Source organism: Mustelus asterias, chromosome 1 (genome assembly GCF_964213995.1).
Source record: "Mustelus asterias chromosome 1, sMusAst1.hap1.1, whole genome shotgun sequence".
NCBI classification, from domain to species: Eukaryota; Metazoa; Chordata; class Chondrichthyes; order Carcharhiniformes; family Triakidae; genus Mustelus; species Mustelus asterias.
In genome coordinates, this window is record NC_135801.1 from 132,932,960 (window position 1) to 133,005,048 (window position 72,089).

General features: G+C 46.5%; 2 protein-coding genes across 3 annotated transcripts; both read left to right on the forward strand.

The window, feature by feature from the left end:
• Positions 1 to 5,952: 5,952 nt before the first annotated feature.
• On the forward strand, positions 5,953 to 29,697 carry LOC144497887 (granzyme K-like). The gene is made up of 5 exons (XM_078219333.1): positions 5,953 to 6,025; positions 7,904 to 8,048; positions 17,594 to 17,747; positions 19,757 to 20,029; positions 29,236 to 29,697. Exons 1-5 carry the CDS (start codon positions 5,968 to 5,970, stop codon positions 29,377 to 29,379), a joined length of 774 nt encoding a protein of 257 aa, XP_078075459.1. The 5' UTR covers positions 5,953 to 5,967; the 3' UTR covers positions 29,380 to 29,697.
• A 9,925-nt stretch (positions 29,698 to 39,622) lies between these two features.
• On the forward strand, positions 39,623 to 56,749 carry LOC144500371 (granzyme K-like). Of its 2 annotated transcripts, none has more exons than XM_078223293.1 (5): positions 39,623 to 39,706; positions 41,035 to 41,179; positions 44,641 to 44,674; positions 48,954 to 49,226; positions 56,287 to 56,747. In XM_078223293.1, exons 1-5 carry the CDS (start codon positions 39,649 to 39,651, stop codon positions 56,428 to 56,430), a joined length of 654 nt encoding a protein of 217 aa, XP_078079419.1. In that variant the 5' UTR covers positions 39,623 to 39,648; the 3' UTR covers positions 56,431 to 56,747. The 2 variants fall into 2 exon arrangements, with proteins under 2 accessions (XP_078079419.1, XP_078079324.1); XM_078223198.1 differs by having other exon boundaries at positions 39,634 to 39,706; positions 44,521 to 44,674; positions 56,287 to 56,749.
• The last annotated feature ends 15,340 nt before the right edge of the window (positions 56,750 to 72,089 follow it).

Below are 72,089 nucleotides of genomic sequence, written 5' to 3' on the forward strand. Positions count from 1 at the left end.
ACCTCCTCAGCTTCATCTTCCGAGGAGGTCTCCTCCTCCAGTTCAACTTAAGACCAAAAGACCATAAGACATAGGAGCGGAAGTAAGGCCATTCGACCCATCGAGTCCACTCCACCATTCAATCATGGTTGATTTCAACTCCATTTACCCGCTCTCTCCCCATAGCCCTTAATTCCTCGAGAAATCAAGAATTTATCAATTTCTGTCTTGAAGACGCTCAACGTTTCGGCCTCCACAGCCCTCTGTGGCAATGAATTCCACAGACCTACCACCCTCTGGCTGAAGAAATTTCTCCTCATCTCTGTTCTAAAGTGACTCCCTTTTATTCTAAGGCTGTGCCCCCGCGTCCTAGTCTCCCCTGCTAATGGAAACAACTTCCCTACGTCCATCCTATCTAAGCCGTTCATTATCTTGTAAGTTTCTATTAGATCTCCCCTCAACCTCCTAAACTCCAATGAATATAATCCCACGATCCTCAGACGTTCATCGTATGTCAGGCCTACCATTCCTGGGATCATCCGTGTGAATCTCCGTTGGACTTCTGGCAGGACCTCATGTCTTTGCATCACCAGATCGTGAAGGGCAATGCAAGTATGGCAAACCCTCTCAGGGACATTTGCAGAGAGACACCTGAATGGTCCAGGCATCTGAATTGCATCTTCAGCAGCCCTATGGCCTGCTCTATGAGGGAGCGTGTGGTGGTGTGAACAGCGTTGTACCTTTCCTTGCCCAGAGTCTGAGGGCAATGCATCAGAGACATGAGCCAGTGTTTAAGTAGGTAGTCCTATCACCCAGCAACTACCACTATAGACTTTTGTCCTCTGGAAGATCCCAGTGACTGAGGATATAAGAGTCATGGCAACTCCCAGGGAACCATGCACGAATGTGCAGGATTTGCCTTCGATGGTCACACACCAACTGCATGTTGAGGGAATGCAAGCCCTTGTGGTTGGTGAACATCAAGAACTATTGCCAGGGAGCTTGTTTTGCCACATGGGTGCAGTCCATTGCATCCTGAACTCTAGGGAACCCAGAGATAGCTATGAAGCTTGTGAATCTCTAACCCTTGCTCTCCTCATCCAGAGCAAAGTTTACATCATGATGACAGTATTAGTCTCCTCCTGAATGCACCAATGTGTTGCTCACTGTGAAATGCAGCACAGGTCTCCAGTTGGTCCCTGGAAAGACCCAGAGGAAAAGAAATTACGTGCTACCATCCCTTCAGGGCCCCTGGCAGGGGGAATGCTCCAAACCCACATGGTGTCAGGACTTCTCAGAGCATGTGACCAATGTGGTGGACAGATCTCCGGACAATCATAGCCTTGCCCTGCACTGCCTCTCACTCACTGCCTCAAGGAGACCCGTCGATGGCGGACCCTCGGTGTGGTGGGTCATCTTCACTGTCTCTGCTCCTCAGCCTCCTATTGATGCTCAGGCACCCCCTGGCCTTGAGGTAGGGGGAGTGCCTCCTGCTGGAGCTTTGTGTGCAGACGCCTTTCATTTCTTTGCCTCCTGCCTCGAATGAGGATACATAGAAAATCTCCCTGGACCACTGAATCCATTCTCGCTTACTGAAAAATGATATGGAAGACCAGAATGGGTAAGGGTGCTGAGTACAAAGGTGTGAACAAGAGACCTATGGGACAGATGGAACATCTAAGTTTAGATTGGATTGTTCCTCATGCTACTTTACCCCTGGGACTCCAGCACACATGTAGAGTGAGTCATATTCCATTCCACAGGTGTGACATCTGGAGTGTTGTGGGGGCCGGGGGGTGCGGGGGTTGGGGGGGGGGGTGAGAACTTAATGGGCCGAGTTTACCGAATCGGGACTAAGGGCCGGGCGCGGCTGTAAATCAGATCCGCGCTCCAGTGCCCCCATACGCCTTTTTTCTACGTGTGTCTAGTGGGCGGGGCCCTAGTGCATTTGCATCTGTCGGAGTGCCGACCTGTGCATGCGCAGTTCAGAAAGAATCTGACAGAACGCGCCCGGGCACAACACAAAAAGCAGAGATCGGAGAGAGCCTCTCTGCCGTTCATCCCCTGGTAGGGGGGGGGGGGGGGGGGTGGGGCGGGGGGCGGGCGGGGTGGAGGGGGAGGGAGGGTGGGGTGGGAGGAGGGGAGGGGGTGTGACTTATCATCCCCTGGGGGTGGTGGGAGGGGAGGGGGTGTGACGTCTCATTCCTGGAGGGGCGGAGAGGGGGAGAGACGGATCATCCCCTGGGGGGGGGAGAGGGGGCTGGGGGGTGCATGGAGAGGGGGTGTAACGTCTCATTCCCTGGGCGGGGGGGGGGGGGGGGGGGGGGGGGCGGGGGGAGGCGGCGGGCATGGAGAGGGGGTGTGATGTCTCATCCTCTGGTCGGGGGAATTCCGCTGCCTGTCTGCGGCTGATCCCTCCTGGCACCATCACTGGTACACTACCAGCCACAGATTACTCTTCCCTGCAGGTGCGAGAGAGCGGGAGAGATGGCTGTGGCTGGTAGTGAACCAGTCAATGATCCGTCGCACCACCTCTCCTCCCCCCAGGGGATGGTCCGTCACACCCCCTCCCCCCGCCAAGGGATGATAAGTCATACCCCCCTCCCCTCCCACCCACCCCCACCCCCCCGCGCCAAGAGGGTGATGTGGACCCGCCCCCTCTCTTCATGGCACCCCCCCCTCCCCTCCCCACCAGAGTTCCAACTGGGCCCCCCCCCCCTTCTTCCTCCGGCAGACGCCAGCGGACCTGTGTGAAGCCCGGTCACTTCAGCCGTGGCTCGAAGTCAGTGTCCAGGAACCTGCTGCAGGCTGTCGAAGGACTGAAGGTGAGCGGGAAGGATGGTGGAGGGAGACCACGATTGAGGTAGGTTAGGGGTGTGCTCTGCCGGGGGGGGCCTGCCTCCCAGAGGGGTCCGATCCCGGGGGGGGCGGGGGGGTGGTCTGCCGGGGTGGTTAGAGGGGGTGTCTGCGAAGGGTGGGCCTCGGCGATTCCCCTGCCAAATAAAAGTACAAGTTGGACTTTTATTTGTCAGGTCGGTAAAGGCGCAGACGCGAATTGGGCCGAACGCTGGTAAAGGGGGAATTGATGGTAAAGTTGGGCGCGCGCTTCATTAAGTCGGTTTAAATGCATGCGAATCAGTCGTTGGTAAAGGCGCAATCCGCTTGGAATCGGGTGTGGATCGCGGCATAGGCCCGACACCCAACTTTACCGCCATTTCGCACCCGAAAACGGGTGCAAAGTTTTGGTAAAATCGGGCCCTAAATGTTTGAACCAATGTGGCTCTGAACTCTACTCATTCACTTAGCATAACTAGAAGCATTGTTTGCTCATGATGAATGAATGGAATTCATTGAGGCACTGACAATTGGCATCAATTGTTAACCCGTGACTCCCCTTCACTGATAGGATGGCAGAATTGATGCAGCTGTGCTCCTTCACCAAAGCTTTCACTCTCCAAGGCTGCAGTCACTCTTACACTATGTAGCTTTTCAAAATTTGACATGAGGCTATTGAGTTGTGCCAATCCCTTTCAAAATGCCAATTTTCAAATCTGGCTTTCTCTTGCACCCTGGGCAATGGGCTCTGAGTCCTGTGTAACTGACCTGAACCCTGTTCACTGTAGTGGCACCAACAAGTGGCTATGCATTGCAAGAAGGAGCCTCAGAGCCCAGCTTAGTCCTCCCACATTTCATCAGATCCGACCCCCCCCCAGATAGAAATGATCTTACTTTTGATTTTTGATGATGTCATTTTAACTGAATGTCAACATGGTGGTGCTGCACAGAACAAAATTCAACCCTCCCTCCCTCACTGTCTGCGTGCCTCTGATTTACCTGGAACCTCACAACATGTCGGCACAGATACCACCTGTTATTCTCCAGCCTCTCCAGTGAGACTGGATCCTGTCTTTACAGAAGTGAACATTGACACACTCCCCCGGAGCCCGTCAGCTGCCTCACGTGGACGTGGACCCACCCCACCTGGGGCTGTGTGCACCGTCACTTACAGGGGTTCCCCCCACCAAGGGAACTTCATACACCACCACCCCCCCCGCCCCATATTGTGTGTTCCCTATCCACAGGCTGCAGATGCCGCCTGTGACCATCACCATACCCTCTGCAGCCCAATACAGAGTCTGCCACACTCAGGGATATCGACTGATGAGAGCTCTGCACACCAAGCTGTACATGTTTCTTGTGGAGCACACAACCCTTGTCCCTCCCTGCAGCTCGGGTACACAATGCTTCCAATGATTGCTCTGCTGCATGCCCGCTGCTCTTCTGCGCTGTCTCCTCTCTCTGATTTCAGACTGTGAGATCCTCATACCTCCTGGGCTGCCTGTATTCTGTGACTCCTTTCCATTTTGCAGTGGAACCTCTGCACTCTCTGACTCCTGTCTGCCAGCCCCTGAACTTAAATGGGAACCTTAGCATAGTTCCCATTTCCATTGAGGACAATGCACAACGTTAACCTTCACAAACCACTGCAGCCCCGCTATGATTAGTATTCTTGTGAACCATCCCTTCCTTATGTGCTGTAGTAACAGGCCCCACCCCATAATCTGCAGCCTTTTTTCATCCTCTTCCAGAATATATGTGCTGACCCTTAGAGCCCCATGTTTGTCTGTGCTTCGTGCAGCCTTGTCAGGTTGCAGCTTCCTTCCCCTCAGTCTTCCTCCTGCCTTCGACTGTTCATCCTCATCCACCTACTTGCCCCACTGCCTCTCACTGTGAGTCCCTGCGCTTATCCCACCCGCTTCCTTGCACAATCGCCCTTCCACATTGCCCCACTTGTCTTCTTTCATCAACCCCAATTCCCTGCCTACTTCAAAACCCAACCCTTTGGACCTATGTTGTGGTGGCTGCATGAGTCCCAAGGCACAGTGCTGTCCAGATAGACACTGGTTGTGGTACTGGGGGAAGGAAACCCCTGTATTCTCTCACCCCAGGAACAGTACTGAACTGAGGCGGTGACACAGGAGAGTCCATGGGTGCAGCAGCACGGTGCTGTCCATGAAGGACAACTTGGCATGGAGATTAAGTTAAAGCTTATTTATTACTCACAAGTAAGGCTTACATTAACACTGCAATGAAGTCACTGTGAAATTCCCCTAGTTCAGACTCCGTCACCTCAATCAGGGCCTTTTGGTGGAGGGCTGGATTGCAGACTGGGTGATAACTGGCCTGTGGTCATATTCAGACCACTACAGCCCATTCCCGCCAAGTGGTCAGTTAGAATTGACCTCCATTCCACCTGTTCTATTGGTGCTGGGCTTGGAGCTGGTGGTGGTGATGATTCTAGAACATTCCAGATGCTCAGTTCAAATTGCAATTGGCAGAAACAGGAAACCTCGGCAGGATGGACTAACAACAGGAAAATAATGTAATGAGTGTTCAATAAAGAGCACATACCCTCAGCAAACATAAAGTACTGTGAACTATTCACGTTCTTTTGATTTGATTTGATTTATTATTGTCACATGTATTGGGATCCAATGAAAAGTATTGTTTTTTGCATGTTATACAGAGAAAACATACCATTCATAGAATACATAGGGGAGAAGAAAAGGAGAGGGTGCAGAATGTCGTGTTACAGTCAAAGCCGGGGTTTAGAGAAAGATCAGTTTAATATATGGTAGGTCCATTCAAAAGTCTGATGGCAGCAGGGAAGAAGCTGTTCTTGATTTACACTTGACTTTGTCTTATTATTTATTTTCCCTTTTCTGTTCCTTTTTCTGTCCCATCAGTTATTTCCACCAATCTTCACTGATCAAACTGTCATTCACATCACTCTCTGCTGTCAGTGCCAGTCAGAAATGAGGAATTAACATGTTTTAAACATGAGAAATTTCTGAGAAATTGTCCCCATGATTCGCAAGTTGCTGAAATATGTGAGAGGACATATCAAACTGACAAACCACATCCTCAGTCTTTGTTATAAAAAGTCAGGATGTGCATGAACTCACTACTCACAACTTGACTGCAACAATGATATTTCAGGCTTTCTTCAGATCTGCAATGATTATTTACTTCCTAACACCAGGCGGTAAGAATGCCAAAGTATTTTGACCTTACCTATACTGATAAGAATGATGTGTTGAAATGTATGCGTGAGTTTGTATTCTGGACACAGAGGATTCCAATTAGTATGAGCTATGAAAAGCATAACTGCGAGAAATATAATGGAAATGAAAAGGGGAATTTTAATTCATTCTGATCAAGGTGAAATGATAAGAGCAGTTAAAAAGGCACAATTCCATATCCCATTCTCTTCATTTTAGTGGCACAGTGGTTTGCACTGCTGCTTCACAACGCCAGGGACCCGGGTTTGATTCCGGCTTGGGTCACTGTGCGGAATCTGCATGTTCTCCCCGTGACTGCGTGGGTTTCCTCCGGGTGCTCCGGTTTCCTCTCACAGTCCGAAAGACATGCTGGTTAAGTGCACTGGCCACGCTAAATTCTCCCTCAGTGTACCCGAACAGGCACTGCCGGATTGTGCCGACTAGGGGATTTTCACAGTAACTTCATTGCAGTGTTAACATAAGCCTACTTGTGACACTAATAAAATTAACTTAAAGTTTCATTTTTAATGGTTGGCCCTTAGAATAGATGAAGCCCCCACCAGACACTGGATTAAGAAATGTACTCCATGGTCACAGGAAATTCTGAATCTACTTTAAAGCACAGCTGTCCCTCCAGATAGAGTAGGCAGGAAACCAGAACATCCTCAGGTCAGTTCCAAAACCTTTCTTATTGTCCCAGAACAAAGAGTGCTCTTTGATTTTGATTTGATTTGATTTATTATTGTCACATGTATTAACATACAGTGGAAAATATTGTTTCTTGCGCGCTATACAGGTAAAGTATACTGCTCATAGAAAAGGAAACGAGAGAGTGCAGAATGTAGCGTTAGAGTCATAGCTAGGGTATAGAGAAAGATCAACTTAATGCAAGGCAGGTCCATTCAAATGTCTGATGGCAGCAGGGAAGAAGCTGTTCTTGAGTCAGTTGGTACGTGACCTCAGACTTTTATATCTTTTTCCCAACGAAAGAAGGCAGAAGAGAGTATGTTTGGCGAGCGTGACAAGAAAAGTTAAAGTTCCTTCTGCCCTAAGTCCTTCATCCTCATCCTGTTAACAGCCCTTGCCTCACCCCACCTATATTTTGTTGCCAGGATTATTCACTTGCTTCCATTACATCAGCCAGCTGTCAATCTAAATCCAAAATGAGTAGCTCCATATCCCCAGAGTGTCTAAGATGTAAAGGCATCAATTAATTGAATTCCTCCTTTCTGAATTGTGTCCAATATTTTGTCACATTGTGAATTTAGCCTTGCTGATGGTGGAGTGGCTTCAAGTCAGTCAAATCTACCCCCCATTGTGTATGTGAAGAATACCAGTGGGGCAATGTCCTAGACGACACTTAGTGGCTGTAAATTGTACTCCTGCAAGAATTAGGTGCGAGGAAGAGAAACAGATCTCGTCAACTACAATTCAGTGTCTTGGAACTAGATTTAAGTAAAAGTTAAAACAAGTCTATTTTGCCTTTTCTACAAGGGGTATGATTGGACAGAGTTTCTGATGTCTATTTGAACTAAGTCTGAAGTAGTGTTACCAGTGTTACCGAGAGAGAATGCTGAAGGCCATTGGGAAATGGCAGCAAACTGTGAAAATATCTCTTTTTGTGGAGTTGGAAGGTCTGTTTTCCCATGCCAAGCGGCACCCATAGCTCTCCCTTCCACAGAGATAAAGACCACTGCTAACTTCGGGTGCAAGCTCCATTTTTAGTCTCCAGATTTAACCAAGTATTGGAACAATTAGTGATCCTAACCAGACCATATACACTTCAGCACTTGTGTGTTCTCTATATCAGTCACATTTCTCTGCTCAGCCAATATACAGTTTCTCTGTGTCTGCTCTTTCAGATGACGCTGTGGAAATCATTGGGGGTAAAGATGTTAAACCTCATTCCAAACCTTACATGGCATCAATCCAACTTCATCGACGTCATGTGTGTGGAGGAATATTAATCAAACCAGGATGGGTATTGACTGCAGCACACTGCAATCTGTAAGTTACAGAAGCTGTAATCTGTGTATGAACCATTTTCAGAACAGTTGAGTGTTTTGGATCTTTTCGTTATGATGGAATCAGTCAAGGTTTACGCAGTTTTTGGGGACCTAGAAGTGGTTTATATCTTCTATCTGGCAGTCTATTGTTAATGTTTCTCATAATAGCCCTGAATTTCCTCATTACCTTCAGTAGGTACACTGCTGTTAGGTAGTTATTTGGCTGACAAGATCGAGGAACCATGAGTTTTAGTGTAGTGAGTATATTTATACCATTATTGTGCAAAATGTAAGTTAGCAGTGCCCTCACCTTGTGCCATAAGGTTCATTTACAAAATTGCAGTGTCGGGTATCGAGTGGGGATATCTCGAATAGTGGCCTGATTCCTGAGAAAAACTAAGTATTTCGAAAATTAAATCTCGTAAAGGCAAAATCCTTCAGTTTAAAAGCGTCCCAAGATTTATTAAAAGCATATAAAACTTACCTAGACAGACAAGAACATAAAAGAATGGCCGAAGGGAGATTCTCAGATTGCCGGGCAGTACAGAGAACCGCGAAGCCTTCCAAAAATCCCAACCTGGTGCCAAAATTTCATACAATTATACCTTTGTTTCTTATCTAAGCCTTCCCTACTAATTAGCTTAATTCGATTTTATTGCATATTAAATTGTTCATCTTTATCATATCAAATGTTTCAGTCAATTACAATACGCCACCCAATTTAGCGACATTTCTAGTGGTCCATTCCAATATCTGATTCCCACCTATTTGGCACAATATAAAGATACTATTCTTTTCTTGTATTATCTGTGGCGTAAATATCAAAGATCTTGATAATATTAAATCCAGGGCCCTTGGCTCTGATGTTATCTCATGCTTGTTAATTAACTCAATTATATTCCAAATTCAAAGTTGCATCATTTGTTCTTATATCGAAACATTACGTTAATGTTAAGCAGATCATGAACATTCAAATTCCATTACTGCCGCTTCTGCATTCTTTATCTAAATGCTTGGAATACTTGTAGTGTTAGCACTTTACTGAGTGGCACAGATATATTAACTTTTAGTTAATACATATTATTTAAAAGATGTTTTCTTGGTTGAATAAAGTATTTCACATACAGACTCATAATATATAATTTCACTTCAATTAAATGCAATCACATATGATTTATGTTGATATCCAATGTTGAGCAAAAATCATTTCAACATTTCCCTCCCCATGTGTTACATAGAACATAGAACATTACAGCGCAGTACAGGCCCTTCGGCCCTCGAAGTTGCGCCGACCTGTGAAACCAATCTAAAGCCCATCTAACCTACACTATTCCAATATCATCCATATGTTTATCCAATGACCATTTAAAAGCCCTTAATGTTGGCGAGTCCACTACTGCAGCAGGCAGGGCATTCCACACCCTTACTACTCTGTGAGTGAAGAACCTACCTCTGACAACTGTCTTTTACCTATCACCCCTCAATTTAAAACTATATCCCCTCGTGCTAGCTATCACCATCCGAGGAAACAGGCTCTCACTATCCACCCTATCTAATCCTCTGATCATCTTGTATGCCTCTATTAAGTCACCTCTTAACCTACTTCTCTCTAACGAAAACAACCTCAAGTCCCTCAGACTTTCCTCATAAGACCTTCCCACCATACCAGGAAACATCCCAGTAAAGCTACTCTGCACCTTTTCCAATGCTTCCACATCCTTCCTATAATGTGGCGACCAGAACTGTACGCAATGCTCCAAGTGCAGCTGCACCAGAGTTTTGTACAGCTGCAACATGACCTCCTGGCTCCGAAACTCAATTCCTCTACCAATAAAAGCTAACACTCCGTACGCCTTCTTAACAACCCTATCAACCTGGGTGCCAACTTTCAGGGATCTATGCACATGGACACCGAGATCTCTCTGTTTATCCACACTACCAAGTATCTTACCATTAGCCCACTACTCTGTAATCCTGTTACTCCTTCTAAAGTGAATCACCTCACACTTTTCCGCATTAAACTCCATTTGCCACCTCTCAGCCCAGCACTGCAGCTTATCTATGTCCCTCTGTAACCTGCAACAACCTTCCGCACCGTCCACAACTCCACCGACTTTAGTGTCATCCGCAAATTTACTAATCCATCCTTCTACGCCCTCATCCAAGTCATTTATAAAAATGACAAACAGCAGTGGCCCCAAAACAGATCCTTGCAGTACACCACTAGTAACTGAACTCCAGGATGAACATTTCCCATCAACCACCACCCTCTGTCTTCTTACAGCTAGCCAATTTCTGATCCAAACCGCTAAATCACCCTCAATCCCATGCCTCCGTATTTTCTGCAATAGCTTAACGTGGGGAACTTTATCAAACGCTTTACTGAAATCCATTTACACCACATCAATGGCTTTACCCTCATCCATCTCTTTGGTCACCTTCTCAAAGAACTCAGTAAGGTTTGTGAGGCACGACCGACCCTTCACAAAACCGTATTGACTATCCCTAATCAAATTATTCCCTTCTAGATGATTATAAATCCTATCTCTTATAATCCTTTCCAAAACTTTGCCCACAACAGAAGTAAGGCTCACTGGTCAATAATTACCAGGGTTGTCTCTACTTCCCTTCTTGAACAAGGAGACAACATTGCTATCCTCCAGTCTTCTGGCACTATTCCTGTGGACAATGACGACATAAAGATCAAAGCCAAAGGCTCTGCAATCTCCTCCCTAGCCTCCCAGAGAATCCTGGGATAAATCCCATCCGGCCCAGGGGACTTATCTATTTTCACACTTTCCAGAATTGCTAACACCTCCTCCTTATTAACCTCAATCCCGTCTAGTCCAATAGCCTGTATCTCAGTATTCTCCTCGACAACATTGTCTTTTTCCTGCGTGAATACTGACAAAAAATATTTTTTGTCAGTATTCACGCACCTCTCCTATCTCTTCAGGCTCCACGCACAACTTCCCACTCCTGTCCTTGACTGGCCCTAATCTTATGCTAGTCATTCTTTTATTCCTGACATACCTATAGAAAGCTTTAGGGTTTTCCTTGATCCTACCTGCCAAAGACTTCTCATGTCCCCTCCTGGCTCTTCTTAACTCTCTCTTTAGGTCCTTCCTGGCTAACTTGTAACTCTCAAGCGCCCTGACTGAGCCTTCACGTCTCATCTTTATATAAGTCTCCTTCTTCCTCTTCACAAGAGATTCAACTTCTTTAGTAAACCACAGTTCCCTCACTCGACCACTTCCTCCCTGCCTGACAGGTACATACTTATCAAGGACACCCAGTCGCTGTTCCTTGAACAAGCTCCACATTTCAATTGTGCCCATCCCCTGCAGTTTCCTTCCCCAACCGATGCATCCTAAATCTCGCCTAATCGCATCATAATTTCCTTTCCCCCAGCTATAACTCTTGCCCTTCGGTATATACCTATTCCTTTCCATCGCTAAAGTAAACGTAACCAAATTCTGGTCTCTATCACCAAAGTGCTCCCCTACCTCCAACTCTAACACCTGGTGTGGTTCATTACCCAGTACCAAATCCAATGTGGCCTCGCCTCTTGTTGGCCTATCTATATATTGTGTCAGGAAACTCTTCTGAACACATTGGACAAAAACTGACCCATCAGTGAGAGGGCATGGGATCCAAGGTGCTGCTGCCCTGTGGATCCAGAACTGGCTTGCCCAAAGGAGACAGAGAGTGTGTATAGATGGGTCTTTTTCTAAATGGAGGTCGGTCACCAGTGGTGTGCCCCAGGGATCTGTTCTGGGACCCTTGCTGTTTGTCATTTTCATAAGTGACCTGGATGAGGAAGTGGAGGGATGGGTTGGTAAGTTTGCCGACGACACGAAGGTTGGTGGGGTTGTGGATAGTCTGGAGGGATGTCAGAAGTTACAGAGGGACATAGATAGGATGCAAGACTGGGCGGAGAAGTGGCAGATGGACTTCAACCCCGATAAATGCGTAGTGGTCCATTTTGGCAGGTCAAATGGGATGAAGGAGTACAATATAAAGGGAAAGACTCTTAGTACGGTAGAGGATCAGAAGGACCTTGGAGTCCGGGTCCATAGAACTCTAAAATCGGCCCCGCAGGTGGAGGAGGTGGTTAAGAAGGCGTATGGTGTGCTGGCCTTTATCAATCGAGGGATTGAGTTTCGGAGTCCGGGGATAATGATGCAGCTATATAAGACGCTCGTCAGACCCCACTTGGAGTACTGTGCTCAGTTCTGGTTGCCTCATTACAGGAAGGATGTGGAAAAGATTGAAAGAGTGCAGAGGCGACTTACAAGGATGTTGCCTGGATTGAGTGGCATGCCTTATGAGGATAGGCTGAGGGAGCTCGGTCTTTTCTCCTTGGAGAGACGTTGGATGAGAGGAGACCTCATAGAGGTATATAAGATGTTGAGAGGCATAGATTGGGTGGACTCTCAGAGGCTTTTTCCCAGGGTGGAAATGGCTGCTACGAGAGGACACAGGTTAAGGTGCTGGGGGGTAGGTACAGGGGAGATGTTAGGGAGAAGTTTTTCACACAGAGGGTGGTGGGCGAGTAGAATCGACTGCCGTCAGTGGTGGTGGAGGCGAACTCAATAGGGTCTTTTAAGAGACTCCTGGATAAGTACATGGGACTTAATAGGATGGAGGGTTATAGGTAGGCCTAAAAGGTCGGGATATGTTCGGCACAACTTGTGGGACCGAAGGGCCTGTTTTAACAAACAACAAAGAACAAAGAACAATACAGCACAGGAACAGGCCCTTCGGCCCTCCAAGCCCGCGCCGCTCCCCGGTCCAGGATTGAATCCTGAATCCAGGATCCCCACCCAATTTTCCAGCCTATCTACATACTAATATCCTATCCACCGAGCTGTCCCTCACAGCTACGATGCTTTGTTCATCACAACCTATTAACTCACCCCCACACCCCCATTCCAGACCATGTGATCTCCAGGGAGAGGCGAAAACCCAGAGTGAAAACCCCAGGGCCAATATGGGGAAAAAAAATCTGGGAAATTCCTCTCCGACCCCCTGAGGCGATCGAAACGAGTCCAGGAGATCACACTGGCCCTGATCGGAAAATGCTTCCCAACCCTATTCATTTCCACTTCCACGAACACCATATGAATTCCCTGCCCCCGAGACAGGTTCCCAACTATCCGCAGTCTCGCTCTGTACTGGCACCAGCAAGATGATGATAGAATGAAGCCTTGAAACGAGAAACAAAGAACAATTAGCCCGCGCCGCTCCCTGGTCCAAACTAGACCACTCTTTTGTATCCCTCCATTCCCACTCCGTTCATATAGCTGTCTAGATAAGTCTTAAACGTTCCCAGTGTGTCCGCCTCCACCACCTTGCCCGGCAACCCATTCCAGGCCCCCACGACCCTCTGTGTAAAATGTGTCCTTCTGATATCTGTGTTAAACCTCCCCCACTTCACCTTGAACCTATGACCCCTCGTGAACGTCACCACCGACCCGGGGAAAAGCTTCCCACCGTTCACCCTATCTATGCCTTTCATAATTTTATACACCTCTATTAAGTCTCCCCTCATCCTCCGTCTTTCCAAGGAGAACAACCCCAGTTTCCCCAATCTCTCCTCATAACCAAGCCCCTCCATACCAGGCAACATCCTGGTAAACCTCCTCTGTACTCTCTCTAAAGCCTCCACGTCCTTCTGGTAGTGTGGCGACCAGAACTGGACGCAGTATTCCAAATGCGGCCGAACCAACGTTCTATACATCTGCAACATCAGACCCCAACTTTTATACTCTATGCCCCGTCCTATAAAGGCAAGCATGCCATATGCCTTCTTCACCACCTTCTCCACCTGTGACGTCACCTTCAAAGATCTGTGGACTTGCACACCCAGGTCCCTCTGCGTCTCTACACCCTTTATGGTTCTTCCATTTATCGTGTAGCTCCTCCCTACATTATTCCCACCAAAATGCATCACTTCGCATTTATCAGGATTGAACTCCATCTGCCATTTCCTTGCCCAAATTTCCAGCCTATCTATATCCTTCTGTAGCCTCTGACAATGTTCCTCACTATCTGCAAGTCCTGCCAGTTTTGTGTCGTCCGCAAACTTACTGATCACCCCAGTTACTCCTTCTTCCAGATCATTTATATAAATCACAAACAGCAGAGGTCCCAATACAGAGCCCTGCGGTACACCACTAGTCACAGGCCTCCAGCCGGAAAAAGACCCTTCCACTACCACCCTCTGTCTTCTATGACCAAGCCAGTTCTCCACCCATCTAGCCACCTCCCCCTTTATCTGTAGTTTTGTGCTGTAGTTTTCTATGTTTCTATCTAAAGTACTCGAACTATAGCTTTTTCAGTCAATATTTGCAAAGTTAAAGTCCCCCACAACAACTACCCTGTTACTTTTGCTCCTATCCAGAATCATCTTTGCAATCCTTTCCTCTACATCTCTGGAACTTTTCGGAGGCTTATAGAAAACTCCCAACAATGTGACCTCTCCTTTCCTGTTTCTAACCTCAGCCCATACTACCTCAGTCGGCGAGTCCTCATCAAATGTCCTTTCTGCCACCGTAATACTTGTTGACTAACAATGCCACACCTCCACCTCTTTTCCCACCTTCCCTGCTGTTACTGAAACATCTAAACCCCGGAACCTGCAACAACCATTCCTGTCCCTGCTCCATCCATGTCTCCGAGATGGCCACAACATTGAAATTCCAGGTACCAACCCATGCTGCAAGTTCACCCACCTTATTCCGGATGCTCCTGGCATTGAAGTATACACACTTCAAACCGCCTTCCTGCCTGCCAGTACACTCCTGCGACACTGAAACCTTATCCATGACCTCACTACTCTCAACCTCCTGTACACTGGATCTACAATTCAGGTTCCCATCCCCCTGCTGAATTAGTTTAAACCCTCCCGAAAAGCATTAGCAAATTTCCCCTCCAGGATATTGGCACCCCTCTGGTTCAGGTGTAGACATCCCGTTTGTAGAGGTCCCACCTACCTCAGAATGAGCCCCAATTGTCCAGGAATCTGAATCCCTCCCTCCTGCACCATCCCTGTAGCCACGTGTTCAACTGCTCTCTCTCCCTATTCCTCTCCTCGCTGGCACGTGGCACGGGTAACAAACCAGAGATAACAACTCTGTTTGTTCTAGCCCTAAGCTTCCACCCTAACTCCCTGAATTTCTGCCTTACATCCCCATCCCTTTTCCTACCTATGTCTTGGGTGCCTATGTGAACCACGACTTGGGGCTGGACCCTTGGGGCTGGACCCTTAAGGATCCCGAAAACACGATCCAAGACATCACAGACCCCGGCACCTGGGAGGCAACACACCAGCCGCGAGTCTCTCTCGTTCCCACAGAATCTCCTATCCGTCCCCCTAACTATGGAGTCCCCAATGACTAATGCTCTACTCCCCTCCCCCCTTCCCTTCTCAGCAACAAGGACAGACTCTGTGCCAGAGACCTGTACCCCATGGCTTACCCCTGTTAAGTCCCCCCCCCAACAGTATCCAAAACGGAATACTTGTGCATGAGACGCAAAAACCCAGTCTGCAGGTGCAACAGGTGATCAAGAAGGCAAATGGGATGTTGGCCTATATCGCAAGGGGGATAGAATATAAAAGCAGAGATGTCTTGCTGCATCTGTACAGGGCATTGGTGAGGCCGCAGCTAGAATACTGTGTGCAGTATTGGTCCCCTTACTTGCGAAAGGACATATTGGCCTTGGAGGGAGTGCAGAGAAGGTTCACCAGGTTGATACCAGAGATGAGGGGTGTTGATTATGAGGAGAGACTGAGCAGATTGGGTTTGTACTCGTTAGAATTTAGAAGGCTGAGGGGGGATCTTATAGAGACCTATAAGATAATGAAGGGGCTGGATAGGGTAGACGTGGAGAGATTCTTTCCACTTAGAAAGGAAGCTAGAACTAGAGGGCACAGCCTCAAAATAAAGGGGGGTCAGTTTAGGACAGAGTTGAGGAGGAACTTATTCTCTCAGAGGGTGGTGACTCTCTGGAATTCTCTGCCACTGAAGTGGTGGCGGCTACCTCATTGAATATGTTTAAATCACGGATAGATGGATTCCTGATCGGTAAGGGAATTAGGGGTTATCAGGCGGGTAAGTGGAACTGATCCACTTCAGATCAGCCATGATCTTATTGAATGGCGGGGCAGGCTCGAGGGGCTAGATGGCCTACTCCTGCTCCTATTTCTTATGTTCTTATGTTTCTTATGTTATACAAAGGAACAGGGGATCCAGGGAATCACTGCTCTGACTGCTTCTTACCCCTTCTAGCCGTCACCCACGTATCATAATTTCTAGGAGTAGCTACCTCCCCGTAGCTTCTATCTATAGCTGTTTCTGCCTCCCGAATGATCCTGAGTTCATCCAGTTCCAGCTCCAGATCCCTAACATGGTCTTCAAGGAGCTGGAATTGGGTGCACTTCCTGCAGGTGTATTCAGCCGGGACACTGGTGTCCCTCACCTCAAACATCCCACAGGAGGAACATTGCACTGCCTGCACTGACATCCCTGCTAACTTCCCTTACTAAGAAACGAAAGAGAGAGAAAAAAAAAGCTTACCTGCTCTCACTCCGAGTCTTTTTTTTTAGGTTAGAGGAGGGGGGAGGGTGGGGGACTCTACACGTGTCGAGTCTCAGGTTACCACCCCGTTCAAATTTGTTGGGCAAAAAAAAACCTTCCCAGGCCTCCCCACGGCCTACTTCCGGTTTCCTGTTTCACTGAAAAAAAAACTCCGCTAAAAAGTACGGTAAAAAAAAAATCACTCTTACCCTCAGCCACTCCTGACACAAATCTCTACTTTGCTCCGGTGGAACAATGTTACTGTAACTAACCCAATGTTATCCCCTTAGCTAACTAGAATCTCCTTCTACAGATGCATAGAAGTTTCCTTGGTTTATGTCACAAATGTAATTATACACAAAACTAAAGGATGATGGGATTAAATTGACCCTTGACTTGGGGCAGCCGGTCCTAACAGTGAGCCACTGCTGTTGCTGCGTCTGTGGTGGGAGCTCCTTGGCAGTCTGCTATTGCTCGTCACTCTACACTGCCATTGTATTGTGTAGGAGACTGGGACAGACTGTACCAATGATTCAAGCTGTTGCCAACCCACAAGGCCCTGGATCTGCACCCACTGATCAGTTGGTGACAGGTCTAGTGGCCACCCTGGTTATTCAGTAAACTGTGCTGAGTATCCCAGAAATGGAGGAGGCTGCACTCGTCATAATATAAGTTAGGAGACTCCTAACCAGGGGAGAAGGCAGGGGAATGGCACCAAGTGAATTGCTCAGTGAGCCGGTGCGGACATGATAGGCTGAATGGCCTCCTTTGGTGCTGTAATTTTGTGATTCTTTAAAGATCAAACATTCTAATAGAGATCATAAACATGATTTATTTTCAAAGCGTTTACTGCAATTGAAATAATTTGGAATCCATGTTGAGTGGCTCTGGGATTTTAAGGTGACATTCTGAAGTGAATTTAACAGTTTATGTACTGAATGTGTCTTCTTCATATCACACATAGCAAATTTAAAGACCAAAATATTCAGGTGGTTCTTGGGACAGATTCACTGAGGAGAGACAAAGACAACTCAGCACAAAAACTCACGGTGAAGCAGAAATTTCCTCATATTTGTTTTGACAGTAAAAGCTTTAAAGACGACATCATGCTGCTCCAAGTAAGTGAGATTTAATAAATTATTTCCATATTCACTCTCATTGTGTTATGATAGAAATTGAATAAACAATGCTCCCATCTAAACTTATTTGTCAAGTTACCTTATATTAAGTTGATCTTTCTCTCCACTAGCTATGACTGCAACACTACATTCTGCACCATTTCCTTTCCTTCTCCCTTATGTACTCTATGAATGGTATGCTTTGTCTCTATAACGCACAAGAAACAATTCTTTTCACTATATACCAATACATGTGAAAAAAATAAATCAAACCAAATCAAATATCATTTTCAATCACCCTAATGTCATTGCCAATATAACGTGTAACTTCTCTCTTCCTGAAGTTACGAATATTTCATTGTATAAAGCGCCCATTTACATCTGAGTCCAAAGCATTCCTTGTAGTTCCTACAGGCTGACTATAATACCGTGATTCAAAGTAATTCCTCATGCATATTTACTTAAATCAGCTCCTTTATCCTGCATCACATTTTTCATCCTAATTTTATTCTGGTTTGGTCATTCAAAATCCCTCTAAATTAACATTATTATGAATAATATTTATGTGAAAGCATCTTAAAACACGACCCTGTGCTGCTTTAATCAGGAGCTCCATGGCTGATAGCGGAACGAGCCAGAAGAGCACCAGCCCTGAGGCACCAGTGCAAAAAAAGGAGGAACTGAGGTTTTTAGTCTCTTCATGAACCTGTTGCATGTTCCTCTCTGATCCTCCAATCTCATCCTCCGGACCACACTTCCTCAGTGCATTTTCTAATCAGCATGGCTTTGACACTGGGAAATGCTGCAAAGTTCTTCCCACCTCACTTACATTGCTCTTACATATTTCCGCATGCTGTGGGTACAAGCACTTCATCACCAAGAACGTACCTGGCAGTGCAAGTTAGATGCAGTGAAATCATGGGATAAAATCTGATTGGGCCGAATTTTCGTCAGTGTCATAATGGCGGGAAACTGGGAGTCCTCCGCCCCAGTGTTTTCGGCAAGCTCCACATGCAATCTTTTGACACTCTGTCATTTTTGGTGACAGTGGGATCTTGGCGCCAGTACAGAAGGCGGAGCCTAAACATGCCTGTGAAACTCACTTCAGAGCCCTCGAGCACCATTTCACCGGATGCCCTGATCTGCCGGTGAACTGGGAGACCTCCTCCCACCCACACAGACATCAATGGACCCCTACCCCCTCTTCATGGGCAACATGTTCTTGCCCCCATACTGAACGGGTCGCCAGCATTGGGGCATCATGGCCCACCCGTTGGGTCCCCTGACATGTGTCCGAGCCCCCGTCATGACTGCCTTTGTGACCCACCCCTGCACGTTCCCCCCTCCTCTGCACCACCCCACCCCCAGCATGACACCCATGCACGACTCCCCCCCTCATTATGCTCCCTGCACGCAAACCCCCATCCCCGTCCCTCCCCCCAACCCCCGCATATGCCCCTCCGCCATAGTGCATAACACCCCCTATCGCAGCCACACACACTCTCAGGACCCACTCCCACTCAGGCCCCACATTCTTAGCATTGCCCTGGCATACTTACAGTGCCAGGTGGGCAATGTCCAGCCATGCCTCTGACCACCGGGGGCTTCAGTGGCTTCCAATCCCCCTGGCATGGCCATGGCACCCAGTCTCCGTTGGTGGAGACCAATAGTGATTCTCGCTGGCACGACACTCTCTGCGCCCTTTTTCTCTGGAGGAAACAAAACTGGTGGAGTTTACAGATAAACAGAATTTTAAAATCTGTTTATTTCCCATCCATCTTCCCTTTGTTTCATCCTGTTTGTTTCTCTGTAACAGCCTCCAGTTCCAGTGGAGCTTCCACACTCGAAACGTTAACCTGCCCGATCTCTCCACAGCTGTTAACTGAGCTGTGAGTGTCTCCAGCACTTTTTTCATGTCACATTAAGGAGAAGGTGGAAGATAAATCACTCATTTCAGGGACTTTTGATGTACGAAAGAACACCTGAAATGATATTTTTACTTCTTACAGCTGCAGACTGAGGCAAAACTTAACAAGTTTGTGAATGTCCTCCCTCTGCCTGAATATGACTGTGATGTAGAAGAAGGAACTATCTGCACTGTTATGGGATGGGGAAAGACAAAACTGAGGTTAAGAAGGCTCCCTGACAACCTCAAGGAAGTGAACGTAACCATCATAAACAGAGCAAAGTGCAACAGTGAGAATTATTACAACAACAACCCTGTAATAACCACGGAAATGCTCTGTGCTGGTGACAGCAAAGGTGGAAAGGATGCATGCCAGGTGAGCTAGATTGTGTAAAATGTGGCTGCAATATCGGACGGAATTATTAAAATTAACTATTTTAGTTAGTGCTGCATAAAATGTGCTTTAAGCTGATCATTGATTTATTTATTACAGAAAAAAATTAACTTAATAGAGTCACATGGCATTTAGCAAGGCCTTTGACAAGGTACCACATGGTAGGTTGTTGCATCAGGTTAAATCTCACGGGATCCAAGGTGAGGTATCTAAATGGATACAAAATTGGCTTCTTGACCGAAGCCAGAGGGTGGTATCGAGGTGGTTGACCAGCGGTGTGCCTCAGGGATCAGTGCTGGGTCCAATGTTATTTGTCATTTATATTAATGATTTGGATGAGAATATCGGAGGCATGGTTAGTAAGTTTGCAGATGACACCAAGATTGGTGGCATAGTGGATAGTGAAAAAAGTTATCTCCGATTGCAACTGGATCTTGATCAATTGGGCCAGTGGGCTGACGAATGGCAGATAGAGTTTAATTTCGATAAATGCGAGGTGATGCATTTTGGGAGACTGAACCAGGGCAGGACTTACTCAGTTAATGGTAGGGCATTGGGGAGAGTTACAGAACAAAGAGATCTATGGATACATGTTCATAGCTCCTTGAAAGTGGAGTCACATGTGGACAGAGTGGTGAAGAAGGCATTCAGCATACTTGGTTTCATTGGTCAGAACATTGAATAAAGGAGTTGGGACGTCTTGTTGAAGTTGTACAAGACATTGGTAAGGCCACACTTGGAATACTGTGTACAGTTCTGGTCACCCTATTGGAGAAAGTATATTATTAAACTAGAAAGAGTGCAGAAGAGATTTACTAGGATGCTACCGGTACTTGATGGATTGAGTTATAAGGAGGGGCTGGAGAGACTGGGACTTTTTTTTCTGGCACGTAGGAGGCTGAGGGGTGATCTTATAGAGGTCTATAAAATAATGAGGGGCACAAATCAGCTAGATAGTCAATATCTTTTCCCAAAGGTAGGGGAGTCTAAAACTAGAGGGCATAGGTTTAAGGTGAGAGGGGGGGAGATACAAAAGTGTCCAGAGGGGCAATTGTTTCACACAGAGGATGGTGAGTGTCTGGAACAAGCTGCCAGAGGTAGTAGTAGAGGCGGGTACAATTTTGTCTTTTAAAAAGCATTTAGACAGTTACATGGGTAAGATGGGTATAGAGGGATATGGGTCAAATGTGGGCAATTGGGACTAGCTTAGGGGTTAAAAAAAGGGCGGCATGGACAAGTTGGTTCGAAGGGCTTGTTTCCATGCTGTAAACCTCTATGACTCTATGACTCTATGACCTCAATCAGGTCGCCCCTCAGTCTTTGCTCCAGAGAAAACAACCCAAGCCTATCCACCTCTCTTCATATCTTAAATGTTCCATCCTAGGCAGCATCTGGTGAATCTCCTCTGCACTCCCTCCAGTGCATTCACATCCTTCCTATAATGTGGCGACCAGAACTGCACACAGTACTCTAGCTGTGGCCTCAGCAAAGTTCTATGCAACTCCATCATGACCTTTCTGCTTTTGTAATCTATAACCTGATTGATAAAGGCGAGTGTGCCATATGTCTTTTTCACCACTTTATTAACCTGCCTTTCCGCTTTTAGAGATCTATGGACAAACGCATCAAGGTCCCTTTGTTCCACAGAACTTCCCAGTCTCAGATCTTTCATAGTATACTTCCTTGTCAAATGACTCCTTCCAAAGTGCATCACCTCACATTTTTCTGGGTTAAATTCCATCTGCCACTTATCCGCCCACTTGTCCATCTCATCTATATCTTCTTATAACCCAAGACAGTCAACCTCAATGTTAACCACCCGGCCAAACTTTGTGTCATCGGCAAACTTACTGATCCTACCCCTCACATAGTCATCTATGTCATTCATATAAATGATTCACACATTTGGCTAACATAACATAATTAAATTCTTTGTTGTAGGGGTGTCAGTGCAGGAAAAATCAAAAAATAGGTTTAATTTTCATGGTCTGATATTCCTCTCCTAAAATCCGCGTAAAATGTTCAATTCCCAGGTTGAAAGTAGAGATAAAGAGATAGAAATATAGACATGTGGAACTGGGCTATCCTGCAACAACAATGGTCCCGACTTTCCTCCACCCTCACCTGGCACTCGAGCCCCTCCTCACCCTCTTCAGTCTGCTGATGTCTAAAAGCAGTACTTGATGGGAGAGGCAGAACCCCTCCATTAGTGACGGCACGGTGGCACAGTGGTTAGCACTGCTGCCTCACAGCGCCAGGGACCCTGGTTCAATTCCAGCCTTGGGTCACTGTCTGTGTGGAGTTTGCACTTTCTCCCTGTGTCTGTGTGGGTTTCCTCCAGATGCTCTGGTTTCCTCCGACAGTCCAAAGATGTGCGGGTTAGGTGGATTGACCATGCTAAATCTGCTTGAACAGAGGGGAGTACGATAGGATGAGGGCTGAATTGGCTAGGGTGGACTGGGAGAGCAGACTGGTAGGTAGGACAGCTGAGGAACAGTGGAGGATTTTTAAGGAGATCTTTTTCAGTACTCAGCAAAAATATATTACGGTGTTTAAGAAGGACTGTAAGAAAAGGGATAGCCAGCCATGGATAACGAAGGAAATAAAGGAGAGTATTAAATTAAAAACCGATGCGTACAGAGTGGCCAAAAATAATGGAGACTTAGATGATTGGGAAAGATTTAAAAAACAACGAAGAATGACTAAGAAAGCGATAAAGAAAGTAAAGATAGATTATGAAACTAAACTAGCTCTAAACATAAAAAATAATAGTAAAAGTTTTTACAAATATATAAAAAGGAATAGAATGGCGAGAGTGAATGTTGGACCCTTGGAGGACGAGAGGGGGGATTTAATAGTGGAAAACGAGGAAATGGCTGAGACTTTAAATAGGTTTTTTGTGTCGGTCTTCATGGTGGAAGACACAAATAGTTTACCGAATATTAACGATCGAGTGTTGGTAGGAGGAGAGGTACTCAATACAATTATTGTTACTAGAGAGGCAGTGCTTGGTAGACTAACGGGACTGAAGGTGGACAAGTCCCCGGGCCCGGATGGAATGCATCCCAAGGTACTGAAAGAAATGTCAGAGGTAATAGCGGATGCGTTAATGGTTATTTATCAAAATTCACTGGACTCTGGGGTAGTGCCAGCTGATTGAAAAATGGCTACTGTTACGCCACTGTTTAAAAAAGGAAGTAGACAAAAGGCGAGTAACTACAGGGCGGTTAGCTTAACGTCTGTAGTTGGGTAAATGCTGGAATCCATCATTAAAGAAGAAATAGCAGGCCATCTGGATAAGAATGGTTCGACCCCACTTGGAGTACTGCGTGCAGTTCTGGTCACCTCATTACAGGAAAGATGTTGAAGCCATTGAAAGGGTGCAGAGGAGATTTACAAGGATGTTGCCTGGATTGGGGGGCATGCCTTATGAGGATAGGTTGAGGGAGCTTGGTCTCTTCTCCCTGGAGAGACGAAGGATGAGAGGTGACCTGATAGAGGTTTACAAGATGTTGAGAGGTCTGGATAGGGTAGACTCTCAGAGGCTATTTCCAAGGGCTGAAATGGTTGCTACGAGAGGACACAGGTTTAAGGTGCTGGGGGGTAGGTACAGAGGAGATGTCAGGGGTAAGTTTTTCACTCAGAGGGTGGTGGGTGAGTGGAATCGGCTGACGTCGGTGGTGGTGGAGGCAAACTCGTTGGGGTCTTTTAAGAGACTTCTGGATGAGTACATGGGATTTAATGGGATTGAGGGCTATAGATAGGCCTAGAGGTAGGGATATGATCAGCGCAACTTGTGGGCCGAAGGGCCTGTTTGTGCTGTGGCTTTCTATGTTCTATGTTCAAGCAGACGCAGCATGGATTCATGAGAGGAAAGTCGTGTTTGACGAACTTACTGGATTTTTATGAAGATGTGACTAGTGCGGTTGACAGAGGGAAACCGGTAGATGTGGTGTTTTTGGATTTCCAAAAGGCATTCGATAAGGTGCCTCACAAAAGGTTGCTGCAGAAGATTGGGGCACACGGAGTTGGGGGTAGGGTGTTAGCGTGGATTGGGGATTGGCTATCAAACAGGAAGCAGAGAGTTGGAATAAATGGGTGCTTTTCTGGTTGGCAGATGGTGACTAGTGGCGTGGCGCAGGGATCGGTACTGGGGCCTCAACTGTTTACTATTTACATCGATGATCTGGAGGAGGGGACTGAGTGTAGGGTAACAAAGTTTGCTGACGACACGAAGATAAGTGGGAAAGTGAATTGCATGGAGGAAGCAGAAGGTCTCCAGAGAGATTTGAATAGGATGAGTGAGTGGGCGAGGATCTGGCAGATGGAGTATAACGTTGGCAAATGCGAGGTTATTCACTTTGGAAGAAGTAATAGCAAATTGGATTGTTATTTAAATGGAAAAAAATTACAACATGCTACTGTGCAAAGGGACCTGGGGGTCTGCAAGTGCAACAGGTGATCAAGAAGGCAAATGGGATGTTGGCATTTATCGCGAGGGGGATAGAATATAAAAGCAGAGAAGTCTTGCTGCATCTGTACAAGGCATTGGTGAGGCCGCAGCTAGAATACTGTGTGCAGGTATCACCAGGTTGATACCAGAGATGAGGGGGGGTAGATTATGAGGAGAGATTGAGCAGATTAGGTTTGTACTCGTTGGAGTTTAGAAGGCTGAGGGGTGATCTTGTAGAGGCATATAAGCTAATGAAGGGGCTGGATAGGGTAGAAGTGGAGAGATTCTTTCCACTTAGAAAGGAAACCAGAACTAGAGGGCACAGCCTCAAAATAAAGGGGGGTCGGTTTAGGACAGAGTTGAGGAGGAACTTCTTCTCTCAGAGGGTGGTGAATCTCTGGAATTCTCTGCCCACTGAAGTGGTGGAGGCTACCTCGTTGAATATGTTTAAGTCACGGATAGATGGATTTCTGATCGGTAGGGGAATTAAGGGATATGGGGAGCAGGCGGGTAAGTGGAACTGATTCACTTCAGATCAGCCATGATCTTATTGAATGGCGGGGCAGGCTCGAGGGGCTAGATGGCCTACTCCTGCTCCTATTTCTTATGTTCTTATGTTCTTAAAGTGACCCAAGTATCAGGGGGATTAGCAGGGTAAATGTGTGGGGTTACGAGAATAGGGCCTGAGTAGGATTGTCGTCAGTACAGACTCGATGGGCCAAATGGCTTCCTTCTGTACTGTAGAGATTCTATGGTTCTATGATAGAGGCTGCTTCAAACATCAGTCAGGCAAACAAGAGTGGGTGCAGAGGAACGGGGATATGGGAGGTGGGGTGGAGGTGTAGGGAAGAATGGGTACAGGGAGGAGGAAGGAGTAAAAGTTTTAAAATTCATTTTTTAGTCACAAGTGAGGCTTACATTAACACTGCAATGAAGTTACTGTGAAATTCCCCGAGTCACCACACTCTAGTGCCTGTGCGGGTCAATGCACCTCACCAGCACATCTTTCAGATTGTGGGAGGAAACCGGAGCACCCGGAGGAAACCCACGCAGACACGGGGAGAACGTGCAAACTCCACACAGACAGTGACCCAAGCCAGGAATCGAACCTGGGTCCCCGGCGCTGTGAGGCAGCAGTGCTAACCACTGTGCCACCGTGCCACCCCAGAGGATTACAGAGGAGGCTGAGTGTTGGAGGAGGGGGTGTGCTGTAGGAGGGGAGGCAGGAGAAGGGATGCTGAGGAAGGAGCGTGCTGGAGTAGAGCGGGTGTACTGGAGGAGATTTGGGGTGCTGGAGGAGGAGGGGTTGCTGGAGGAGGAGGGGATGCTGGAGGCTGAGGAGATGTTGGAGGAGGAGGGAATGCTGGAGGCTGAGGGGATGTTGGAGGAGGAGGGAATGCTGGAGGAGGAGGAGGTGCTGGAGAAAGGGATTCAGGACATGGAGGGTGGAATGCCAGAGCAGGTTGTGGGATAAGGGGTGCTGGAGGAACCAGGGGAATGGGAAGGATGGGGGTTGCAGAGAGCGATGGGGACAGAGAAGGTTGGGTTGTGGGAGGAGGTGGAATGCTGGAGGAGCCTGGGGTGTTGGGAGTAGAGGGGTGGTGAGTGACAGAGGAGCCAGGTCTGTGGGGAGGAGCGGGGACTGCCACAAGAGCTGAGGGTACTGTGGGGGGAGTCAAAGACTCCATTTCCATCACCCTTTGAGAGTTCCAAAGACTCATGACCCTCTGAGAGAAAAATGTTTTCCTCATCGCTCTCTAAGATGATTAACCCCTTTGGCCTGTAACTTTCTCAGAGCATCAATCTCCGATGGATTGTTATTCTGGATGGACTTACTCACATTGAAATTCCTGTCTTGCCTGACCTTCCTCCCTCAGGCTGCTTGGGACAGGAGCAGCGAAGCATGTCCACGCTGCATCAGAGCATAAACACTGGGGCATAGAGAAGAAAGACACATCCCCTTTTTACAGCAGTAGCTGCCGTAAAGTTCATAAGTTCATAAGATAGAGGAGCAGAATTAGGCCATTCGGCCCATCGAGTCTGTTCTGCCATTTGATCATGGCTGATATGCTCCTCATCCCCATTTTCCTGCCTTCCACCCACAACCCTTCAGCCTATTACCAATTTAAAATCTGTCTACTTCCTCCTTAAATTTACTCACTGTCCCAGCATCCACCGCACTTTGGGGTAGTGAATTCCACAGATTCACAACCCTCTGGGAGAAGTAGTTTCTCCTGAACTCGATTGTAAATTTGCTACCCCTTATCCTCAGACTATGACCTCTCATCCTAGAGACCAGGTGGGGGTCTTGGAGACCCGATAGGGGGCTGGGTAAAACCAGGGCAGTGGGAGGTCAGACTGACAGAGAAGGGGGGGGGAATCAGACCAGGACGGGATGTTCAGAGGGGTTGCACCGCATGGGAGGAGAATCAATTCCCCTCACAATAAATGGAAACACCCTCTTCACTTTCCTAATTACCTGCTGTACTTGTATATTAGCCTTTAGTGATTCATGCACAAGACCTGAGATTGTCCCAGTTTTAGGTTAGATCTGTTGCAATTATTCTAGGAAGGGAGGCAGAGGATAAACCCTCTTAGTTATGGAGCAAAGGACCCGAAAGTGAGCTACTCAAATGACCTGGAGTTCACTGAGATTGCCGGCAGCAACTTTCATTCACCTGGAACAGTCTTAGAAAGAGTTTAATGAACTTACTAGGTCATCCAACGTGGGAGAGCCCATCATTGGGCGTGATCTTTTCCCCCCTGCTGCTCTGATTGATTTGCAAAGCAGGGTGGGAAATTTGAGCGGGGGGCCAGAAATGCGAATTGCGCCCAGCGTCGAGCCCTTCGTGATCCTCCCAGACCATTTTTGCCAATGTAATCAGCCTCACACCCAGGAAGGGCACAAGGCTGATTTAAATATTTATAAGATCATTTAAATCTTATGAGTGAGCCTGGGACATAATAGTCCGGGCTCAGTTAGCTTTCCGGCCTCGCCAACAGAGGTCCTCACCAGCAAGGATCATAGCTGGTCCCCACAAATGGGGGCCACATGTGATGGCCTTGCCAATGCGACTAGAAGTCATTGAAGCCCCTGGTGGTGGGGAGAAGGGGCGTACAGTGCCCCTTTAGCAATGCCAGCCTGGCACTGCCAGCCTGGGACCCTGGAAGAGGCAACCTGGCACTGTGGCACTGCCTACTGGGCACTGGGAAGTGCCAAGGGGGAGGGATCAGATGGCAAAGCCTGATGGTGGTGAAGCCTGACCAGGGTGAGGTCAGATGGATGGGAGAGGTCAGTAGGAGGGGAGGGAAAGAGGAATCTCCACATCAGTGGCGGAGGGCTAGTGGTGGGGCCAGTGATCAGAGGTCAGGACCGCTGATCGGGGATTGAGGCCAGAAATTGGGAGTCAGGGCTGGTGACCGAGTCCGGGGCCCTAATGGGAGGTTCAGGCCAGCGATGAGGGGGCCAGTGATAAGGGGGAATGGCAATCAAGGGGGCAAGCGATCAGGGGTCAGGGCTATCGATCGAGGGGGCTGGCAAATGGAGGGGGCAGTGAGAGGCTGGCGATTGGGGAGGAAAGGTGAGAGGTCAGAGGCCAGAGGCCAGTGATGTTTGGGAGGTGGGGCAGCCATTTCCATGGTGGAGAGGTCATGTCCATTGGGGAGAGGCAAGATAAACAGGACCTCCCGGTATACTGGGAGATCAGTGCACGTGCGCACTGGCGCCCTGAATAGTCTGTTGCTGGCCTCTCTAGCAGAATTAGGCTCCACTACCACCCCGCCGCCCCCTCCACCACCCTGGCATGGAACACCCGACTGCCAAAATAATTGACAGAATGTGAGAAACTCTTTGACACTTAAGAGGCAAACTTACCAAAAAACATTCTAAGTCTGGAATGAGCAGGAAAACAGGAAAGTTTCAGATCTGTTTTTTCAGTGAGGCGGCAAGTTGAATCTTATGCTCTCAGTGAGAAAAAAAGGTCCTCGATCTGATTTCCGCCTTTAGGTTGAGTTCGCCCGAAAGCTGGCTGACAGCAGCAGAGGGTGCAATTGCACATGTGCAGGTCCTTGTGCTCAGAGCAGCGGAGACCTGTCACTCACTGCCTCTGCAGCCAACAGCAAGGCCGCCATGGCCTAAACCCAGCACCCCCCACCCGTCCAGCTGGACCGATTGTGATCAAATCAATTTAGCAGTTTATTCAGCGTCACACCGGAAATGGGCAATTCAGTCCATATTGCTGTTAGACTTTATGGTAGCGGGATCCTGTGCTTCCAATTTTGGACACTTAACAATGGATTTTGATTGTGTCTGTGTGTATTAATTGGGACTCACCTATGCTCATATCTATAGGCGCAGGCTGAAAAATGGTTGTTGGGTTTGAGGTGTATTATATGAAATGTGGCTCTGGAAATAAAAGCCTAGAAGTTTATAAGGACTTGGCTCTATGTTCTAACCTTTATTCCTTCATTTTTCTGAGTTCAAGCAACACCTTCTTGCAATTCTGATGACTGCAACAGTCAACTGAGTTACTGCTTGAGGTTTGTGTATCATCCATCACTACTGCCCGAAATGTGTTGCAAGATGAATTTCAGTCCTTGTTTAATCTCTGTATAACCTTCAGGAAATAATCAAATTATAGCTGCTTAAATAACTCTTAGTTATAAAATTATTGAACAAGAATGTTGATGCATTGTCTGTTGTTTGAGATTAATTAAGTATTTCTTGTTTTTTCAGGGGGATTCGGGTGGGCCATTGATATGTGAGGATGAGCTCCAAGGAATTGTATCTTTTGGGATAAAATGTGGATTGCGATACAAGCCTGGGATTTATACAAGGGTCACTCAGTATATTGAGTGGATTCAGAAAATAACAGCTTGAACCTTCCACAATGTTTAGAAACTATTGAGGTTTATGCATTATATTTGTCCTCTGTGGATTGCTGTACCTCGAATAGCTATTGCAATGGCATTTACAATTTAAATTCATTGAGATTATTTTAAAATAGAATCCTGCACCTATCCCTTGCTAAAAGCTCAGGCGAGTTATGCATAAAAAATCTTTAAAAATGTGAATGCTCACAGCTGTGTTACTGGATTGGTGAAATACTTGTAGTTGCTTTGTTTAAACAGCAAAGTAGAACAATATTTTCACGTGTAACAGTTCAAATCTTTTATGCTTCAATAAATAAATGATCATAGCTTGCGTTTGATTGATTTGAGGTATCAGGTTGAGTGAGTTAGTTCTACTTTCCTTCCTTAATCAGGACATTGTGGCTAACCCTGCTCCAAGACACCAGACAATAACCTAAGCAAGTGCTGAAGGAGTTCAGTGTTGTTGAGGTCTCGCCTTTACAAACATACCAATCGCATGATCAGGAAAAGACCAGCTGGTCTATCAAGTCTCCTCCACATTCATGATAGTTAGAACATCAGGAAAAACACAGCCTGACCCTGTGCCCAACCACATAATGTTTTGGAAGAGACCAATAAGGGGAAAAGTATTCTGAAACATTCCTTGTCCTTGTTGAGAGGATCACACAAAGAGAACAGAATTGTGGAATGATAACAATAGGAAGGAGGCCATTTGGACCATCGTGTCTGTGCTAGCTCTCTCTCTCAGAGCTACTCAGTTGGTCTCATTCCCTGTCGCCATGTAATTTGTTTTACCATTCCAACAACACTAAACACTGACTGGAGATTGGAGGTCAGGATCACTTTGGAACAGAATAAAAGAGACCTGGTTTTGTGAGAGGGAGGTCATGCCTCACTAACCTGGTGGTGTTTTTTGAAGAAGTGACCAAAATGGTTGACGAAGGAAGGGCCGTGGATGTTGTCTATATGGACTTTAGTAAAGCGTTTGACAAAGTCCCTCATGGTAGGCTAGTGAAAAAGGTTGGATCCCATGGGATAAAGGGGGAGGTGGCTAGATGGGTGGAGAACTGGCTTGGTCATAGAAGACAGAGGGTGGTAGTGGAAGGGTCTTTTTCCGGCTGGAGGCCTGTGACTAGTGGTGTACCGCAGGGCTCTGTATTGGGACCTCTGCTGTTTGTGATTTATATAAATGATCTGGAAGAAGGAGTAACTGGGGTGATCAGTAAGTTTGCGGACGACACAAAACTGGCAGGACTTGCAGACAGTGAGGAACATTGTCAGAGGCTACAGAAGGATATAGATAGGCTGGAAATTTGGGCAAGGAAATGGCAGATGGAGTTCAATCCTGATAAATGCGAAGTGATGCATTTTGGTGGGAATAATGTAAGGAGGAGCTACACGATAAATGGAAGAACCATAAAGGGTGTAGAGACGCAGAGGGACCTGGGTGTGCAAGTCCACAGATCTTTGAAGGTGACGTCACAGGTGGAGAAGGTGGTGAAGAAGGCATATGGCATGCTTGCCTTTATAGGATGGGGCATAGAGTATAAAAGTTGGGGTCTGATGTTGCAGATGTATAGAACGTTGGTTCGGCCGCATTTGGAATACTGCGTCCAGTTCTGGTCGCCACACTACCAGAAGGACGTGGAGGCTTTGGAGAGAGTACAGAGGAGGTTTACCAGGATGATGCCTGGTATGGAGGGGCTTGGTTATGAGGAGAGATTGGGGAAACTGGGGTTGTTCTCCTTGGAAAGACGGAGGATGAGGGGAGACTTAATAGAGGTGTATAAAATTATGAAAGGCATAGATAGGGTGAACGGTGGGAAGCTTTTCCCCGGGTCGGTGGTGACGTTCACGAGGGGTCATAGGTTCAAGGTGAAGGGGGGGAGGTTTAACACAGATATCAGAAGGACATATTTCACACAGAGGGTCGTGGGGGCCTGGAATGTGTTGCCGGGCAAGGTGGTGGAGGCGGACACACTGGGAACGTTTAAGACTTATCTAGACAGCTATATGAACGGAGTGGGAATGGAGGGATACAAAAGAGTGGTCTAGTTTGGACCAGGGAGCGGCGTGGGCTAATTGTTCCTTGTTTCTCGTGGAAGTGGAAATGAATAGGGTTGGGAAGCATTTTCCGATCAGGGCCATTGTGATCTCCTGGACTCGTTTCGATCGCCTCAGGGGGTCGGAGAGGAATTTCCCAGATTTTTTTTTCCCCATATTGGCCCTGGGGTTTTTCACTCTGGGTTTTCTCCTCTCCCTGGAGATCACATGGTCTGGAATGGGGGGGTGGGGGTGAGTTAATAGGTTGTAATGAACAAAGCATCGTAGCTGTGGGGGACAGCTCGGTGGATAGGATATTGGTATGTAGATAGGCTGGAAAATTGGGCGGGGATCCTGGATTCAGGATTCAATCCTGGACCGGGGAGCGGCGCGGGCTTGGAGGGCCGAAGGGCCTGTTCCTGTGCTGTATTGTTCTTTGTTCTTTGATTAGATTGGAGCAGAATAAAGGAATTGGGATCAGATTGGAGAGAATTAAGGAGACCGGGATCAGACTGGAGCAGTAGGATCTGCTTTGTTACCCGTAATGTCCTGTTGGACTTAGTTTGGCCAAATTCATTATTTGTATTTTTCCACATGGTTGTGAGGCATCTTTGCTGCTTGACCTTTATGTGTCATGAAAGTGGCATTGCTGAGGTAGGGAGGCCAGCCCTGAAGCAGATGGTGGAAGAGGAGGGGACAGCTCTACACTGCAGAGTGGAAATACTCATGACATAAAACATGGGGCGGCACGGTAGCACAGTGGTTAGCACTGCTGCTTCACAGCTCCAGGGTCCCAGGTTCGATTCCCGGCTCGGGTCACTGTGTGGAGTTTGTACATTCTCCTCGTGTCTGCATGGGTTTCCTCCAGGTGCTCCGGTTTCCTCCCACTGTCCAAAGATGTGCGGGTTAGGTTGATTGGCCAGGTTAAAAAAAAAAATTGCCCCTTAGAGTCCTGGGATGCGTAGGTTAGAGGGATTAGCAGGTAAAATATGTGGGGGTAGGGCCTGGGTGGGATTGTGGTCGGTGCAGACTCGATGGGCCGAATGGCCTCCTTCTGCACTGTAGGGTTTCTATGATTCTATGGTGCTGGAAAATCTACTGGCAGAGCTGTTGTGTATTCATAAAATCATAAAATCTCTACGGTGCAACATGAGACCCATCGGCCCATCAGGTCTGTACTGACTCTCTGACAGTGCATCTTACCCTGGCTCTATCCAAATGCCACCATGGCAGATGGTGAAATTTGAATTCAATAAAAATCTGAATTAAAAGTCTGCTGATGACCATGAAACCATTGTCGATTGTCTTTAAAACGCAGCTGGTTCACTCATGTCCTTTAGGGATGTCTCCACACATTTGTACGGGCACACTGAGGGAGAATTTAGCATGGCCAATGCACCGAACCAGCACATCTTTCAGACTGTGGGAGGAAACCGGAGCATCTGGAGGAAACCCATGCAGACATGGGGAGAACCTGCTAGCTCCATACGGACACTGACCCAAGCTGGGAATTGAACCCATGTCCCTGGCACTGTGAGGCAGCGGTGCTAACCACTGTGCCACCATGCTGCCCCCATATTGAACATATTGGTCATTGCAGGAGCAACAAACCGTTGCTGGGTCACTCCTTTACTGGATGGAAACTGATGAAAATGGAGGTGTACGCTGGAGCAGCAGTTTTTTTTTCCAGGAACTATTTACCAAGAAAAACTATAACATATTGCCTTGAAAGTTTGTGTTATATATCTATACTAGAGAAGTGATTGCATCTCCAGGCTGTATTGATGCAACTGTGCAGACTTCTCCTTGCTGTTTGTTACTGTGTACACAGCTTTCATATGGGGTGGGTAGTTGTCCACATGGGGCATGGGCAGCTCATGGCTGATCAAGTGATGGGCTCGGGTGAAGGCTCGGAATGTCCACCACCACAACAATGGGATCTGGTATGCAGGAGGCTGGAGAATAACGGGCCAGTTCTACCTGCGCATTGTGATGCTCCAGGTAAATTAGAGGCATGTGGATAGTGAGGGAAGTTCAAGCTCGGTCCTCAAGTACAAGTGCAGCAGCACCATCCTGAGGGCCCAGAACAATGGCATTGTGCAAAAATGAAAGTAAGATATGTGGCAATGTGGGAGGACTGCTCCATTGGGCTATGGGGCTCTTTCCTGGGACGCACACCCACTGACTGGGTCTGCTACAGTGGCTGGATCCAGGTTGGTTTCAAAGGACAGAGACCTCACTGCTCAGGAAACAACTTAACTCCAGCTATTTCATTCAGCACTGTTGAACGGATAGGCAAAACTCAACAGTCTCACAGCAAAGTCTCAATGTCGATTGAGTATAAGGGCAGAATGCAGCCTTGGACGGTGAAGGCAATAGTGAAGGAGGCAGAGCGGCAGAGCATTTCAGCCATCCGATCAGTGAAGGGCAGGCATGGGTTAACAATGAATGCCATTCATCAGTGGCCAAACGGATTCCACTCATAGACCATGAACAACTGAGAGGTCATTGTCATGCCCATTCAAAGACTGGAGTACAGAGCCATTTCGGTTTAATCTCTTCATTCACAACTTGTCATTGCCCCACAGGGCTCGAGATGTTACACCTCTGGCATGAGACGTTACTTATCTCTATGTGTGCGCTAGCATCTCTGGGGCAAGGTGCATCAAGTACAATACAATCCAAACACCCAAAGCTGTGCAACCCCATAATCATACCTTCCCGTTCTGCACCCCTTAATTATTCTTGTCTTCAGTGTTTACTTTTCGAGAGAAGACAAAATGCGGAATGAATCCAGGTGTCAAGGCTGCATTTCACAGAGTCTTCATTCAATGCAGGAGGTGAAGGAGAGAGAAGCATTGGCAGCTTCAACAGGAGGCACTGCACGGGGAAATGGCCAACGGGAGCCTGAGCATGAACAGGAGAGTAAGGAAGATGAATTCAGATGTGGTGGTGACTTGTCAGACCAAAGGTTTGTCAAGGAAGAACCTCCTACTTAAAAATGAGTGAGAGGCAGTGCCAGAAACACCTGCAATTGTCCTGATACCTCGTATATCACATATGCCAAATTCTTCCTGACGACCTGGGACCAGGAAGGGGTTAGAACCATAGAACCATAGAAAATTACAGCTCAGAAACAGGCCTTTTGGCCCTTCTTGTCTGTGCTGAACCATTTTTTGCCTAGTCCCACTGACCTGCACTTGGACCATATCCCTCCACACCCCTCTCATCCATGAACCCGTCCAAGTTTTTCTTAAATGTTAAAAGTGACCCCGCATTTACCGCTTTATCCGGCAGCTCATTCCACACTCCCACCACTCTCTGCGTGAAGAAGCCCCCCCTAATATTCCCTTTAAACTTTTCTCCTTTCACCCTTAACCCATGCCCTCTGGTTTTTTTCTCCCCTGGCCTCAGCGGAAAAAGCCTGCTTGCATTCACTCTATCTATACCCATCAAAATCTTATACACCTCTATCAAATCTCCCCTCAATCTTCTATGCTCCAGGGAATAAAGTCCCAACCTATTCAATCTCTCTCTGTAACTCAGCTTCTCAAGTCCCAGCAACATCCTTGTGAACCTTCTCTGCACTCTTTCAACCTTATTTACATCCTTCCTGTAACTAGGTGACCAAAACTGTACACAATACTCCAAATTCGGCCTCACCAATGCCTTATATAACCTTACCATAACACTCCAACTTTTATACTCGATACTCCGATTTATAAAGGCCAATGTACCAAAGGCACTCTTTACGACCCTATCCACCTGTGACGTCACTTTTAGGGAATTCTGTACCTGTATTCCCAGATCCCTCTGTTCAACTGCACTCTTCAGAGTCCTACCATTTACCCTGTATGTTCTACTTTGGTTTGTCCTTCCAATGTGCAATATCTCACACTTGTCTACGTTAAATTCCATTTGCCATTTTTCAGCCCATTTTTCTAGTTGGTCCAAATCCCTCTGCAAGCTTTGAAAACCTTCCTCACTGTCCACTGCACCTCCAATCTTTGTATCATCAGCAAACTTGCTGATCCAATTGACCACATTATCATCCAGATCATTGATATAGATGACAAACAACAATGGACCCAACACCGATCCCTGCGGCACACCACTAGTCACAGGCCTCCACTCAGAGAAGCAATCCTCCACAACCACTCTCTGGCTTCACTCCATCTGACAAAGGGGCAGTGCTCCGAAAGCTTATGGTATTTGCTACCAAATAAACCTGTTGGACTTTAACCTGGTGTTGTGAGACTTCTTACTGTGCTTACCCCAGTCCAACGCCGGCATCTCCACATCATTCTTCCATTGAGCCAGTGTCTAATCCAATTTACTACCTCCCCATGTATACCTAGCGACTGAACCTTCCTAACTAACCTCCCATGAGGGACCTTGTCAAAGGCCTTGCTGAAATCCAGGTAGACAACATCCACCGCCTTCCCTTCATCCACTTTCCTGGTAATCTCCTCGAAAAACTCTAATAGATTGGTCAAACATGACCTACCACGCACAAAGCCATGTTGACTCTCCCTAATAAGTCCCTGTCTATCCAAATATTTGTAGGTCCTATCCCTTATCACACCTTCCAATAACTTGCCCACCACCGACGTCAAACTTACTGGCCTATAATTTCCCGGATTTCTTTTGGAACCTTTTTTAAACAACGGAACAACATGAGCCACCCTCCAATCATCCGGCACCTCCCCCGTGAATACTGACATTTTAAATATGTCTGCCAGGACCCCTGCAAGTTGGAGGGTTGGAGGCTTCCACTTGCCAATGGCTTTGAAAGTAACGGCAGCACTCAATTTATTTGCCTCAGGATCTTTACACGGATCAACACGGGACCTCCACAGAATCCCCCAATCTGCAATAATCAATGCATGAAGGCTCATTATTATGTCAGCTTTGCTCGAGACAAGGATAGCCAGGCTGAAAGATTTGTCTTTGCAGCTATTGTACACTTCCCAGGAGTGCAGGGTGCAATAGACTGCACTCTTGTGACTATACGGCCACCCTGGCAGCAGCCCCTAATGTTTATATTCTGTTGGCACTACCATTCTATCAACGTGCAACTCCTCTGCGACCATCGCAAGCACATCCTGCATGCGTGTGCTTGTTTCCTGGGAGTTTCTGTGATTCCTATATCCTCAACCACTCACAGCTGCCTGGGATTTTCAAAAAGTCAGAACATCTCAGTTAAGTTTATTTATTAGTGTCACAAGTAGGCTTACATTAACACTGCAATGAAGTTACTGTGAAAATTCCCTCGTCACCACACTCCGGCGCCTGTTCAGGTACACTGAGGGAGAATTTAGCATGGCCAATGCACCTATCCAAGACATCTTTCATACAATGGGAGGGAACCAGAGCATCCGAAGGAAACCTATGCAGACACGGGGAGAACGTGCAGACTCCACACAGACAGTGACCTAAGCCAGGAATCGTACTCGGGTCCCTGGTGCTGTGAGGCAGCAGTGCTAATCATTGTGCCACCGTGCAGCCTGTGCTTCTGCAGGGAAGGTTGCTGGGGGACAAGGGCTACACACTTAAACATTGGCTGATAATTCTGAGGCATCACCCGCAAACTCATGTCAAGGAGAAGTTAATTGAGATAATCTGGAAACATCTCCTCCAGTCCTCCAACCATTCCCTGTCTTCTCAGGGGATGGCCAAACCATCACTGAGTGGATGAGTGCACTCATACTTGAACATTATGACCTTATGACCTTATGGATTTGATCTTATCTCTGGTCAGTGGTGACCAGCTACTTGGCTCACTCTGTCAACTTAAAGTCCACTGAAAACAACACAAAGTGTGAAAAGGCTTGAAGCTTTCAACCCATCGAATGAAGCAAATACTGCCACTAATGAGATGTGGACCAGCTGAGAGCTCTCATGCTCAGTTCATATCTTGGGTTCAGAAACTCACAGTGGGGAGAACCAAATGCCACTAGAGTATCATTGCTGATAAGCTATTCTCAACTGTTCCTTGAGGAATAAGGATTCAAATGTTTCTCATAACACACTGCTAATAAAGATTTAAGCACATCTCCCTGACAACACACAAGGGTCTGGGAACTAGTTACACCGACGTTGACATCAAATGAATGTTCATCATATAATGGAATACTATCAGAAGGGTGGGAGGACTGGGAGGGACCTTGAGATAAGAGGATTCCAAAGTCCAAATCACAACATTTTCAATTGACCAGAAAATTCAAGTGCCCATCCAATGAGTTTCAATAAGTGTAATTTATTTACAGTGATAGCACACCCATGAACCAGAGGTGACATCCAAATTTCTTTGCATTCCTAATCCTACCATTGCACCTTGGTGTAGCCCCGACATCCGCAGCAGGAATGGAGACAGTCTGCTGACTGCTACATCCTGATGCCTGGGATGACTGGTGGACATCTTCTGATGGTCCAATCCCTGGAGGGCCATGACCTGATAAGGATCTCCTGCTGGGGGCAGAAGCAGCCTACACTGCTGGAATGGGTGCAGACACAGGCAGAGGCAACTCAGAGCAATGCTTCCTGAGTGGAGGCCCCTGGGGTGTCCAGCTAATCCTCATCCTCCCTATAGGTGGCAAATGGCCCCGGCCTGCAGGAGATGGTGCATCTGGAGAGAGGTCAGGGTGTCACATCCTCATGTCACCTAGATCCTGATGGTGCCCCGGTGGGCACCATCAGGGCACAGAGAGACTCCTCTATCATTTACTCACGTCTGCTGGGAGACTCTCAAACATCTGCCTAATGTCCTGTTGTCTGCCATTGCATCGCCAGTGAGCTGGCAGCTGCTTCAGAGGCTCATCGTCTGACTGGGACTGAATGGGTGACTGGTCTCCAGCAACCTTCTGAGTTTTGGAGACCAGGGGTGTCACTGATTCTGACTGCTGTGGGGGTTGCGTCTGTGACGTGTTCTCCAGAAAGTGACCCCAAATCTAATCTAGAGCTATTCAGCACTGAGGTGTGTGTCTCTGCACAGGCGGAGGGGGTGGGTGAATGATTTGGTTGCTTTCCAATAATGCAGTAACTATTTATCTTTCAACAATATGTGCTAGGTTAGTCTAAAATGGCTTTTAACCATGTTAAGTTTATTATGCTAAACAACCTATTGATTCAGGCTACAAAGTATTTGTCACACTAAAACTTGCTCAAGTATCTGGAATATTTTTGTGGGATCAAGAAGAGAATTCCTGTCCATTGGTGCCTCAGAATTACACCACACAATCCAATTAACACATAAAAAATGCTCTTGTGCTGAACCAGACGCTGTCACCTCAATCAGGGTCTTTTGATGGAAGGCTGGATTGCAGACTGGACGGTAACCAGTCTGAGATGATACTTAGGCCACTACAACCCATTCCCACCAAGTGGTCAGTTAGAATTGACCTCCATTCCACCTGTTCCATTGGTGCTGGGCTTGGAGCTGGTGGTGGTGATGATTCTAGAACATTCCAGATGCTCAGTTCAAACTGCAATTGTTAGAAACATGAAACCTTGGTAGGACGGACTAACACTAGGAAAATAATGTAATGAGTGTTCAAGAAAGAGCACATACCCTCAGCAAACATAAAGTACTGTGAACTATTCACATCCTTATGATTTACACTTGACTTTGTCTTATTATTTATTTATTTTCATTTTTCTGTTCGTTTTTCTGTCCCATCAGAGACTATTTCCTCGGGTGGATGTCGCTGTTACCAGGGGGCATAACTATAAGGTTCATGGTGGGAGATATAGCAGGGATGTCCGAGGTAAGTTCTTTACTCAGAGAGTGGTTAGGGTGTCGAATGGACTGCCTGCTGTGATAGTGGAGTCGGACACTTTAGGAACTTTCAAGCGGTTATTGGATAGGCACATGGAGCACACCAGGATGATAGGGAGTAAGACAGCTTGATCTTGGTTTCGGACAAAGCTCGGCACAACATCGAGGGCCGAAGGGCCCTTTACACTGCTATACTGTTCTATGTTCTATGTTCTATCAGTTATTTCCAACAATCTTCACTGATCAAGCTGTTGTTATTCGCATCACTCACTCCTGTCAGTGTCACTCAGAAATGAGGAATTAACATGTTTTAAATACAAGAAATTTCAGCGAAATTGCAAAAGTTACTGAAAGATGTTCCAGAACACATCAAACCACACTAACAAACCACATCCTTGATCTTTGTTATAAAAAGTCAGAATGTGCATAAACACTATTCACAACTTGACTGCAACGATGTTATTTCAGGCTTTCTTCAGATCTGCAATGATTATTTACTTCTTAACACCAGGTGGTAAGTATGCCAAAGTATTTTGACATTACCTATACTGATAAGAATGATGAGTCGAAATGTATGCGTGAGTTTGTATTCTGGACACACAGAGAATTCCAATTAGTATGAGCTATGAAAAGCATAACTGCGAGAAATATAATGGAAATGAAAAGGGGGAATTTTAATTCATTCTGATCAAGGTGAAATGAGAACAGCAGTTAAAAAGGAGCAGTTCCAAATCCCACTCTGTTCCCTTTCCAATTTCAATGCTTGGCTTTGAGAGTAGATGAAGCCCCCACCAGACACTAGATGAAGAATTCTAGGGTCCCATGGTTACAGGTAACTCTGAATGTATTTTAAAGCACAGCTGTCTCTCCAGGTAGAGTAGGCAGGAAACCAGCACATCCTCAGGTAAGTTCTAAAACCTTCCTTATTGTCCCGGAGCCAAGAGTGCTCTGGTGAGCTCAACGAGAAAAGTTAAAGCTTCTTCTGCCCTCAGTGCTTCACCCTCACCCTGTGAACAGCCCTTGCTGCACCCACCCCACTGCTATATCTCTTGCTGCCAGATGTTTCACTAGCTCCAGCAGCCTCCAGACCACCTGGGATCTCCTTCACTTACACCCCTCTCCATCAGCCAACTGTCAGTTTAAATCCAAAATGAGTAGCTCCATATCCCCAGAGTGTCTAAGAGGTAAAGGCATCAATCAACTGAATTCCTCCTTTCTGAATTGTGTCCAATATTTTGTCACATTGTGAATTTAGCCTTGCTGATGGTGGAGTGGCTTCAAGACAGTCAAATCTACCCCCCATTGTGTATGTGAAGAATACCACTGGGCAAAAGTCCTAAAGGACATTTAGTGGCTGTAAATTATACTCCTGAAAGAATTAGAGAGATGTGAGGAAGAGAAACAGATCTTGTTAGCTACAATTCAATGTCTTGGAACCAGATTTAAGTAAAAGTTACAACAAGTCTATTTTACCTTTTCTACAAGGGGCATGATTGAACAGAGTTTCTACCATCTATTTGTCCCAGATCTTAAGTATGAAAAATGTTACCGAGTGAGAATGCTGAAGGCCACTGGGAAATGGCTCCAAACTGTGAAAATATCTCTTTTTGTGGAGTTGGAAGGTCTGTTTTCCCATGCCAAGCGGCACCCATAGCTCTCCCTTCCACAGAGATAAAGACCAGTGCAAGGCAAGCTCCATTTTTAGTCTCCAGATTTAACCAAGCATTGGAACAATTAGTGATCCTGACCCGACCATATACACTTCAGCACTTGTGTGTTCTCTGTATCAGTCACATTTCTCTGCTCAGCCAATATACAGTTTCTCTGTGTCTGCTCTTTCAGATGACGCTGTGGAAATCATTGGGGGTAAAGATGTTAGACCTCATTCCAAACCTTACATGGCATCAATCCAACTTCATCAATGTCATGAGTGTGGAGGAATATTAATCAAACCAGGATGGGTATTGACTGCAGCACACTGCAATCTGTAAGTTACAGAAGCTGTAATCTGTGTATGAACCATTTTCAGAACAGTTGAGTGTTTTTAATCTTTTCTCTATGATGGAATCAGTCAAGGTTTACACAGTTTTTGGGGATCGAGAAGTGGTTTACATCTTCTATCTGGCAGTCTATTGTTAATGTTTCTCATAATGGCCCTGAATTTCCTCATTACATTCAGTAAGTACACTACTATTAGGCTGTTATTTGGCTGACAAGATCGAGGAACCATGAGTTTTAGGGTAGTGAGTATATTTATACCGTTATAATGTGAAATGTAAGTTGGCAGTGCCCTCGCTTTGCACCTGCCGTAAGGTTCGTTTACAAAATTGCAGTATTCGGGCACATAGAAGTTTCCTTGGTTTACATCACGAATGTAATTATACACAAAACTAAAGGATGATGGGATCAAATGCTCTTGAAAGGCCATATGATTTAAAAATGTTAATATCCAATGTTGAGTAAAAATCATTTTAACATTTCCCTCCCCATGTGTTACTGTAACTTCCCTGAGAGGTTTTCTCAGGGAAATGTACGGAACAAATGTGGCAAATTTTCAGGGAATATTTGTCTGGAGTTCTGCATAGCAACGTTCCAATGAGACAGGGAAGTTATGGTAGGTTACAGGAACCGCGGTGTACAAAGGCTGTAATGAATCTAGTCAAGAAGAAAAGAAAAGCTTTCAAAAGGTTCAGGGAGCTAGGTAATGTTAGAGATCTTGAAGAGTATACGGCTAAGAGAAAGGATCTTAAGATGGAAATTAGGAGAGCCAGAAGGGGTTATGAGAAGGCCTTGGCAGGCAGGATTAAGGAAAACCCCAAGGCATTCTACAAGTATGTGAAGAGCAAGAGGATAAGACGTGAAAGAATAGGACCTATCAAGTTTGTATGGAACCGGAAGAAATAGCAGAGGTACTTAATGAATACTTTACTTCAGTACTCACTATGGAAAAGGATCTTGGTGGTTGTAGTGCAGACTTGCAGCAGACTGAAAAGCTTGAGCATGTAGCTTGATGATATTAAGAAAGAGGATGTGTTGGAGCTTTTGAAAAGCATCAAGTTAGGTAAGTCGCTGGGACCGGATGAGATGTACCCCAGGCTACTGTGGGAGGCGAGGGAGGAGATTGCTGAGCCTCTGGCGATGATCTTTGCATCATCAATGGAGATGGGAGAGGTTCCGGAGGATTGGAGGATTGCAGATGTTGTTCCTTTATTCAAGAAAGGAAGTAGAGATAGCCCTGGAAATTATAGACCAGTGAGTCTTACCTCAGTGGTTGGTAAGTTGATGGAGAAGATCCTGAGAGGCAGGATTTATGAACATTTGGAGAGGTATAATATGATTAAGAACAGTCAGCATGGCTTTGTCAAAGGCAGATCATGCCTTACGAGCCTGATTCAATTTTTTGAGGATGTGACTAAACACATTGATGAAGGAAGAGCAGTAGATGTAGTATATCTGGACTTCAGCAAGGCATTTGATAAGGTGCCCCATGCAAGGCTTATTGGGAAAGTGAGGGGGCATGGGATCCAAGGGGACATTGCTTTGTGGATCCAGAACTGGCTTGCCCACAGAAGGCAAAGAATGGTTATAGATGGGTCAGATTCTGCATGGAGGTCGGTCACCAGTGGAGTGCCCCAGGGATCTGTTCTGGGACCCTTACTCTTTGTGATTTTTATAAATGACTTGGATGAGGAAGTGGAGGGATGGTTTGGTAAGTTTGTTGATGACACAAAGGTTGGAGGAGTTGTGGATAGTGTGGAGGGATGTCAGAAGTTGCAGCGAGACATTGATAGGATGCAAGACTGGGCGGAGAAGTGGCAGATGGAGTTCAACCCAGATAAGTGTGAGGTGGTTCATTTTGGCAGGTCAAATAGGATGGCGGAATATAATATTAATGGTAGGACTCTTGGCAGAGTGGAAGATCAGAAGGATCTTGGGGTCCGAGTTCATAGGACGCTCAAAGCAGCTGTCCAGTTTGAGGCTGTGGTTAAGAAGGCGTATGGTGTACTGGCCTTCATCAATCGAGGAATTGAGTTTAGGAGTCGTGAGATAATGTTGCAGCTATATAAGACCCTGATCAGACCACACTTGGAGTACTGTGCTCAGTTCTGGTTGCCTCATTACAGGAAGGATGTGGAAGCCATAGAAAGGGTGCAGAGGAGATTTACAAGGATGTTGCCTGGGTTGGGGAGCATGCCTTATGAGGATAGGTTGAGTGAGCTCGGCCTTTTCTCCTTGGAGAGATGAAGGATGAGGGGTGACCTGATAGAGGTGTCTAAGGTGTTGAGAGGTATTGATCGAGTGGATTCTCAGAGGCTTTTTCCCAGGGCTGAAATGGTTGCCACAAGAGGACACGGGTTTGGTTTAAGGTGCTGGGGAGTAGGTACAGAGGAGATGTCAGGGGTAAGTTTTTCACTCAGAGGGTGGTGGGTGCATGGAATGGGCTGCCGGCAACGGTGGAGGAGGCGGATTCGATAGGGTCTTTTAAGAGACTTTTAGATAAGTACATGGAACTTAGTAAGATAGAGGGTTATAGGTAAGCCTAGTAATTGCTAAGGTAGGGATATGTTCGGCACAACTTTGTGGGCTGAAGGGCCTGTATTGTGCTGTAGTTTTTCTATGTTTCTATGTTTAAACCTATGTTATCCCCTTAGCTAACTAGAATCCCCTTCTACAGATGCATTAAAGATTCCTTGGTTTACATCACAAATGTAATTATACACAAAACTAAGGGATGATGGGATTAAATTGACCCTTGACTCAGGTCAGCCGGTCCTAACAGTGAGCCGCTGCTGTTGCTGCGTCTGTGGTGGGAGCTCCTTGGCAGTCTGCTATTGCTCGCCACTCTACACTGCCATTGTATTGTGTAGGAGACTGGGACTGACTGTACCAAGGATTCAAGCTGTTGCCAATCCACAAGGCCCTGGATCTGCACCCACTGATCAGTTGGTGACAGGTCTAGTGGCCACCCTGGTTATTCAGTAAACTGTGCTGAGTATCCCAGAAATGGAGGAGGCTGCACTCGTCATTATATAAGTTAGGAGACTCCTAACCAGGGGAGAAGGCAGGGGAATGGCACCAAGTGAATTGCTCAGTGAGCCAGTGCAGACATGATAGACTGAATGGCCTCCTTTGGTGCTGTAATTCTGTGATTCGTTAAAGATCAAACATTATAATAGAGATCATAAACATGATTTATTTTTTCAAAGCATTTACTGCAATTGAAATAATTTGGAATCCATGTTGAGTGGCTCTGGGATTTTAAGGTGACATTCTGAAGTGAACTTAACAGTTTATGTACTTAATGTGTCTTCTTCATATTGCACATAGCAAATTTAAAGACCAAAATATTCAGGTGGTTCTTGGGACAGATTCACTGAGCAGAGACAAAGACAACTCAGTACAAAAACTCATGGTGAAGCAGAAATTTCCTCATATTTGTTTTGACAGTAAAAGCCGTGAACACGACATCATGCTGCTCCAAGTAAGTGAGATTTAATAAATTATTTCCATATTCACTCTCATTGTGTTATGATAGAAATTGAATAAACAATGCTCCCATCTAAACTCAGTTGTCAAGTTACCAGATCATTTTCAATCGTCCTAATGCCATTGCCAATATGAAGCGTAACTTCTCTCTTCCTGAAGTTACTAATATTTCATTGTATAAAGCAGCTAGTTAGATGTGAATCTAAAGCCATCTTTTTTTTTAGCTCCGACAAGCTGATTACAATACCACAATTCAAATTAATTCCTCATGCATATTTACTTAAATCAGCTCCAATATCCTACATCACATTTTTCATCCTAATTTTATTCTGATTTAGTCATTCAAAATCCCTCTGAATTGGCATTAATAAAACAAGATGCAAAAACATCTGAGGCACAGATTATCTCTGGACTATTAATCCAGAAACTCAGCTAATGTTCCGGGTGGACCCTGGTTCGAATCCTACCACGGCAAATGGTGAAATTTGAATTCAATAAAAAATATCTGGAATTAAGAATCTACTGATGATCATGAAGCGATTGTCAGAAAAAACCCATCTGGTTCACTAATATTCTTCAGGGAAGGAAATCTGCCATGCTTACCTGATCTGGCCTACATGTGACTCCAGAGCCACAGCAATGTGGTTGAATCTTTATAAGCGCTTTGATTTGATTTATTATTGTCACATGTATTAGTATACAGTGAAAAGTATTGTTTCTTGCGCGCTATACAGACAAAACATACCATTCATAGAGAAGGAAATGAGAGAGTGCAGAATGTGGTGTTACAGTCATAGCTAGGGTCACTGGCCAGCCAGTGAGGTCCATGTACCATGGATGAATAAAAAAAGGCACTGCAAGGCCGGTAACTCTGGACAAATGTGAGGTAATGCATTTTGGAAGGTCTAATACAGATGGGGAATATATAGTAACTGGCAGAACCCTTAAGAGTATTGATAGCAGAGGGATCTGGGTGTTCAGGTACACAGGTCACTGAAAGTGACAACACAGGTGGAGAAGGTCGTCATGAAAACATACGGCATGCTTGCCTTCATCGGCCGGGGCATTGAATTTGAAAATTGGCAAGTCATGTTGCAGCTTTATGGAACTTAGTTAGGCTGTACTTGGAATATAGTGTTCAATTCTGGTCACCACACTACCAGAAGACTTTGGAGAAGGTACAGAAAGGATTTACCAGGATGTTGCCTGGTATGGAGGGCATTAGCTATGAGCAGAGGTTGAAGTAACTTGGTTTGTTCTCACTGCAATGATGGAAGTTGAGGGGCAACCTGATAGAAGTCTACAAGATTAGGAGAGGCATGGATAGAGTGGATAGTCAGAAGCTTTTTCCCAGGGTGGAAGAGTCAACACTAGGGGGGCATAGGTTTAGGGTGCGAGGGGCAAAGTTTAAAGGAGACGTACGAGGCAAATGTTTTATACAGAGGGTGGTGGGTGCCTGGAACTCACTGCCGCGGGAGGTAGTGAAAGCAGATACGACAATGAGTTTTAAGTGGCATCTGGACAAATGCATGAATAGGATGGGAATAGAGGGATATGGCCCCCGGAAAGGTCGGGGGTTTTAGTTCAGACAGGCAGCATGATCGGTGCAGGCTTGGAGAGCTGAAGGGCCTGTTCCTGTGCTGTAATTTTCTTTGTTCTCTTTGTTCTTTGCACTAGCAAGGAGACCTCCAGCCCTGAAGGAGGAACTTAACCTTTTTGTCTCTTCATGAACCTGTTGCATGTTCCCCTCTGATCTTCCAATCTCTTCCTCAGGGCCACTCTCCTTCAGTGCATTTTGTAATCAGCCTGGCTTTGAGATTGGGAAATGCTGCAAAGTTCTTCCCAACTTCACTTACATAGCTCTCATATATTTCCGCGTGCTGTGGGTACAAGTACTTCACCACGAAGAACATACCTGGCAATGCAAGTTAGATGGAGGGCCCAGATTCATGAATTAAATTCAGAAAAATTAAGCAAGTCTGGCAGTATCGATGGAGAGAGAAACAGAAATTACGTTTCAATTCCATAGAGTTTTGAGAGTCATATAGAATCGACATGTTAATTTTGGGCTGCATTTACTGGCCCTTCCCACTGGTGGAATCTTCCAGTCCCGTCAAAATCAAGCCCCCACCCTGGGTTCCCCAGCAGCGGGACAGGCAAACCATGCAAATTGTCATTGACTTCGGTGGGACAGGAAGATGCCTCCAGCGGCCAATGGCGAGCTACCTCTGCCACAGGGTAATCTGATACATGCAAGGGAAGGGCTGGAAAATTCTGGCCTCTGTTTCTCTCCCAACAGATGCTGCTAGACTTGCTGAGTTTTTGAGGCATTTTCTGTTTTTTCACTTCAGGTTTCCAGCATCCACAGTTTTGAGTTTTTATACCAGAGTCACTGGTCTCAAGCTCTTTTTGCTTTGCACTTGGAAACAAATATTCCCCAGGCACAAACACAAGTAAAAATATTTGGCCCTCTGTATATTGATGTCATGAGCAAGCGCTTGGTGAGATCATACAAAACTTAAAATCACTGGGGGAGAAAAGGTCAAATTAGATTTCATCACTTCATCGGTAAATGTTTGAGACAATTCAGGGAATTTAATCTATCAAAGTTTCACATTTATTTTTATAAAGAGATCTGAAGAACTGAACCAGAGATTCAGAAAAGATATATGATATACAAATTGTTATTATGCGTATTATGAAAAATGGCCACATTATTTAAGAATATAACTAAAAAAGACAGATGTATGGAGGATGGAAATCAAAAACAACTGAAAATTCAGGACCATCTCAGGAGGTCAGGCAGCATCTATGGAGGAAACAGAACTGGTGGAATTTACAGAAAAACAGAACTTAAAAATCTGGGGGCCATTCTGCCTTCCCGCTGCGTTGCTTTTTTAGCGCAGCGAGCTGGGAGACTCTCGCAGCAGCCGATTCGCACAATTCACGCTGGGCATCCAGACCTCTGCGTGTATCCCAGTGCCAGATTTCCGGCGCCATCAGCTCTGCGCAAATTCTATGCAGCAGCTCATTGTAATATAATTTAAATAGCATTCCCCTCTCCCCCCTCGCCAGGAGTATTTCACTCCAGCCGAATTTACTATTGCTCCCCACTTGGGGGAAGCTGGCAGCCCGATCCTGCTGGAGTGAAGGGGAGGGCAAGCGAGGACCCCCAGAGGGTCGGGCACCCGGGGGGGTGGGGGGGGGCCTTGGCATTGCCATCTTGGCACTGGCCAGCCTGGGCCCCCTGATACTCCACAAGGGTCAAAGTGCCAATGGCCAGGGGGCATCTTGCCACTGTCAACCAGGCATGGGGCAGTACCAAAGAGGCAGGACCTAGGGGGTGTGGGGACTAATGGGGGCAGGTCCTCTGGGGTGCGATCTGTGGGGGGCAACTCTGCAGGTGGGATGCGTGAGGGAGGGAGAGAGTCCAACGATTTGCACTGGCCAATGGATTCGGGGGGGTGGGGCAGCCTGTCGGGGGATTGGGCTACGGGGAGGGGTGGCGGTTGGCACAGCGGGGTGGGGCAGGGGGATGCAGATTGGGACTGGCAGTGGGAGGGGAGGTGGTCAGTGGGAGATGAAGATGACCCAGGAGGGGGAGGGGGGGGGGGGGGGCGGGGGGGGGGGGGGGGGGGGGGGGGGGGGGGAGGCGGGGGGGGCGGGGGGGCGGCTGGCATGTCGAGGCTGGGCCGGACATGTCCCCACGACCAGCGATCAGACTGTGGGGTCTCGGAGGGCCAGTGATGCAGGGGTCGTAGGCCTGGCCAGCAATCGAGTTGGCCAGCAAATCGGGAGACGTGCAGACAGGGGCCACCAATCTCAACGCTCAGCGCTAGGCCACCGGCCTCTCCAGCGGGAATAGGCCCTGCCCCCTGATTCTCAGCATGATCCACGCTGAGGCACTCTGCAGTACACACAGTCTGGGAGACTCATTTTGAAACTCCTGCTGAAAAAACCAACGCGATTTAGTCCAGTTTTTACGCAAATTCGACATTTAGGATTTTTGTGGGAGAATCCCACCCCTGTTTATTTCCCATCCATCTTCCCTTTGTTCCATCCTGTTTGTTTCTCTGTAACAGCCTCCAGTTCTAGTGAAGCTTCCACACTCGAAACATTAACCTGTCCGATCCCTCCACAGCTGTTAACTGACCTGTGGGTGTCTCCAGCACTTTCTTCACGTCATATTAAGGAGAAGGTGGAAGAATAATAATTCATTTCAGAGGTTTTTGGTAAATGAAAGAAAACACAAAAATTTTTTTTATTTCTTACAGCTGCAGACTGAGGCAAAACTTAACAAGTTTGTGGATGTTCTCCCTCTGCCTGAATGTGACTGTGATGTGAGAAATGGAACTATCTGCACAGTTGTGGGATGGGGAAAGACAAATGTAAATTCAAACAAGCTTTCTGACAACCTCAAGGAAGTGAACGTAACCACCATAAACAGAGCAAAGTGCAACAGTAAGAATTATTACAACAACAACCCTGTAATAACCAGGAACATGCTCTGTGCTGGTGACAGCAAAGGTGGAAAGGATGCATGCCAGGTGAGCTAGATTGGGTAAAAAGTGGCTGCAATATCGGAACACAACTATTAGGATTAACTGTTTTAGTTAGTGCTGCATAAAATGTGCTTCAAGCTTATCATCTATTGATTCTTGAGCTGTTAAAATGAATAATTAATTTAATCAATTCACACATTTGTTTAACATAACATACTTAAACTCTTTGTTGTCGGGGTGTCAACGCAGGGAAAAGCAAAATATTGGTTCAATTTTCGTGGTCTGATATTCCTATCCTAAAATCCATGTAAAATGTTCAACCCCCAGGCTGAAAAGTAGAGATAAAGTAATGGAAATATAGACATCCGGAACTGGGCTATCCTGCAACAACAATGGTCCCGGCTTTCATCCACTCTCACTTGGCACTCGACACCCTCCTCACCCTCCTCAATCTGCTGATGTCTAAAAGCAGTACTCGATGGGAGAGGCAGATCCCCTCCATTAGTGGCTGCTTCAAACATTAGCGAGGTAAACAAGAGTGGGTGCAGAGGAACGGGGATGTGGAGGTGGGGTAGAGGTGTAGGTAAGAGGAGGACAACAGAGAGGAGCCTGGGGTGTGGGGGGTGTGGGGTGGGGGGGGAAGGGGGTGCAGAGGAGGGAGGGTACTGCAAGGGATGAGGTGCATAAATGAGGGGGTGTTGGAGAAGAGGTGGTGCTGAAGGAGGGAGTGTAGGGGAGGGAGGAGTGCCACAGCAGCTAAGGGTCTTTTGAGGTGAGGGGTGTTGAAGAAGCCAGGGGTGCAGGTTGGTGGGGGAGTGCTGGAGGAGCCAAAGGCACAGGGGAGATGGGAGGGTTCCTGGCAGAGGGGTCGTGCAGGTGTGAGGGGGCTGTGGGGAGATGAGAAGGTGCAAGAAAGAATGGAAGGTGCCAGAGAAGCCGAGGTTGTGGGAGAAGGGGTACTGTTCAAGGAGTCTGGGGTGTTCCGAGTCGTGGGATGGGTGCAAAAAAGTTCCAGATTGTCCCAAAAGGGGAAACATCCTCTTCACATCCACCATGTCAGGACCTCTCCGGATCTTACATGTTTCAATCAATTCACCTCTTACTCCAGCAGTACAAGGCTAATCTGTTCAACCTTTCCAGTACAGATCTTAATCCAGTAGACCTTCTGTCAAATGCTTCCAATGCATTTACATCTTTCTTTAAATAAGGAGAACAATACTGTACACAATACTTCAAATGCGATCTCATCAATGTACAATTGAAGCATAATCTCCCTACTCTTTGATGCGCGTTATTACACACGAGGCTTGAGATGCTCAAGGAAATAAAGGCTTTTATTTACTATTACAACGAAGCTACCATATATAGTACACGATCCCAGACTGAGGGGTCCCAGACAGAGCAGTGACCTTTATACCTCTCCCAGGAGGCGGAGCCCGACTGGGATGTACCATAATAACTATAATACAGGTGTAACAGCCCAACCCTAACCCCAACAGTAACAAGTAGAACAACCCATCCCTAACCCCAACAGCAACATATATACAGACTCGTAGTACTGGCCAGACCCTGGCTCAGTACTACCTAGTGGGAACCAACGATGGTTCACCACATTCACCCCTCCTTTGAAAACAAAGGCCGGCGGGGTACAAAAAAAAACACAGAATAATTTGTCATCAGTCTATAAGTTCAGACGGTCAGGGGGACCGCACCGTCGTTGTGACCTCCTCAACACCGGTGATGACACCGGAGTAGGCACTCGCGGTGGCGTTCTCCCCAAGGCGATGTCCAACGGTTCCTCCACAGTCTCACGGGCCGGCTGACCCCGAGGTGATGATAATCCGTTGAGTTCCGACACGCCCTGAAGTGGTGACCATCTCCTGGACTCAGGCAAGCTGTACACGGGAGTAAAAGGGTTAAGTAATGGTCCCGATGCTGCCCGCGCCGTGTCAGGAGGGGAAACAATAGTTGGGGGGTCTCTAACAGGAGGTATGGGAGCGACAGGGGTTTCTACGTCCCCTGCTGGTGCCAGGTCCCGAATCGAGACTGTGTCCTCTCGCCCGTCAGGGTATGCCACATAGGCATACTGAGGGTTGGCGTGGAGGAGATGGACCTGTTCGACCAACGGGTCGGACTTGCGGGCCCTAACATGTCGCCGCAGGAGGACAGGTCCTGAGTACGTCAACCAAGACGGTAATGAGGTCCCAGAGGAAGACTTCCGAGGGAATGAAAACAGCCTCTCATGGGGAGTAGCGTTGGTTGCCGTACACAGGAGTGAGCGTATGGAGTGGAGCGCATCAGGGAGCACCTCTTGCCAATGGGAGACTGGAAGGCTTTTTGACTTCAACGCCAGTAAGACAGCCTTCCAGACTGTAGCATTCTCACGTTCCACCTGTCCGTTACCCCTAGGGTTGTAGCTCGTGGTTCTACTAGAGGCAATCCCGTATGAGAGCAGGTATTGCCTCAAGTCATCGCTCATGAACGACGAGCCCCTATCGCTGTGAATGTAGCAGGGGTACCCGAACAGGGTGAAAAGATCACGGAATGCCTTGATAACCGTGGCAGCGGATGTATCAGAGCAGGGAATAACCAAAGGGAATCTCGAGTACTCATCAATGATGTTGAGGAAGTACACATTCCGATCTGTTGAGGGAAGGGGGCCCTTAAAGTTGACACTCAGTCTTTCGAAGGGACGAGTGGCCTTGACTAGTTGTGCCCGGTCAGGTCGGTAAAAGTGCAGTTTGCATTCCGCGCATACCCGACAGCTTCTCGTTATGGACCTGACATCCTCCACCGAGTAGGGTAGATTGCGGGCTTTTACAAAGTGGTAGAGCCGAGTGACCCCAGGATGGCAGAGGTCATTGTGGAGAGCCTGCAAACGGTCCTCCTGTATACTGGCACATGTTCCATGCGACAGGGCTTGTTGAGTTTCCCTGGACGATACATGATGTCGTAATTATAGGTGGAGAGTTCGATTCTCCACCTCAAGATCTTGTCGTTCTTGATCTTGCCCCGCAGCGTGTTATTGAACATGAACGCCACGGACCGCTGGTCCGTGATCAGGGTGAACCGTTTTCCTGCCAAGTAATGGCGCCAATGCCTGACGGCCTCCACAATGGTCTGGGCTTCCTTTTCCACCGCTGAATGTCGAATTTCGGGGCCTTGGAGGGTGCGGGAAAAAAAGGCGACGGGCCTGCCCGCCTGGTTAAGTGTGGCGGCCAGGGCGAAATCAGATGCATCGCTCTCCACCTGAAGGGGGATGGACTCATCAACAGCGTGCATCGTGGCTTTCGCGATGTCGGCTTTTAGTTTATCAAAGGCCAATCGGGCCTCTGGTGTTAGGGGAAAAGAGGTGGACTTGATGAGCGGACGGGCTTTGTCTGCGTAATTGGGAACCCACTGTGCATAGTAAGAGAAGAAGCCTAAGCATCTTCTCAGTGCTTTTGCGCAGTGGGCAGGGGAAGTTCAAGGAGGGGACGCATACGGTCTGGATCAGGGCCAATGACCCCGTTTTCCACCACGTATCCGAGGATGGCTAAACGGCGCGTACAAAATACACACTTCTCCCTGTTGTAGGTCAGATTCAGGCGAGATGCAGTGCATAGGAACTTAAGGAGATTGGTGTCGTGGTCCTGCTGGTCATGGCCGCAGATGGTGACGTTATCCAGGTACGGGAAGGTAGCCCGCAGTCCGTTATGGTCCACCATTCGGTCCATAGCATGCTGGAAGACCGAGACCCCATTGGTGACACCAAAAGGAACCCTGAGAAAGTGATACAAGCGACGATCCGCCTCAAAAGCCGTGTATTGTCGGTCCTCTGGGCGAATGGGGAGTTGGTGGTAGGCAGACTTGAGGTCTATGGTAGAGAACACCCGGTACTGCGCAATCTGGTTGACCATGTCAGATATGCGCGGGAGGGGATACGCATCCAGCTGCGTGTATCTATTAATGGTCTGACTATAGTCAATGACCATCCGGGATTTGTTCCCACTCTTGACCACCACGACCTGCGCTCTCCATGGACTAGCGCTAGATTGTATGATCCCTTCCTTGAGGAGCCGCTGAACTTCAGATCGAATGAAGATCCGATCCTCAGCGCTGTAACGCCTACTCTTAGTTGCGATGGGCTTGCAGCCTGGCACAAGATTCTGGAACAGGGAGGGTGTGGTAATCTTCAGCGTCGAGAGGCTACAGGCGGGGCGCGTTGGGCAATTTGAAGGCTGCTGTTCTCCCACTGAAAGCGGAGGGAGTGGCCCACCGTACTGTAGGGTTACACTCTTCAAGTGGACCATGAAATTTAGTCCGAGGAGTATTGGCGCGCAAAGGTGCGGTAACACCAGGAGCTTGAAGCTCTCGTAAACCGTGCCCTGCACCGTTAAATTTACCACGCAACTCCCTAGCACGGTGACAGACCGGGGCCTTGATGCCATCGAAATCGTCTGTTTGACAGGTTGGATCTGGAGACCACACCGCTTCACAGCGTCTGGGTGAATAAAACTCTCAGTGCTCCCGCTGTCAAACAGACAATAAATCAAGCGTTTGTTTACCTGAATGTCCATCATAGACTTGTCGAGTCTGTGAGGCTTGGCCTGGTCCAGGATGATCGACGCCACCGTTGGTTCGCGAGTGCCACTGCAGGCAGCTGAGATGGATGAAGATGACCCCTGCTGGTCGTTCACGGTCGGTGCCGACCAAAATGGCTGCTCCCATAGGTCGCACGTGGGTGATGGCACCAAAATCAGCGACCCCTGGTGGTCGCGTGTCTCTTGCGACTCCGTCGTCTGTAATGGCTGCGTCCTGGCCTCGCACATGGACGAAACCCTCGACGATGCCGACGACGAAGAACCGGGCTCCGGGGAGTCGCAGGCCGCACTGCTGTTCCTGGAAGTAAGTTTGGATCGACAGACCTTCGAATAGTGTCCCTTCTTACCGCAGGTGGAGCACAACACCGCTTTAGCGGGACATCGCTGTCGAGTGTGCTTCACTCCCCCACAGAAGTAACACCGCGGGCTGCCTGGGGCTGCTGCCGTCGTCAGGCCCGAGTGTGGGCACGCCATCACACAGCTTTTCGGACCCGAGGGACGAGGTGGGATCTGCGACTGCTCCTGCCACGCTGTCTCCACGTGGTCTTTGGGATACAATGCTAGACTTTTGGAGGCCGTCTCCAACGTATCTGCTAGTTCTATCGACTTAGTGAGATCAAGATTACCTTGCTCCAACAGTCTGAGTCGGATATAAGATGATCCGATTCCCGCCACAAACGCATCTCGAGCGAGGTCATTCATATTCTGGTCTGCCGACACTGCTTTGCAGTTGCAGCCCCTGGCTAGCTGTAGGAGCTCGCATGCGTACTGTTCCGTCGTTTCGCCGGGCTGCCGTCGTCGAGTGGCTAAGAGGTATCGAGCATGCATCTCGTTTGACGGTTTAATGTAGCGCTTCTTAAGAAGCTCGAAGGCCCTTGTGCAGTCGGTGGCTGCATGGATCGCGAGATATACAGCGTCGCTTACCCTCGCGTGGAGGACCCGGAGTCTGTCGTCGTCTGTGGTGACCGCTGCGGAGGCTGCCAGGTAGTCCTCAAAACACTTTAACCAGTGGTCGAAGGTGTTAGAGGCGCCCGCCGCACGTGGATCCAGTGTAAGACGTTCGGGTTTTAACATTTGCTCCATACTCTCTGTATCGTTTTCCTTTTTTTTTACGACAAGAGTTTAATTAATCGTAAATAAAATTGATGCGCGTTATTACACACGAGGCTTGAGATGCTCAAGGAAATAAAGGCTTTTATTTACTATTACAACGAAGCTACCATATATAGTACACGATCCCAGACTGAGGGGTCCCAGACAGAGCAGTGACCTTTATACCTCTCCCAGGAGGCGGAGCCCGACTGGGATGTACCATAATAACTATAATACAGGTGTAACAGCCCAACCCTAACCCCAACAGTAACAAGTAGAACAACCCATCCCTAACCCCAACAGCAACATATATACAGACTCGTAGTACTGGCCAGACCCTGGCTCAGTACTACCTAGTGGGAACCAACGATGGTTCACCACACTCTTGTAATCATTTCCCCTCACAAAAACAGGAACATCCTCTTCACTTTCCTAATTCCTTGCTGTACTTGTATATTGGCCTTTAATGATTCATGCACAAGACCTGAGATTGTCCCATTTATAGAATAGATCTGTTGCAATTATTCGAGGAAGGGAGACAGAGGAGGAACCCTCTTGGTGATAGGGCAAAGGACCCAAAGGTGAGCTGCTCAAATGAACTGATATTCACTGAGATTGCCTGCAGCAACTTTCAGTTCACCTGGAAATAGTCTTGGAAAAGGTTTAATGAACTTATCAGATCAACCAAAGTGGGAGGTTTTTATTTGGAAACATCAAAATGTGACACCCAACACTTTTATGAGTCGGCATAATATTGAAACATTGACATGTGCCTCAGGATGTCACTCCAATACCTGTACACAACAACCAAAGTGGGAGAGCTTATCATTCATTATCTTTAATTAATGCAGAATGTAAAGCATGTGTATTGCATAAAACAAAACCACTCAGAAAAATACCTACAGTGATTCAGTCCATGTTGCTTTAGAACATATGATAGCAGAAGAGTGGTAGTGGGAGTTAAGTGTAAGTGTTTCCAATTCTGTACACGAAACAATTGATTTTAATTGTATTTGTGGGTATTGGCATTCACCTGTGCTCATATATATATGAGTAGTCTGAAAGAATAGTTGTTGGTTTGAGGTGTAATATGTGAAATGTGGCTCTGGAAATAAAAGCCTCGAAGTTTATAAGGACCTGGTTCTATGTTCTAACCTTTATTCCCTCACTTTTCTGAGTTTAAGCAACACCTTCTTGCAATTCTGATGACTGTAACAGTCAACTGAGTTACTGCTTGAGGTTTGTGTATCATCCATCACGACTGCCCTAAATGTGTTGCAAGATGGATTTCAGTCCTTGTTTAATCTCTGTATAACCTTCAGGAAATATTCAAATTATAGCTGCTTAATAACTCTCATAAAATTATTAAACAGGAATGTTGATGCATTGACTGTTGTTTGAGATTAATTAATTATTTCTTGTTTTTTCAGGGGGATTCGGGTGGGCCATTGATATGTGAGGATGAGCTCCAAGGAATTGTATCTTTTGGGATAAAATGTGGATTGCGATACAAGCCTGGGATTTATACAAGGGTCACTCAGTATATTGAGTGGATTCAGAAAATAACAGCTTGAACCTTACACAATGTTTAGAAACTATTGAGGTTTATGCATTATATTTTTCCTGTGGATTGCTGCATCTTGAATAGCTATTGCAATGGCATTTACAATTTAAATTCATTGAGATTATTTTAAAATAGGATCCTGCACCTATCCCTTGCTAAAAGCTCAGGCTAGTTATGCATAAAAAAATCTTTTAAAATGTGAATGCTCACAGCTGTGTTACTGGATTGGTGAAATACTTGGAGGTGCTTTGTTTAAACAGCAAAGTAGAACAATATTTTCACATGTAACAGTTCAAATCTTTTATGCTTCAATAAATAAATGAACAGAGCTTGTGTTTGATTGATTTGAAGTATCAGGTTGAGTGAGTGAGTTCTACTTTCCTTCCTTAATCAGGACATTGCGGCTAACCCTGCTCCAAGACACCAAGCAATAACCTAAGCAAGTGCTGAAGGAGTTCAGTGTTGTTGAGGTCTCGCCTTTACAAACATACAAAATGGATGATCAGGAAAAGACCAGCTGGTCTATCAAGTCTCCTCCACATTCATGATAGTTAGAACATCAGGAAAAACACAGCCTGACCCTGTGCACAGCCACATAATGTTTTGGAAGAGACCAATGAGTGGAAAAGTATTCTGAAACATTCCTTGCTCTTGTTGAGAGGATCACACAAAGAGAACAGAATTGTGTAAAGATAACAATAGGAAGCAGGCCATTTGGACCATTGTGTCTGTGCTAGCTCTCTCTGTAAGAAGTCTCACAACACCAGGTTAAAGTCCAACAGGTTTATTTGGTAGCAAACGCCACTAGCTTTCGGAGCGCTGCTCCTTCGTCAGGTGAGTGGGAGATCTGTTCACAAACAGCAAACAGGGCATATAAAGACACAAACACAATTTACAGAATAATGATTGGAATGCGAGTCTTTACAACAAATCAGGTCTTAAAGGTACAGACAATGTGAGTGGAGAGAGCATTAAGCACAGGTTAAAGAGATGTGTATTGTCTCCAGACAGGACAGTTAGTGAGATTTTGCAAGTCCAGGCAAGTCGTGGGGGTGACAGATAGTGTGACATGAACCCAAGATCCCGGTTGAGGCTGTCCTCATGTGTGCGGAACTTGGCTATCAGTCTCTGTTCATCGACTCTGCGCTGTCGTGTGTCGTGAAGGCCGCCTTGGAGAACGCTTACCCGAAGATCAGAGGCCGAATGCCTGTGACCGCTGAAGTGTTCCCCAACAGGAAGAGAACAGTCTTGCCTGGTGATTGTCGAGCGGTGTTAATTCATCCGTTGTCGTAGCATCTGAATGATTTCCCCAATGTACCATGCCTCGGGACATCCTTTCCTGCAGCGTATTTCCTGCAGAGGGAGGATGTACTAGCAGTTTTGAATAAACTGAAGGTCGATTAGTCCCCTGGGCCTGATGAAATATATCCTAGGATTCTTTAGGAGGCAAGGGATGAGATTGCAGAGCCTTTGGCTTTGATCTTTGGGTCCTCACTGTCCACGGGGATGGTGCCAGAGGACTGGAGAGTGGCGAATGTTGTTCCTCTGTTTGAGAAAGGGAATAGAAATGACCCTGGTAATTATAGGTCGGTTAGTCATACTTCGGTGGTTGGTAAGTTGATGGAAAAGGTCCTTAGGGATGGGATTTACGACCATTTAGAAAGATGCGGATTAATCCGGGATAGTCAGCACGGATTCATGAAGGGCAAGTCGTGCCTCACAAATTTGATAGAATTTTTTGAGGAGGTAATTCAGTGTGTTGATGAAGGTAGGGCAGTTGATGTCATATACATGGATTTTAGTAAGGCGTTTCATAAGGTCCCCCATGGTCGGCTTATGATGAAAGTAAGGAGGTGTGGGATAGAGGGAAAGTTGGCCAATTGGATAGGTAACTGGCTATCTGATCCAAGACAGAGGGTGGTGGTGGATGGAAAATTTTTGGACTGGAGGCAGGTTGCTAGCAGAGTGCCACAGGGATCAGTGCTTGGTCCTCTGCTATTTGTGATTTTTATTAATGACTTAGAGGAGGGGGCTGAAGGGTGGATCAGTAAATTTGCTGATGACACCAAGATTGGTGGAGTAGTGGATGAGGTGGAGGGCTGTTGTAGACTGCAAAGAGACATAGATAGGATGCAAAGCTGGGCTGAAAAATGGCAGATGGAGTTTAACCCTGATAAATGTGAGGTGATTCATTTTGGTAGGACTAATTTAAATGTGGATTACAGGGTCAAAGGTAGGGTTCTGAAGACTGTGGAGGAACAGAGAGATCTTGGGGTCCACATCCACAGATCTCTGAAGGTTGCCACTCAAGTGGATAGAGCCGTGAAAAAGGCCTATAGTGTGTTAGCTTTTATTAACAGGGGGTTGGAGTTTAAGAGTCGTGGGGTTATGCTGCACATGTACAGGACCTTGGTGAGACCACATTTGGAATATTGTGTGCAGTTCTGGTCACCTCACTATAAGAAGGATGTGGAAGCGCTGGAAAGAGTGCAGAGGAGATTTACCAGGATGCTGCCTGGTTTGGAGGGTAGGTGTTATGAGGAAAGGTTGAGGGAGCTAGGGCTGTTCTCTCTGGAGCGGAGGAGGCTGAGGGGAGACTTAATAGAGGTGTATAAAATGATGAAGGGGATAGATCGAGTGAACGTTCAAAGACTATTTCCTCGGGTGGATGGAGCTATTACAAGGGGGCATAACTATAGGGTTCATGGTGGGAGATACAGGAAGGATGTCCGAGGTAGGTTCTTTACGCAGAGAGTGGTTGGGGTGTGGAATGGACTGCCTGCAGTGATAGTGGAGTCAGACACTTTAGGAACATTTAAGCAGTTATTGGATAGGCACATGGAGCACACCAGGATGATAGGGAGTGGGATAGCTTGATCTTGGTTTCAGATAAAGCTCGGCACAACATCGTGGACCGAAGGGCCTGTTCTGTGCTGTACTGTTCTATGTTCCACGTTCTATGTATCAAGTAGACGACGTTGGCCGAGTTGCAAGAGTATGTACTGTGTACCTGGTGGATGGTGTTCTCACGTGAGATGATGGCATCCGTGTCGATGATCCGGCACGTCTTGCAGAGGTTGCTGTGGCAGGGTTGTGTGGTGTCATGGTCACTGTTCTCCTGAAGGCTGGGTAGTTGGCTGCGGACAATGGTCTGTTTGAGGTTGTGCGGTTGTTTGAAGGCAAGAAGTGGGGGCGTGGGGATGGCCTTGGTGAGATGTTTGTCTTCATCAATGACGTGTTGAAGGCTCCAGAGGAGATGCTGTAGCTTCTCCGCTCCGGGGAAGTACTGGACAACGAAGGGTACTCTGTCCACTGTGTCCCGTGTTTGTCTTCTGAGGAGGTCGGTGCCGTTTTTCGCTGTGGCACGTCGGAACTGTCGATCAATGTGTCGAGCGCCATATCCTGTTCATATGAGGGCATGTTTCAGTTTCTGGAGGTGTCTGTTGCGATCCTCCTCATCTAAGCAGATCCTATGTATACGGAGGGCTTGTCCATAGGGGATGGTTTCTTTAACGTGTTTAGGGTGGAAGCTGGAGAAGTGGAGCATCATGAGGTTATCCGTGGGCTTGCGGTACAGTGAGGTACTGAGGTGACCGTCCTTAATGGAGATGCGTGTGTCCAAGAATGCAACCGATTCCGGAGAGTAGTCTATGGTGAGTCTGATGGTGGGATGGAACTTGTTGATGTCATCATATAGTTGTTTCAGTGATTGTTCACCATGAGTCCAAAGGAAGAAAATGTCATCGATGTATCTAGTGTATAGCATCTGTTGAAGGTCCTGTGCGGTGAAGAAGTCTTTGTAAACTCTCTCTTGTAGCTCTGTCTCTCGGAGCTACTCAGTTGCTTTAATTTCTTGTAGTCATGTGATTTGTCTTAACATTCCAATAGCACGATATACCAAACATCCACTCATTCTAAAGCAGCAAAAGAAACTCAAAAACACTTCACCTGGAATCTCCATGGTAATATCATCAATTAGCACTAGTAAGGGAGTGTCCCTCACTTTGCTGAACACATGTTCAGCTGAGGGTGTTTAAGGGAGAGCATTATCAATATCTGTGTTAGACTCTGCTTCACCGCACAATGCAACCATTCATCGCATTTACACCGCATGCATGGTATGAACATGTTAGCTCTTTTACAGTCAGTGCGTACAACACTTGTCACACTTCAAATGGCCAAAACTATTCTCCAAACATTTTAAGAGTGTCAGGCATCCCCAACACCAGCGCCATTGGTTATGGAGGTGAATTTCACAGCCTGGACTTATTCCAAACAAGGGCGCACAAGACAAATTCACTGCCATGCAACTTGGTGTGAAAAAATACAAATATGAGGAATCATCACAGCAGAGATTGGGAGCAGTGCAGACAGGAGCAGAATAAAATAGGTCGGGATCAGATTGGAGCAGAATAAAGGAGACTAAGATTGGATCCCTCGTGCTGGGATCAAGAATGTCACTGAGTGGTTACAAAGCACTCAGGGGCCATTTCAGGACCAATCACTGAAAGGGAGGTCACATCCTGTCGTCAGAATTTAAGGAGTTGGGAAAGAAACTAACAGGCAGGATCGTAGAGGTAGTGATCTGCACATCATTCCCAATGCCATGCACTAATCAGTGTAGAAATAAAGCAGATGATAGGGTTTGGCATCAGTTCTGGGGGAGATGGGACATGTATATGCCAAAGGTTTGCACTTGAACAGAACCGGGACGAATCTCCTTGCTTACTGGTTTGTTAGTTCAATCATGGAACACTTAAAACTTAGGATTTGGGAATCAGTTGATCGTATTAGATAGAAATAACAAGGTGCACAACAATGGGAAAAGTTGGATGGCACGAGAGTAAATAAGAGTAAAGTGGGGTGGAGTAAGATGAAATACAATCAGGCCCACATGATGTTGACAGTGCCTGTGTGTGATTGCACTGAGTGAGGTATAAAGGATTGGTGAGCGGCAGGTTCAGGTCGCCCTGCGGAGTAAGTTATCATGGTGAGATAGGAATAGTCACTTACAATGGTAGATCAAAATGAGAAAAGATGGGAGGAGGTTCATGTCAAGTATAAAGCCAGCATGGACTGATTGCACTGAATGACAGGGTTCTGACAGGATTAATGACAGCCCACATTGCCTCGACGTTCTCAGGAGACTAAGGAAATTTGGCATGTCTGCTACAACTCTCATGAACTTTTACAGAGGCACCATAGAAAGCATTCTTTCTGTCTGTATCACGGCTTTCTATGGCTCCTGCTCTGCCCAAGACCGCAAGAAACTATGAAGAGTCGTGAATGAAGCCCAGTCCATTATTCAAACCAGCCTCCCATCCATTGACACTGTCTACACTTCCCGCTGCCTCAGAAAAGCAGCCAGCATAATTAAGGATCCCACGCATCCCAGACATACTTTCTTCCACCTTCTTCCATCGGGAAAAAGATACAAAAGTCTGCGATCGCGTACCAATTGACTCAAGAACAGCTTCTTCCCTGGTGCCATCAGACTTTTGAATGGACCTACCTCGCATTAAGTTGATCTTTCTCTACATCCTAGCTGTGACTGTAACACTACATTCTCCACTCTCTCCTTTCCTTCTTATTCTGTGGTATGTTTTGTCTGTATTGTGCACAAGGAACAATATTTTTCACTGCAGACTAATCATAGAAATCATAGAAACCCTACAGTGCAGAAGGAGGCCATTCGGCCCATCGAGTCTGCACCGACCACAATCCCACCCAGGCCCTACCCCCAAATATTTACCCGCTAATCCCTCTAACCTATGCATCCCAGGACTCTAAGGGACAATTTTTAACCTGGCCAATCAACCTAACCCACACATCTTTGGACTGTGGGAGGAAACCGGAGCACCCGGAGGAAACCCACGCAGACACGAGGAGAATGTGCAAACTCCACACAGACAGTGACCCGAGCCGGGAATCGAACCCGGGACCCTGGAGCTGTGAAGCAGCAGTGCTAACCACTGTGCTACCGTGCCGCCCATACATGTGACAATAATAAATCAAATCAAATCAAGTCTATACCATAAATCTGGTGTAATCCTGTGTGATAACAGAGAACTATTTTTTCCTGCCAAAATATAATTCACAGTTCTTTGCATGGCTGCTAAGGGACCACCCATTCCACCAGCCGATGTCCTTTCAAAGTTTAGAACATAGAACATAGAACATTACAGCGCAGAACAGGCCCTTCGGCCCACGATGTTGCACCGACCAGTTAAAAAAAAACTGTGACCCTCCAACCTAAACCAATTTCTTTTCGTCCATGAACCTATCTACGGATCTCTTAAACGCCCCCAAACTAGGCGCATTTACTACTGATGCTGGCAGGGCATTCCAATCCCTCACCACCCTCTGGGTAAAGAACCTACCCCTGACATCGGTTCTATAACTACCCCCCCTCAATTTAAAGCCATGCCCCCTCGTGCTGGATTTCTCCATCAGAGGAAAAAGGCTATCACTATCCACCCTATCTAAACCTCTAATCATCTTATATGTTTCAATAAGATCCCCTCTTAGCCGCCGCCTTTCCAGCGAAAACAATCCCAAATCCCTCAGCCTCTCCTCATAGGATCTCCCCTCCATACCAGGCAACATCCTGGTAAACCTCCTCTGCACCCTCTCCAAAGCCTCCACATCCTTCCTGTAATGTGGGGACCAGAACTGCACACAGTACTCCAAGTGCGGCCGCACCAGAGTTGTGTACAGTTGCAACATAACGCTACGACTCCTAAATTCAATCCCCCTACCAATAAACGCCAAGACACCATATGCCTTCTTAACAACCTTATCTACTTGATTCCCAACTTTCAGGGATCTATGCACACATACACCTAGATCCCTCTGCTCCTCCACACTATTCAAAGTCCTCCCGTTAGCCCTATACTCAACACATCTGTTATTCCTACCAAAGTGAATTACCTCACACTTCTCCGCATTAAACTCCATCCGCCACCTCTCGGCCCAACTTTGCAACCTGTCTAAGTCTTCCTGCAAACTACGACACCCTTCCTCACTGTCTACCACACCACCGACTTTGGTGTCATCAGCAAATTTGCTAATCCACCCAACTATACCCTCATCCAGATCATTAATAAATATTACAAACAGCAGTGGCCCCAAAACAGATCCCTGAGGTACACCACTTGTAACCGCACTCCATGATGAATATTTACTATCAACCACCACCCTCTGTTTCCTATCCGCTAGCCAATTCCTGATCCAATTTCCTAGATCACCCCCAATCCCATACATCTGCATTTTCTGCAGAAGCCTACCATGGTGAACCTTATCAAACGCCTTACTAAAATCCATATATACCACGTCCACTGCCTTGCCCCCATCCACCTCCTTGGTCACTTTCTCAAAAAACTCAATAAGGTTAGTAAGGCACGACCTACCTGCCACAAAACCATGCTGACTATCACCTATCAATTCATTACTCTCCAAATAACTATAAATCCTATCCCTTATAATTTTTTCCAACATCTTGCCGACAACAGAAGTGAGACTCACCGGTCTATAATTCCCGGGGAAGTCTCTGTTCCCCTTCTTAAACAATGGGACAACATTCGCTAACCTCCAATCTTCTGGTACTATACCAGAGGCCAACGACGACCTGAAGATCAGAGCCAGAGGCTCTGCAATCACTTCTCTTGCCTCCCAGAGAATCCTTGGATAAATCCCATCCGGACCAGGGGATTTATCTATTTTCAGACCCTCCAGAATATCCTGCACATCCTCCTTATCAACTGTAATACTGTCTATTCTACTCCCTTGCAACCCAGTGTCCTCCTCAGCTATATTCATGTCCCCTTGCGTGAACACCGAAGAGAAATATTGGTTCAATGCTTCACCAATCTCCTCCGGTTCCACACATAACTTCCCTCTGCCATCTATAACTGGCCCTAAACTTGCCCTAACCAACCTTCTGTTCTTGACATACCTATAGAACGCCTTAGGATTCTCTTTAACCCTATCCGCCAAAGTCTTCTCATGTCCCCTTTTAGCCCTTCTAAGCTCGCTCTTCAACTCCCTCTTAGCCAATCTAAAGCTTTCTAGTGCACTACCCGAGTGCTCACGTCTCATCCGAACATAAGCCTCCTTTTTCTTTTTAACCAACAAAGAAACTTTTTTGGTGCACCACGGTTCCCTAGCCCTACCAATTCCTCCTTGCCTGACAGGGACATACCTATCACAGACTCGCAGTAGCTGCTCCTTGAAAAAACTCCACATGTCGGACGTTCCCAGTCCCTGTAATCTCCTAGTCCATTTGTCATTCCCCTCCTCACAGTTCACTACACTTTCAAAGTTTTGTAAATTCATACGTAAATTGGGAACTCATGTCCTACATACTCAAAGATGGAAAACTAAAGTGCGTGTGTATTGACATCGATAGAAAACTGGTTGGCAGGCAGGAAACAAAGAATAGGAATAAACAAGTCTTATTTTGAAAGGCAGGCAGTGACTAGTGGAATGCCACTGGGATTGGTGCTAGGATCCCAGCTACTCACAATATATAATAATGATTTAGATGAGGGAACTAAATGTAATATCACTTTACATATCACAAGTAATTCATTTGCAAGGATGTCTTGCTGCAGTTATACAGGGCCTTGGTGAGGACACACCTGGAATTTGTATACAGTTCTCGTCTCCTTATCTGAGGAAGGATGTTCTTGCCATAAAGGGAGTGCAGAGATTTACCAGACTGATTCCTGGGATAGTGGGACTGACGTATGAGGAGAGATTAAGTCGGTTTGGATTATATTCGCTGGAGTTCAGAAGAATGAGGGGGGATCCCATAGGAGCCTCATAAAATTCTAACAGGACGAGACAGGATAGATGCAGCAAGGATGTTCCCGATGGTGTGAGAGTTAAGAACCAGAGGTCACAGATTAAAGATACAGAGTAATCCATTTAGGAATGAGATGAGGAGAAATTCCTTCACCCAGGGAGTTGATAAGCCTGTGGAATTCACTACCACGGAAAGCAGTTGTGGTCCAAACATTTTATTTTTTGAGAAGGAGTTGGATATAGCTCTTGTAGCAAAAGAGATCAAAGGATATGGGGGGGAAGATGGGATCAGACTATTGAATTGGATGATCAGCCATGATCATAATGAATGGCAGAGCAGACTCAGAGGGCCGAATGGCCTCCTCTTTCTCCTATTTTCTATGTTTCTATGTTTCCATCAGTCCTCTTTGTTAGCTTAAAAGCTAGTCAAACCAATTAGTTAAAAAGAGATTGGGGGAAATTTTACCAGTCATTTTCGGATTGGAGGCAGGTTGCTAGCGGAGAGCCACAGGGATCAGTGCTTGGTCCTCTGCTCTTTGTGATTTTTATTAATGACTTAGAGGAGGGGGCTGAAGGGTGGATCAGTAAATTTGCTGATGACACCAAGGTTGGTGGAGTAGTGGATGAGGTGGAGAGCTGTTGTAGGCCAAAGAGACGTAGATAGGATGCAAAGCTGGGCTGAAAAATGGCAAATGGAGTTTAACCCTGATAAATGTGAGGTGATTCATTTTGGTAGGACTAATTTAAATGTGGATTACAGGGTCAAAGGTAGGGTTCTGAAGACTGTGGAGGAACAGAGAGATCTTGGGGTCTATATCCACAGATCTCTAAAGGTTGCCACTCAAGTGGATAGAGCTGTGAAGAAGGCCTATAGTGTGTTAGCTTTTATTAACAGGGGGTTGGAGTTTAAGAGTCGTGGGGTTATGCTGCAACTGTATAGGACCTTGGTGAGACCACATTTGGAATATTGTGTGCAGTTCTGGTCACCTCAGTATAAGAAGGATGTGGAAGCGCTGGAAAGAGTGCAGAAGAGATTTACCAGGATGCTGCCTGGTTTGGAGGGTAGGTCTTATGAGGAAAGGTTGAGGGAGCTAGGGCTGTTCTCTCTGGAGCGGAGGAGGCTGAGGGGAGACTTAATAGAGGTTTATAAAATGATGAAGGGGATAGATAGAGTGAACGTTCAAAGACTATTTCCTCGGGTGGATGGAGCTATTACAAGGGGGCATAACTATAGGGTTCATGGTGGGAGATATAGGAAGGATATCAGAGGTAGGTTCTTTACGCAGAGAGTGGATGGGGTGCGGAATGGACTGCCTGCAGTGATAGTGGAGTCAGACACTTTAGGAACATTTAAGCGGTTACTGGATAGGCACATGGAGCACACCAGGATGATAGGGAGTGGGATAGCTTGATCTTGGTTTCAGATAAAGCTTGGCACAACATCGTGGGTCGAAGGGCCTGTTCTGTGCTGTGCTGTACTGTTCTATGTTCTATGTTCTATTGAGCCACCCGACCCACATACCAAAAACAAATCGGAAGATTATGACCAATGCGTCCCTAATTTCCTTCCTTAATTCCCTCAGCATCCTTGGAGAAATCCCATCCATTCCTGATGACTTATCAACTTTTTAAGTACAATTACTCTTTCTAATACCTCCATTTTATCAATTTCTAGCCTATCCAGTACCTCAACTACCTCCTCTTTCACTGTGATTTTGGAAGCATCTTCTTTCATGGTGAAGATAGATGTGAAGTGCTTCAGCATACCCTCTGTTCCTGGGTGTCTACCCCATTCCTGGTCCTGAAAGAGCTCTCTCTTTAATCTACCTTTGACTATTTGTTTTCCAATAGAAGGATTTTGGATTAACTTCATGTTAGCTACCATTTTCTTCTTCTATTCTCTCCTTGTTTAATGTATTTTTCTCAATTCTATTCTGAACTTTCTATATTCAGCAGGTTCTCACTCACGTTATTAACCTGCCATCTGTTATACAGACCCCTCTCTGCTTCATCTTACTTTCTACATTAGGCTTGTTGCCAACCTCCTCACATTGTGGGAATATACATTGACTGTACCTGAACCATCTTCTCTCTATTGGGAAGCCATTTTTCTGTTCCAATTTTTCCTGTCATTCTTTGATTCCAATTTATCTGAGTCAAATTTGTTCTTGCCTCACCTCAATTGGCCTTCTCCAAATTAATTACTTTGGATTGCTTCTTTTCTGTAGCTACCCCAAACCTTATGACACTATGATCACTGCCACTTGAGCCTCTTGAACCCATTTCATTGTCTCGGACCCTGCAGCACATTTCACAACTGTGCTCGAGGCTGAAGTGACGTGTACAATGGGTAGTTCAATCGAGTTTTTCTTTTGATCCAGACAGCATGGAAAAATTAAACATAAAGGGAGGAATTTCCTCGTCCCGCCGCCCACCACGGGAATCGTAGCGGGCGGGACAGGACCATGCAAAGGCCCATTGCCCTCGGGCGGGATTTTTCGGCCTGGGGCAAGTGCGGCTGGAACATCCCGCCCAAAGATTACTGATATCAACATCTGGGAACCAAAGAAACAGAAGCCCATAGCATGGTGGGAGTGATCACCTTTGAGTAAACTTCAAGTATTTTAAATTAATTTACTGCTGATTTCAAAAACTGCCCCACATTAGCGCTGGAAGGAAAGATTAGCAAATCGTGAAAAATGAAATGCTCCCTGATCCGGCGCAAAGAGCATCTGGTGAAAATTTAGCCAGTCATCTGATGAAACGGTTGGATGCTTTGAGGATTTTGGAGTGTCCTTTCATTATTGACTCAGCAATAGAATCAGTTATTCATTCCCATGTAAAGCAACAATAGAACTGAAAGGGAAGCTTGAAAGATAGAAGAAAAGAAACTGATTGCCAGAGTCACAATGCCCACAGTTCGGGTAAGTTCCATTGTATTCAGTGTGAAGACAAATGGACGGCTAAGATTTTGCCTGAATCCAAAATTCATAGTCAAGTAAAGAGAAGAATCACTACCCCATTCCAACGCTGGAAGAGATCGCACCAGCACTGACAGAGACAAAACATTTCAGCAAGCTTAATGCCTGAAAGGTTTCTACAACATGTAACTAGGTGTGGAATCTTCACTGTTGACAAAAGTCAACACATCCTTTGGATGGCACAAATTCCTGCATCTATTTTTTGGCCTTAAAGTAAATCAGGATGTGTTTCAGCAGAAAGTAGATGAGACATATTGAGGATGCAAAGGAACAGTCGGCTTGGCAGATGATATCCAGATACACGGTGTCGATGGAAAACATCATGACAACCATCCACATGAAGCCATGGGGAGAAACAGGGAAGCTGGGATCAAGTGAAACTGAGACAAATGTATTGTAAAAGTTGCAGAATGCCTGACGGAATCATACGAAGGTACAAAGATTTGAATTAGGAGCAAGAGTAGGCCACTCAGCCCCTCAAGCCTGCTCTGCCTTCAGTAACATCCTGGTTGATCAATCGGAGCCCTGAAAGAATCATAGTTATCTCTGTGATAGAAGCCCCACAGATAAAATACAGGTGAGAAGTTTCCTTGGCTGAACACAAAACATGAACTCTTTCATATTGCATGTGTCAGAGCACACAGCAAACCTACAGGAGCTGAGAAAGAAGTTGCAGAGTACCAGTAGTCAGAGTCACACACTGAGAGTTACAAGAAACTTCAGCAGACAAGTTTGTCATAGTACAGCAGAGAAAATCCGTCACTCTGCAAATATATGCTTCCATAAAAGTACTGGGAACAGCCCTGGTACAAGAGAGAAAACTGATGCCATCCAAAAAGGGGCGGCACGGTAGCACAGTGGTTAGCACTGCTGTTTCACAGCGCCAGGGACCCGGATTCGATTCCCGGCTTGGGTCACTGTCTGTGTGGAGTTTGCGTGTTCTCCCCGTGTCTGCGTGGGTTTCGTCAGAGTGCTCCAATTTCCTCCCACATTCTGAAAGACTTGCTGGTTCAGTGCATTGACCTGAACAGGTGACGGACTGTGGCAACTAGGGGAATTTCACAGTATCTTCACTGCAGTTGAAGGAGGAAATTTTCCAGAAAACCATATTTGTATCATCAAACATATTTACTTATTGGACTAATTGGCACCACTCATAACGGGCCAACAATGCAGAGGGGCACCCCCGGATGGATATTCGATCGGGTCCCCCCCTGCACAGCTGAGAGACTCGCGAATTTCAAAGACTACGGAAGATCCCTAATATGCCTAGCAACAGCGCGCAGCTGCATTTTAAACTGGCCAAGGACGATCAAGATCCCTATGAAACGAGACATAGAGTGGGTTATCAAAACCAAGCTATCACTGAAATATTACCAATTCGGCCAAGGCAGACATAAAAATCTGATAAACTAAGATATAAGAATAAAAGATTAGAATGAAATACTCCAGACATCCAACAGGACAGGATGACATTAACACTCAATCTCACAAGCAGGAAACACAGACACGAAACAATAAGATCAATTCAGATAAGAGGACACATAGAGAAGATAATGGGAAACGCATTTAGACACCGGGGCAGGACCAAGTAATCCCATTAACACGAACACACACCATACAAATGCTAATCGATGAAACTTCCTAGGGACTTTTTAAACTGACAGACCACTTTATACATATTGTAAAAATGCATAATCAAATGTTCCCGCTCGAATTTGGATCCCTATAAAGATCCAGAGCTGATGTGAAAGGATTGAGATCAACGTGGCCAAGCCACTGTTTCTGAGCTGGTTACGGGGGTCTCCCTGGGATCCTAGTTATTGTACAATAAAGACACGCTTTGAACCTTGATTTGCGACTCAACTTCTATTCTGCACTGGTAAAGGGATATTTCCCTACAACAAAATGGCGTAGTCACGGCAGGATTTGATATCTGACTTCTGACTGATGGCCACAGTTTGAAAGTCGGGATCAAATTTAAACGAATCTGATACAAATCCAGAGCAGTCAAAGGCGAGTGCAGGTCTCCGTTCAAAGTGAGGTACCTTTAAGGGTTAGGGTTTGTCTGTTTTAAGTATTGTTGTCTTGTAGAACTGTATAATCTTGCCTAAGTTTTTAAATTGAAACAGAAGTCCGCACTAAAGAGGTACAGGTCAGAACGACCGCGTGGAAAAAGGTAAGTAACTTTTAACTTTAATAGGAGTAAAGGACCAGAGGTAAAGATAACAGGTTTTGGGCTATTTGATAACAGGAATTAAGACTAATATAAAGATAAGTACCGCATGCAGAACTAATTGGTGTAACTAACCCAGGATTGTAAATGAAACCGCTGTCTGTGCCAAGGCAATAGGACAAGGGAGTGCTTGACTCAAGGTGCCCTACCCTAAACTGGACGTTAAGAGGAGAAATCTCCCACGCTAAGGTTGGGTTTTGAAGCGGGCGCTAAGAGGCACAGGCACTCAGGGTGCAAGGCACGGACAGTGTAAATCGGGTAACAACACTGACTCTGAAGGGACGAACAACCTCAGAGTCGATACAGTTACTAACTATAACAGGGGCTTTGATAACAGAATACATATGTGTAAGTGTTGAGGAAAAGGGGACCCGATCCATCCTGACCAAGAGACACGACGACGGAGGATCCATTAGGGACCCGGGCGGAGTTTGATAACCTTGTTCGTCTGTAGGGAACACCACAGCCCATAGCAGGATACCCGGTTTTGGGGTAACGGATCAACCCTGCTAGTGGGGGTGGTGGCCGAGCGGGAGGCGTTGTACTTAGAGGGGCTGGGAACAGGGGCCGACAAACCCACTAAACAACCAGCACACATCCCAATAAGACAACACAAAATAGACCAAGCGTGAGGTGTCAGGAATAGTTGGGGGAGCCCAGGGGAAAGAGACCCACTGGAACCCCACTACGAGGCCCTACAGCAATACAGACGGTGCTGGGGCAGTATCAGTGACAGGAGATAAGGGAGAGAGTTGAGGCACTTTTACTGTTGGAGCCAGCATACGGGGGTTGCAGGACTGCTAGACAGAAAAATGGCAGACCACGTTGTTAAGGGAGAAACTGCAGTAGCTCTCATTTTGAAGTATCTGTTAGCCAGAGAAGCGATTGTTGCAAAGATGAAACGGAACGGGTGGAACGCATCACAAACTTTAGAAGATCAAAGAAAGTGGGTAGACGGAGTTAAACGGGACAAAACAAAAGTAATGGGAGTAATATTAGTGACCCAGTTAGCTGGACTAATTGAGGAAGTAAATGCCTCAATGGAGGAGAGACACAAAGAGACAGAACAAATTAAAGTATTACAGGAGAGAGTGAGGGAATTAGAACACAGAAGCCACACTGCGGAGATAACGCAGAGATCAGAGGAAACGGACCCTCGGCGCCCATACGAGTCAGTGCAGAAACATACAGCCACTCCAGCATCAGAAGAAAACATAGAAAATTATAATCTAGCGCCAGTCACGAGAGGAGGGACGTTAGCACAACCAAAGGCAACCTATAAGCCTTTTACGCCAGGGGAAAGGCAGCAGATGGATAGGAGAGATCTTAGTTTTTGTATTTCAGTGTGTTTGTGAGATCTGGTAGCTTGTCGAATGTAGGTGGTTGTTGTTGTAATTAGATTGAGAGCAGGGAGCTCTTTGTTCCTGTGGAATGTTTGCTACAGGCAGTGGGTGCAGTGTATTGCACCTTGGTTTAGCCTCAGGGGGCTGGGAGAGTGTTAAAACTGTTAAAGATTAAAGTGATAGGATTTCTTGAATTTACTTCTGCTTTGAGTTAATTACAGTTTGGAAGAAAGAAGAATAAAAGCGATTGTCTTAATCAATGTTCTGTATTCTCTTTGAATGTTTTACACTCATCCCAGTCTGA

Excerpts from the sequence above, each read along its gene's own strand:
- LOC144500371 (XM_078223198.1), top strand. The coding sequence starts at position 39,649 with ATGTTATTTCAGGCTTTCTTCAGATCTGCAATGATTATTTACTTCTTA. Across the intron at positions 41,180-44,520 it reads ACTGCAGCACACTGCAATCT|CAAATTTAAAGACCAAAATA; the intron begins GTAAGTTACAGA and ends TATTGCACATAG. Across the intron at positions 44,675-48,953 it reads ACGACATCATGCTGCTCCAA|CTGCAGACTGAGGCAAAACT; the intron begins GTAAGTGAGATT and ends TATTTCTTACAG.
- LOC144497887 (XM_078219333.1), top strand. The coding sequence starts at position 5,968 with ATGATATTTCAGGCTTTCTTCAGATCTGCAATGATTATTTACTTCCTA. Across the intron at positions 6,026-7,903 it reads TTACTTCCTAACACCAGGCG|ATGACGCTGTGGAAATCATT; the intron begins GTAAGAATGCCA and ends CTGCTCTTTCAG. Across the intron at positions 8,049-17,593 it reads ACTGCAGCACACTGCAATCT|CAAATTTAAAGACCAAAATA; the intron begins GTAAGTTACAGA and ends TATCACACATAG.